This window comes from Eriocheir sinensis, chromosome 61 (assembly GCF_024679095.1).
Source record: "Eriocheir sinensis breed Jianghai 21 chromosome 61, ASM2467909v1, whole genome shotgun sequence".
NCBI classification, from domain to species: Eukaryota; Metazoa; Arthropoda; class Malacostraca; order Decapoda; family Varunidae; genus Eriocheir; species Eriocheir sinensis.
The window spans coordinates 567,709-639,797 of NC_066569.1; the positions used below are offsets into that span (position 1 = coordinate 567,709).

At 42.7% G+C, this 72,089-nt stretch overlaps 2 protein-coding genes across 2 annotated transcripts; both read right to left on the minus strand.

Moving 5' to 3' along the window:
* Positions 1 to 4,720: 4,720 nt before the first annotated feature.
* LOC126986056 (sulfotransferase 1C4-like) lies at positions 4,721 to 10,201 on the minus strand. Its single transcript, XM_050841735.1, has 8 exons — positions 10,053 to 10,201; positions 9,701 to 9,868; positions 9,005 to 9,150; positions 8,471 to 8,675; positions 8,024 to 8,150; positions 7,324 to 7,490; positions 6,765 to 6,873; positions 4,721 to 5,227 (listed from the first exon to the last, which is right to left on the minus strand). The coding sequence occupies exons 1-8, from the start codon at positions 10,053 to 10,055 to the stop codon at positions 5,127 to 5,129; spliced, it is 1,026 nt and encodes a 341-aa protein (XP_050697692.1). The 5' UTR covers positions 10,056 to 10,201; the 3' UTR covers positions 4,721 to 5,126.
* Positions 10,202 to 32,229: 22,028 nt separating this feature from the next.
* On the minus strand, positions 32,230 to 53,671 carry LOC126985995 (nucleolar complex protein 2 homolog). The gene is made up of 8 exons (XM_050841680.1): positions 52,855 to 53,671; positions 42,241 to 42,350; positions 41,620 to 41,738; positions 41,088 to 41,242; positions 40,161 to 40,388; positions 39,629 to 39,817; positions 39,316 to 39,435; positions 32,230 to 32,436 (listed from the first exon to the last, which is right to left on the minus strand). Exons 1-8 carry the CDS (start codon positions 53,017 to 53,019, stop codon positions 32,281 to 32,283), a joined length of 1,242 nt encoding a protein of 413 aa, XP_050697637.1. The 5' UTR covers positions 53,020 to 53,671; the 3' UTR covers positions 32,230 to 32,280.
* Between the last annotated feature and the right edge of the window lie 18,418 nt (positions 53,672 to 72,089).

Sequence of the window (72,089 nt, forward strand, 5' to 3'; positions counted from 1 at the left end):
AAAAAATAAAAATTCGGTTGTAGGGAAGCTACTTGAGAGCATAATTAGAGACAAAATTGTGAGTTACCTCGAAAGCCACTCATTAATTGGGGATTCACAACATGGCTTCCGTAACAAAAGATCCTGCCTATCAAACCTATTGACCTTTTATAACGACCTCTTCTCAGTTTATGAATTAACCAAATCATTGGACGTAGTCTATCTTGATTTCCAGAAAGCGTTTGATAAAATTCCACATCATAAATTACTTTACAAATTAAAGCAAATAGGTATTGACGGTCAAGTAAACCAATGGATCGCGAGTTGGTTGAGCAACAGACAACAAAGAGTGGTGATTGACGGATTTAACTCAGAGTGGGCGTCGGTCACTAGTGGCGTCCCTCAGGGCTCGGTTCTTGGCCCAGTGCTCTTCATTATTTACATCAACGACGTGGATGTTGGACTCAGTAATCGCATTAGTAAATTTGCAGACGACACAAAGATTGGTAACTCGGTTCTCACTCACGAAGACAGGCAAAGCCTCCAAGAAGATTTGCACAAAATTTCAGCTTGGTCGGATAGATGGGAGATGCCCTTTAACGTAGACAAGTGCCAGGTCCTCCAAGTTGGAACGAGGAATAAGAAGTTCGATTACAAAATGCGCGGCGTTAAACTCAAAAGCGTTCAATGCGTCAAGGACTTGGGGGTCAAAATCGCGTCAAACCTCAAATTCTCACAGCAATGCATCGATGCAGCAAATAAAGCGAACAGAATGTTGGGCTTCATTAAAAGAAACTTTTTATTCAAGAATAAAGATGTAATACTTCCGCTCTACAATAGTTTAGTCAGACCCCACTTGGAATATGCGGTACAGTTTTGGTCTCCCCATCATGCAAAGGACATTGCTAAATTAGAAGGTGTTCAGTGTCGGGCAACAAAAATGATCCCTTCCTTGCGGAACAAATCCTACGAAGAAAGGCTTTCCATCCTTAACATGTTCTCTCTTGAGAAACGTCGCCTCCGAGGAAAACTGATCGAATGTTTTAAAATACTTAATGGTTTCACGAATGTAGACAGGTCAACATTGTTTATGATCGATGACGCTTTGCGTACGAGGAACAATAGCGTAAAACTCAGATGTAGACAAGTAAATTCAGACTGCACCAAATTTTTCTTCACTAACGTTGTAGTGCGAGAATGGAATAAGCTCCCACCGTCAGTGGTCCAATGTAACACGATTGACTCCTTCAAAAACAAGCTCGAGCGTCACTTCCTTCAACTTAATATCAACTAGAGTAGAAATGCAACGTTTTGAAGCCTTCTGATTAATGTAAAATCACTTAGGTTTAAGAACAGACCACCTAGTCTGGACCATGGGGTCTGTGTGGTCTGATTTTCTATGTAAATCTATGTAAATCTCTCTCTCTCTCTCTCTCTCTCTCTCTCTCTCTCTCTCTCTCTCTCTCTCTCTCTCTCTCTCTCTCTCTCTCTCTCAGTTGTTTTTTTTCCTTTCAGGCCTTCTTTACTTTCTTCCTTGATTTCTTGTTCTTTTCCTACTTTGTTTTCTTCCTTCCCTCTCTTCTTTTTCTTCCCTTCTTCTTTCCCTTCTTCCTTCCTTCCTTCCTTGATTTCTTACTCTTTTCCTACTTTGTTTTCCTCTTTCCCTCTTTCCTTTTTCTTCCTTTCTTCCTTCCTTCCTCACTTATGCCTTTTCTTCTTTAGTTGTTCATTTCATTCAACGAAACAGTACAGGCCCGTAATTTTGGCAGACTTTGAGGGGCTAGAGCTAGGGCATCATAGCAAGATCATAGGTTCATGAGTTGGGGGAGGGAGGGCGATGAGCGAGGCGAGCAGCTGAGGGAATTTTTTTTAATTAAGCACTTTTAGGGGCATTTTGAGGGCGATGAAAGGATACATTTGACTGTTTAGATGATTATTCAATTTAGTGGAAATGGTATACAAATAGAACGAGACCATGATCTTGGCTAAAATAATATAAATTGTTACTGAGATATGAGTCTAAGGTTAATTTTCTTCAACAAAATGTATTTTAGACTCAGCCGCATTTTTGTTCAGTAATTTCCTAATGATCTTTTAACAATTTATATTTTTTTGGCCAAGGATCATTCATTGCCTCGCTTTATTATTTTACCCGTGTCCCTCACCACTCGTTTTTTTGTGCATTTTTGAGGCCATATTATACTAAGGAAAGCTTTTCATTTGTCAAAAGGAACAGTAGATCCTAGACTGTATAATATCTTCTGTTCCTCTTTGATAACAGAAGAGCTTTTCTTAGCATTATACAGCCACAAAATGCACAAAAAACGGGAGTGGTGTGGGATGACATGCGAGAAACAAGGCGGCGCCATGCATTCCCTGCTCCTCCCTCCAATGTTTTCATTGTTTAACCAAGATATACCGAGTTTTGTCTTTCCTTTGTTTTCTCTGATAACCGAAGATTTCTACTAGTATAATACAGCCACAAAATGAACAAAAATGGTGTGATATGTATTGGAAACAAGAGTGCTGGCGCCTGTAACCATACACATGAGTGAGTGGCCATGGTGCTGAGCGGATGTGTTGCGTCTGAGAAAGTGCAGGAAAAGCTTTGATCAGTTGTTGACACAATTTGTATTGAGCGTGCTGAATCTAGTTGGGCTGAGGTGGCGAAGAGAGGCAGGAAAGTGAAGAAGAATCTGCTAATTCTGAAAGCTTCTACCCAGGAAAAGAAGGCAACAGATGTGAAGGATGAAGTCTCCCAGGCATTGACTGGTATTCATATAACTGATTCAAGATTTACAAATGGAAGTAATATTGTCTGAACTTTGATAATGAGAACACAAGGGATGAGGCTCCTCAAAAATTGGAGTCTGTTGAGCAAATTAGTACCAAGAGTGTTGGAAAGATGAAACCAAAGATCATGATATGCAATGTGCATAAAGTGGAGACCAAGGAAAAAATAAAGGAGACCATCTTGGACCGCAATGAGTTCTTACACACAATTGAGGGTGTTGAGAATAAGATTAAGCTGATTTTTAGTAAACCTGCAGCTGGCGGCACGATGCACTACATTTTGAGGTGCGACTCAACTGTGAGAGAGCTGATTCACAAGAGTCACGACAAGTTAAAATTAGAATGTGGAATATACACAGTGAGAGACAGATACCATGCAATTATGTTGTCATTATCAGAAATATGGCCATCTTGAGGCCAACTGTACTGCTAAGAGAAATGGAGAAGCCCCAAAATGTTTCAAATGCGCTGGCGATCATAAATCGAAGGATTGCTCCATGGCTGAGAAGAAATGCATGAATTGTGTGAGGTACAATAAGCCTGAAATCAACCACTCAGCGAATGACCAGTGTTGTGTAGTTCTCCAGACTGAAATTAAGAGAATTCGTAACATAACTGATCATGGCTATTAATTAGTCTTTTTACTCGAAGATGAATTATGTATGATAAATTTTCAGTGAGTTGGAAATGATCGTTGGACGGGTTTAAACTGGATAAATTCAGATTCAACAGGGACATAGGCAAAAATTGGTTTACTAACAGGGTGGTGGATGAGTGGAATAGGCTTAGCAGTCATGTGGTGAGTGCCAATACAATTGTCACATTCAAAAATAGACTGGATAAATTCATGGACAGCGATATTAGGTGGGGTTAGATACACGGGAGCTTAGGGTCAAAGGAGCTGCCTCGTACAGGCCTACCGGCCTCTTGCAGACTCCTGCGTTCTTATGTTCTTATGTTCTTATTTAATTGTGATACTATAACGAAAATGTCAGACATGAAAACTGAACCAATGGATATTTGTGATATTATTCGTGAAAACAATTAAGATACTCACTCACTACGATGTTTGAGAATAAATGCATCGAGGATTATTATTGAGGCTAACATTGTAATTGTAGACGGCCCTCGTAGGGCGCTGCACCAGCAGTAGAGTAGGGCCTGAAACCTCATCAACGGTTAACGGTAAACGGTAAACAACTTACTCTGTTTAAGTGTCCACTCTCCAGTATTCATTTAAGGTCCGATAGTGCCGGTGGTCACTGCTCCTAGGGCGGCTAGCCCATACACGATCAGCCAATCACAGCGCTACATTCATACCTCAATTACTAGGTTGAGGTTGAATAATTGTAAACAACAGACAGACATAATAGCTAAATGCATGATATTATCTAGAACAATTCTGTCAATGCTACCAACAGTCAAGGAGGCATCGGCTAAAAAAGATAAGTGCTATATGCTATTGACTCCCTAGCCCCCCAAAAAATGCGGCCCTGTTCTGGGGGGGTTCTGTGGGCCAATTGTATCCTCAAACTTCCCTGTTATTCGTGGGGTTCCTGTGGGCCGGTTGTATCCTCAAACTTCTCTGTTGTTCTTGGGGTTCCTGTAGACCGGATGTATCCTCAAACTGTAATCCCCGAATTCCACTCAGCTATATCTCTCACACTACCACAGCGTCTCACAGAACACATGAGAAATTAATACAGACCAGAAAAGTTTCACCGGCGCCAGGGATCGAGCTCCCGACCGGCGAGATGGAAAAGCCACTCCTTAACAAGTCGGCCAAGGCACCCCACTCGCGGAATAAGTTATGGGAGGCTCTCCCATCAGGCGGGTCAGGCACTATGAAACTCTTCTGTTGTTCATGGGGCTCCTGTTGTATCCTCAAATTCCTTGTTGTTCGGGTAGTTGTCTGCACTTATAATGATGGGATAGACAAACACTGAAAAAACTAAAGTCCGTATATTCTATGGAAAGTAACAGAGTACAAACGTGTACGTGTGGGCGCGATCAAGGACAGGCGTGAACCGGCCTGAGGAGCCCTGAGGGCCTGAGAGGCACCGAGGGACAAACTGCTGACACTATAGAATTATTGTTGCCCATTAAAGAATTAACGGTGCCAATATCCCGAACTAGTATTACCTACACTCCTCATCTTGCCATTCGCCATTCAAGTTTCAAGGTGCTCGATGTCACCGATTTGCTCTGACGACGTGCTGCACGGCGTAATGCAGGGCCGATCTTGCAAGCTGTTCCCTCCATTCCTCTGTGCAGAATAAGTGCCGGCGTTTGGTCAGTGAGATCACGGACGGCGACTCAGCAGGTCATCAGATGCGATCAGGGTACCATTCAGATTATTTAAAGGAGACACCAAAATTAAAGTGTTTGACAATCCACGAGTCCATCTCAGCAACAAGTTCAGGAGTGAGGCTCTTCTTCCAGTCACCGCTCTTCCCTGGGAAGATTAAGGCTATTAGTAACTTAGTCGGATAAGCTCCAAAAACATAAGATAGAGAAAACGGGCCTAATGTTTGGCATTTTCTGAATACCATGTATTCACCCAACATAAAAATATTTTGTTGTCTTTCAAGTTCTTGAGCTTGTTTCCAGCAAGTCTTGGGGAATGCCTCGGTATACTGGACACGTTTCTGTCTGGAGTGGCACTTAGCTAGCTGTATTATACCTGTAGTATCTCGTAATGTGTTATCTCAAGGCAGGAACAAAGAATAAGAAATATTTTGTCCCCTAAAATGAGTCACACAAATTAAGTTAATGCGCCCTATGACAGTATCCCACTAACACCCTGTCGTTAATCCCATAGCTGTAGTGAAAACAGATTGGCGAGATCGTATTTACGTTGACTCCCGCGGGTCCTTTGCTCCCCGCCTCTCTGCCACACAGTCCCAACACCTGTCTCTTCCTCTCATGTATAGCTAACTTATGAGAGGAAGAGACAGGTGTTGGGACTGTGTGGCTGAGCGGCGGGAAGGAAAGGACCCGCGGGATCTTGATCTTGATAATAATGCGCATATTTGTGTTGGATGTTGGGGGGACGGGGGAGTCGAGTGTGCAGGGGAGTGAAGTGAATCAAGCGTAGTTGTTAGTGTTGGTGTGTTGTGGTGACAAGCGACTGTGTATTTGTTTTCTGAAGAAGCCTATTGTACCGCAGTCTAAAATCTGTTGGGGGAGGTTGTTCCAGTCACATATGGTGCGTGGAAAGTATGAGTGCTTGTATGCGCCAGTGTTAGTGTGATATGTTTGGTATTTATGGTTGTGTGTTACGAGTGCGTTGACAGTTTGCGTTGTGTATGTATGTGGATCAATGTCAATTAATCCACATACATGGATCATACATGTTCTTGTAACTTAAGTGTAAGTCTGTGTGCATGGCTCCATGCTTATCTGTTGTTTGATCCGTGTTGTGATGCCAAGCATTCGAGTGTTAGTGTTTGTAATGAACCTAGCCGCCTTGGTGTTGATTAGCTCTAATCTATCAATGTTTCTGTGTGTGTAAGGATCTCACACCGAGTAGCAATATTCTAGCGTTGGTGTCACAAGTGTGTTATACACTATGTGTTTTATGTCAGGTGTAGCTACCGTTATGTAGAGTTCTCGTAAGGGAGCCAACGCAAAGATGATTTCGCCAATCTGGTTTCACCATAGGAAGAGGATTTCCTATTTACCAGGGCTCCTCAGAATGATCACTACTATACATAGGCTACTACAGTATATGCCGCTCGGCTGGTCAACAAGGTTAGCTTTATGAGGTAACCAGAGGTCAGTCAGGACAAGCCATAACCAGATCCCATGCAAGTATTACCCAATAGTCTCTTCTTGTTCTCTAGGCTCCCATTTTTTTCCCATACTTGTCTTTATCTACTAACAAATTAAAACTCTCTCTCTCTCTCTCTCTCTCTCTCTCTCTCTCTCTCTCTCTCTCTCTCTCTCTCTCTCTCTCTCTCTCTCTCTCTCTCTCTCTCTCTCTCTCTCACCCTTTCTGAAGAATCCTCCGTCTTTCTTATATACGTCTTGGTTGAAAAAGTCCTTCATTTGCTCATTGCCTCGGGTTTTCATGCTCTCGAAGGAGGTGTAGTCTGCCACCTGTAAAATACATGGTAGACACAATTATACAATACGCATACAGACATGCATATGCGTCACCTGCGCACACGCTTAGAAATACGTATGTTCTCTGAAATGTCAGTCTGCTATTCCCAAGAGATTCGTGTGTCAGCAGCTCCCTGCATGACACCACATTACCGCTCTGTGAATTAACCCTTCTCAGAGTATTATGGGATGGATGGCTGTTGATTCAGGTATCTATTTGGGCCTTTTTAATATCAGAAGTTCGGTACTATTACTAACTTTGAGAATAAGAGTGTCTAAAATAATTATTCCCGTCTCGAAAGAGAAAGTCACAGGAAGGTGAAGGCAGAGACAAAGGAAGGCTGTTCAGTGTGTCCTAAAGTAATGGAGTGAAAATTTAAATGTTTGTGCAGTGTGAGCAAACATGAGGCTCTGAACTCCTACAGTCCTAGTAACTATTCGTACCTTCTTCAGCTGCTCCTCTGTCAGCTGAGTGTTCATGAAGTCATTTAGTCTGCGTAACTCCTTCATGATGTCGGCCTGCATGTCCTCGTAGAACACAAAGTGAAGGTTTGGGTGGGTGTGTCTCTCCCACCCCTCCCTTACATGCTCGTCATAGGGCCCGTACAACACTGTGGTGAGGGCAGTGAGTCAGTAGTGACGGTAGATAACCTCTAAATTTGTTTACAGTAAAACTTTATAACTCAGCACGAAAGGGGCCTTCCCGAGTTGATTAATATTCCGAGTTATATAACCCTCCCCCTCTTTATGACCCCAAAATAATAGCATGCCCAGACGAAGCAGAGAGCGCCGTCACGTGCCTCAGGCGCGTTTATGGCATACACTTTTTGAAACAGAGCAAGATGAGCAACAGCTGACTCGTCATGCCGAGTAGAGACCATTATGAGGTCACTTCTCTGCAAAATGCCAAGATGCATAATAATATTTTCCGAATTCTTTTCCGTCATTTGTTGGAATTCGAAATAAATTTTATGAATTAATGTTTCTTTGCCTTGCCGAGTTATATTAAATTCCGAGTAACAGAATGTCGAGTTATAAGAATATTACAGTTTCACTCAACATTTTAAAATAATCAAATTCAACCCACTGGAATAGTTGGCTAAATTAAGTAAATATTGCAATTTTCCAGTAATAAGCTGCTCACAGTCTCCACCGATGAAGTATTTGTAGAAATCCTCCACTGTGCCTTGAAAGCCGTGCTCAAATAAGAGGCGTGAGTGGTGGCAGTAGGAGAGCAGCACATCCTTGGGGTTCCGGGCCACGTACACCACCTGTGAGAAGATGGAGGCTGCATGCACTTAGTGCTCACTGAGGACGCAACACACATTCTTAAGTGGGTATCAGACATCAGTGCAGTTATTGATACTCCCAGGCTGACGATCTATTCTATATAAGCAACAGTTGTCCACAATCTCATCAGCCAGGCTTTAGTGACTTATGTCTAGAGGAGCGCTGGTAGACATCATGAGCCAAGCAGAGATGAACATTTTGGCATCATCGTAAAGTTCTGCCTACTCTCAAGTGAAGCTAACCTGCTGGTGCTACTGGCCGGCACATAGAAGACAAAGAAATATACGTTGAGCATGGGGACCTTAGCTGTGTCTAGAAGTGAAGGGTGGAAGAAGGAGAAGGGCAGGTGCGTCTTTATGGTTCTTGGGACAGGCGCGGCCGCTGAGACCTGCAAGTACACTCCATCATTGGGGTCAGCGTCTGGACATAGGCGCAAAAATGATGGGGTCATTCCCGCTATTATTGGACTTTCCCTGGTCAGTCCATCTGGTAAGAACATGTCAAATCTGTTGGCAGAGAATATGTTACAGCTAGGGACAGAAATACATAAACGATCAACCATGCTTGGCAAAACACTCACTGGATTCATGACTTATATTTTATCTTCAATCACTGTGGTTAGTTAAACTAACTACAGTGATTGAAGATAAGTCAAGTCTAAACTAACTTAGTTTAGACTTAACTCACACAAAAAAATAAACCGTAAGTTAAATGACATCAAACTGCCACTAGAACGTTGCATTTCTGCCGCAGCGAATATAAAGATAGATGGTCGAGTTTGTTTTAAATTCACGAATTATGTTGCTCTGAACCATGCACATAATGAACCACTCACTCAATGAAGGGAGCTCGGTCCATGAGGGGGTCATTGGCGCGGGGGTGGTCGAGACTGGCGTTGTTCCTCATGGTCCAGATGATTTCCTGGGTCCAGGTGGTGCCACACTTGGGGTACGTCATCAGCAACACGTCACTGCTCCGCCACTGGTGGCACAACGAACGTCACTGAGGAGCACACTTTGCAGAGGCATAATGTGATGCTTCAAACAGAACACTTCACTTCCTCAAACGATTTGTTGTTGATGAAAGACCTACCACCACTCAACTTACCCTGAATTACGTACCACTGAACCACTGCACTGACCACCCACCACTGGACCACTGAACTGACCGCTGATCACTGAACTGGCCACTGAACCACTGACCTGACCACTGACCACTGAACTGACCAAAGGACCACTGAACTGACCACCTCATGAGATGACCACTGGACTTACCAGTGCGAATGAGAAATCTGTGTTCCTTGGCCACTTTTGAAGGAATGATTTAGTCTATTGTTGCTAAGAAAATAATACAACAGGAATGAGGTGTTTGCCGTGATGCCACTCAATAACGCTCAGGCAATAAGGTAGCACAGGGAATGTGCATATTAAGGCATAAAACAAGACAAATATGGATGTTTGGTTTGAAGCTTGATGTAGTAGTTTATAAAAAGTAATCTTATAGTATAGTGCATAGTGCATTAATTAACAACCTTGAAGTTGTAAAGGCCATTAGCGAATTTGGTGAACTTCTTAGTCAAGAGCCAACCGCCGGGGCTGAAGCGAACCAGACCGTCCTTGTAGCCTGTGAAGTCCTTCTGCTGCTGCGCCAGCTCCTCCCCCTCCAGGAGTGTTGCCTTGTGGCCGCTGTCTAGCACCATCTTGTAGGCACAGGAATTATATAATTATTAGTGCCGCAAGCCTTAAAGATAGCTACATTAAGAGCTCTACAGTTAAGACAGTTGGACTGTCACTCAGTACAAGATGGTCAGAAATGAGCAAAATCCGTAGCAATATATATAGCGAAGCACAAGAAGAAAGTTGAGTATTAGCTGCCTTGCTCACCATGTAGTAGCCAACAGCGGTGTGTCTGTGTGCACTGTGTGACGCTGGGCGCTCCGGACAGCCCCCACTGGACTGGTTAGCGGTTACCCCACTATAGCCAGATTACTGATTTCATGCTCGAGAGGATGTCAGTAGTACCACTGCATCCCTGCGTTTCATGAGCACAATTGTCTGTGGACGAAATGATATTTACGTAAAGCAGCTTAATTTGTGTATAGTAAAGAGATTAGGGCTTTATTATCACGTGGAAATAAAATCTGATAATTCCCTGCGTGGTACTTTGTGGCTGGCCTTGACGCTGCCTCAGCGGGGCTTGCAGGATGTGGCCCGTCACGTCGGCATGACTTGCATGCCAGGGCCGGGTGGGTACGCTACACTCGATCACGGCCCGTGCGGCCGTGCCACCTTGACGCGGGGGGCAGGACAGGAGGCATACACGTTTCTCACTTCTTCAGCTTTTCCTGTGACGCCTGCTCACACGTCTACCATGACCCCTCCCATCCTTCCCCTCCGACATGCCTTTATTACCCTGGGCAGAATAGAGACCATTAATTAGGGCCGCTTTCAGTCATTTTTGTTAGTTTTGATCGATACCAGTGAGCGGCAATCGCCGCTATAGTGTTTACACTTGAAACTGGCCGATGGGGTAGTGGCGGCTGCAGAGGAAGCGAGAGGTGTTGAGTGTGCGGCAAGGTGCTGGGCGGTATCACGGGCAAAATTGAGCTCGGGCATCCACATGCCTCTGTTATCTTAGCTCAAGCTCGTGTATGTGGGGTTCTTTACGACTGATATGGCGTCTAGAGCTAGCATGATCATCATTCTTTATTATGATGACAAAGACCATGTCAAAATTTACCACATTAAATAAGAAATTACATTAAGTTCGGCAGCTTTTCCTCGTCGCCGAGCCATCCTCCAGCAGCATTTTTTTTTTTTTTTTTTTTTCAGAACACAGTATACATTACGTAGTTTGCATCGTGAATATTAATATATATGTTTTATATATATATATATATATATATATATATATATATATATATATATATATATATATATATATATATAATATATATATATATCATATATATATATATATATATATATATATATATATATATATATATATATATATATATATATATATATATATATATATATATATATATATATATATATATATATATATATATATATATATATATATATATATATATATATATATATATATATATATATATATATATATATATATATATATATATATATATATATATATATATATATATATATATATATATATATATATATATATATATATATATATATATATATATATATATATATATATATATATATATATATATATATATATATATATATATATATATATATATATATATATATATATATATATATATATATATATATATATATATATATATATATATATATATATATATATATATATATATGAGAAGGTTTTTAGGAGTGATGTTATGTTAGGCAACACTTGATAGGGCAACTAACCTAACATGGATAAACCACGAATCTGTTAATAAATACTCACCAATGCTTTTCAAAACATTAAATCATGATAAAGTACTTGCATTAGCTGTGCCTAGAAAATATGATCAACCTGAGAGTCAATATATGAGAAAATCATGATAAGGAAACCAAGAAATTTACCAAATATTACTTATCAAAGAGCTAAAACAGGCTGCCCTACAGAAGTTGGTCAGTTAAGCTTGAAAAAGATGATTCTCTCTCTCTCTCTCTCTCTCTCTCTCTCTCTCTCTCTCTCTCTCTCTCTCTCTCTCTCTCTCCAATGAGGAGCGTAGAAACAATTCAATAACATATTGTTTCAGGACTGCAGATTGCGGGTGGTGCTATGAACAAGTAATTCAAGAAGATGCAACCTTAAATTATGATATGTAGTGTGCATGAGAAGGATGGGGTTATTTTATGCAGTAGATGAAAAAAAAAATATTTGAAATCCATTTCTGATGTTGCAAAGACAATGGAATTTTTCTAGTCTTTCATCTACATCCTACACAATGTGAGATAGACATAATGTGCACATTTGCAGCTACCACAATATTATAGATATGAAATCTATACTTGCATCACCAAATTATATTCATATCTGCATCACCAAACAGTATTATGGAAACAAATGTGTAGACTTGCATTTACTCTTTTGTATATACCTTACAAACAGCCAGAGGGTGTGAGGGTGTGATGTCTAGTCTGAGCCTACCCTTCTAAGGAATTAAGACAGATATATTGAATGCATTAAGTAATGTTTTCAATGCAGGAATAAAGGAATAATGGTATTATTCCTGTATTCCGAGACACTTGGAAAGTATCAAATAACAATTAATAAATAGAAGGCAAAGCCAACCATGCATAAGGGACTTTTAAGACCAATAGCACTAACAGATACAACATATAAGCTTATAACTGGGAACAATAAGAAATGAAATACAAAACCATCTTAAAGAAAATAGCAAGCATAGGACCAGGGTCCAGAGAGAACGCCTGCACTGAAAATAGGAAAGCAGCAAATAATTCATTTAAAAACTATTGTGTTTAAAGGAGTTTTGAGACCAAGAAACCATTAATAGTTGTAAGAATTGAATTCCAAACGGCTTTTGAGTCTTAACATAGAAGCGCTAATAAGAATAATGATGAAAAATAAAATATATTTGAAATTCATTGATTTTATTGCAAAAATATACAAGTGATAAAACTAAAACATTCCTCAATAATCAGGATGCAATCTAATACAGGCAACTTGTTAACTTCACAGAGACAATTTATCTTCTTTACAATAGGACTTTTCACATGTATAAGCATCACTGACATGGTGAAACTGAACACGCAATGTACTGTCTAATCACTTACATAGTAATTGACATAATCCCTCTTCCTGTGTCAGTAATAATAAGAGGCAATGTTTTCCTCTGTGGTATGTTGACCACAGTGGCCTGCATCATCATGATACTGGGCAAGGATGCGCAATATGTCCTCCTGATGCAGGAGAACCTGCCGCCTCCTACCCTCGGCCCCTTTGATGAGATATAGTTTATCATGCATGATAAATTATAGAAATCGCATTGTCCATTGCGCTTCGTTTTCCCTTTAACCCAGCGAGTGCGCACACACACACACACACAGATCTGTAACTTTATATCCAGACACATGCTTTTGTTCCTGCCATACAGATATAAAATATCTGGCATTTTGCAATAGGAACACAGACAATAAACTCGTTTTTTTTTTTCCAGTATTTATGTTGTATAAATTTTAGTTTGAATCTTGGGTTTTTCCCCTTAGTGGTACTGTGTTTTATAAGGCAGAATGTATAGGCCCCATTTTTACAATGACTCACACAGGCATGCATGTCAGCAAGAAGCACTGCAGTGACGAAACACAACACATCAAACATGCGACCTAGAAATCAATATCCAATTTTTCACCCACCACCAACACAGGGAAAATAAGGTCAAGCTCAATGGCGTCGTTAGCCTTGGGCTTCCGGGCCTTGAGCCCCGAATGTTTTGACTCTAGCCCCGAACCTTTTCCACCCCCGGGTCCCGTGCCCCCGTCCCTCCAAAAAATAATAAATAAATATTATCCACTGTTTGAACGGAGCTGATGTTATTGATGTAGTTCGTAATAAAGATTACATTTTGAAGCCATATACCAGTAATTTGAGCAGTTTGTAGTTTACTGTGCAATCTGGGAATGTAGCTGTATGTGCTTACCTTAGGTGCATGGTGGTGAACGCACCAAAGCATAGTAAAAGAACCCACATGCATATTTTTGCAACATTCTGAAACATTGATATTATGTCACCTACTTACATTATTCGATGACAATTTTCACCCTGGTAGGATTGGAAAAAATATATAAAAATCATGCAATAATATGATTAACTTAGCCTTAATAATGTCGCACATTTGCCTTTAGTTATAATAGACAAACAAAATATATTTTAATAAACATCTGAAGATAATATATAGCTTCACTGATAAGTTGGGTAAAGAAATATTATCTTAAGTAACTACATATTTCATTTATAAGAATGGAAATATATATATATATATATATATATATATATATATATATATATATATATATATATATATATATATATATATATATATATATATATATTTTTTTTTTTGTTACGTCACCAGTGTCGTAACACTGGTGTGGTCAGGGGTCTTGGGAAAGTTACAAAAAAAAAGACAAAACAAAAACTGGGTTGGTTAGGCCTCAAAACACCAGGGCCCGTATCCTCGTCAACTATTAAAACTAAACTTGGTATTAACTTTCGACTTTGGTATTAACTTCACTCTCAAAGTGTATCCTCACCAACTATCAGCCTAATACCTACTATTAACTTCGGTATTAACTTGGGAGTGCTGGCGAGGACTTCTAAACACTTATAGCGTCTTCCATTAGACACAATACCCGCAACCAGGGCGTGTTCCATATAGCGGAACCGATCAGCTGACGCCGCAACCTGCACCCATTTTAGAGGATCTGGGTGACCCGGCGAGACCCCACTGGAGAGCAGGGTTGGGCAGATCACTTTCGACCCAAGACCCAGACCAGGACCAAGACTATGTTGTGAATGAGCTGATTGCTACTACTACTACTACTACTACTACTACTACTGATTGAAAGGAAAAAGAGAGGGAGGGAAACTGTACTTAGGCTTCCTAGATATAGAGAAAGCTTATGACAGGGTGAATAGAGATGTGTTGTGTAGAGTGCTTGAAAAAGTTGGGCTAAGTGATAAGATTGTTAACATAATTAGAAGTATGTATGTAGGTACAAGAGCAAAGTATAGACTAGGTGATCTAGAAACAGGTTGGGTGAAGAGTGAAAGAGGAGTGAGACAAGGCTGTATATTACCACCAACCTTATTTAGTCTTTTCACAGAGGAGTTAGCAGTCAGAATGAGGAGAACGAATGCAGGAGTGAGAATTGGAGAGGATAAAGTATGTGTGTTGCTGTATGCGGATGATGTGGTGGTTATGAGTGAGTCTGCTGAAGAACTACAGAGTCTCTTAGACGTGGTAGGGACGTTTAGGGAAAGACTAGTAAAGGCAACCTTGAGATATAAAGTGAGACTGGAACAAATGGAGGATGCAAGATTAGCAAGGAAAGTATACTTGTGGAGTATAAGAGATGGCAAATGGGCGAATAAATGTGGGCGAATGATAGACAGGAATGTTATGTTAAGTAGGTGGGTGTACCGACCCTTTGAAGATAGGCAGAATGTGTTTGAATGGAGAATAACAAACAGAAATGGAGAGGGGTTTGAGTGGGATGTAAGAAAGTGGAAGGAAGAATGTGATAGATATGGCAGTTAAAGATGAGGGATTGAGCAAGTGGAAGAATGAGATGGAAAGAAAGGAAACTCTCGACTGGTATAGGGAGAAAGAGGCCCCAAAGTGTGAGGTGTGGTATGAGGGAAGCCTGGGAGGTGATCTTTTCCGTGCTAGAGCGCAGTGTCTGGATGTGAATGCAAGGAACTATAGATGGTCTGAGTCCCGCAGCAAAGTGTGCCAGATGTGTGACAGGGGTGTGGACGAGACCGTGCAGCATGTAGTGCTGGAATGTAAGAAGTATGACAGGGAGAGAACAAAGGTGATGCATGTGTTTCTGAGCGAGATGGGACGTGGAGTGAATGGGAGGACTGGAAGGGAGTGGATGGTGCTGCTGCTGGGGCTCAGTGGAGAGACGAGTGGACGCGTGATTGAGGCAGTGAAAGAGTTCTTGGAGGGCATGTGGCGTGCAAGATGTAGGGAATGATATCTTGCCCCGAGAACAGACTTCCCGCATGTTTTGTTTTCTTTTCGCAGGAGCTGCTGCTCTAATGAATGTAAGTTTAGATGTTTCAGCCTATTTTGATATGGGAGGTTCCTCAGCCCCTGAATTATCTTGGTCATCCTCCTCTGAGCTGATTCTAGCAAGTTGATGTCCATTCTGTAGTGTGGGCACCAAAACTGGACAGCATAATCTAAGTGGCCTAACTAACGCATGCCTTATTTCCCATATTTGGGTATTTTTTGCTACAACCACTGCATCCAGGTGGTGCCTGGTGATCCGAAATTGTAGGTACTGTATGCTAGTTACATATTTAGCCATAGATATGTGCCGAAACCATGAATAAGTTAAAAGTGGTGCAGTGGGCGGGGCGTTGAAAGTTTAATTTCGGGCCCAGCAAGAGGCCTGTAGTGGCTTTCAACGAGAACAGTTGGATGAATAAATGTGTGGAGAGCCATATATGTATGGCGGGGCAAGGGTTTTGTGGCCGGGCGAGGGAGGGGAGTGAAACGCGACGGCTGTTTTATACAGAATAACACCCACTCTGATGTCACACTGGCCCTGTGTCCCGGGATAATGGGCTCCCTCCCACCTCAGGCTCAAGGGCCAATGCGACGGAGATGAGCACCGAGGCCACGCGCTACTAAAGCGTATGACCCCAACTTTACCTTTACCTTAGTGACTGACGTGTTTATTGGCGATACATGTTAATTTACTATTCATCATTATTATAACCATGGGTAAGCTACTAGTTAATTTTCATCATCATTGGTAACCCCCATTAATGCATAATGTAAGGATGAATCGTTTGTTTCAGTAACTTTATTGTGTTATTTGGGTCTCTGATATCACCAAAAAATACCAGCTAGGTTAGATTATCAGTGAGTGAAGCAGTAACAATTCAATATTATATTTAAATGGTAATCATTTGCTAATCTAGCAACAGTAGATTGCTATCCATCAAGTAAGGCTCAGTTGCCTTAGATTGTAGTGCGGCAACTAGGCCTGATAAGGGAGCCTCCCATAACCCACTTGGCGAGTGGGGTACCTCTTTGGCCGACTCGGTAAGGAGTGGCTATCCCGTCACGCTGGTCGCAGGTTCAAGATAAGTACAAGATAACATATTTGGACCTATAGCCGCATAATTAGTTAAGTTTTCTAAATGAGTTTTTATTTAAAATTATATTCCATCATATTTTTGTTGCCGAGGTATAATTTGAAGGCATGAATAGTATTCCAACTGTTGTAGAAAGTATCCAATTTGGATTATCAATATAGTCATCTATCAAAGGTGGCATACGCTGGGGGGCGCGTCACCTCACCCACCCTACAACGCCAAGTCCGAGGGTCCCTCCGGAGAAGTCTCCATGCAGGGCCCCCTTTCATCCTGAGTACCTCCTGGCAGGATTTATCAACTTGCTCAAGTCACAAACTCTGTAGGTGTCATTATTAGTTTCTTCTAATCTCAGAGTGAGTCAAAACTGTAAAGTTAACATGTACCCAGTTATGATAATCATTGTTAATAGTTTCATGTATTTTTTTAATTTTGAGTCTCAACGTGTTCCATCAATGTCCCCAATCACACCTGGGAACCCAGCAATGTCTTGAAATTCAATTTCTTTCTTGATTAATCTGTGTAATAAGAAAAAAAAAACAATTTTTGTACCTGTTGTTAATTGTGCTCAATGTTTTTATTAGTTAAATAAATGCATTTGTACAGTTGTTTTGCTTTATTTTCTTATGCCGGAGAATAGAATTGATCTTGATTTTCATGACCCTATTTGTGCTGAGTGAATGAGGGAGTTATAGTTCAGCAGTGTTATCATTAGGTAAAGTTGGAGGCATTTGATAAGCTGTGTGTTGTCTTGATTTTGACAAGTAATGCACAGGGCACCAGTACAGGTGCATAACGTGGATATTTGTGTTGGATGCTGGGGGAACTGGGGTGCCGAGTGTGTAGGGAAGGGAAGTGAAAAGGTATACTACTAGTTAGTCTTGGTGTGTTGTGACAAGTGAGTGTGTATGTTTTCTGAATTAGTATATTGTACCGCAGTTTAAAGTCTGTAGGGGGAGGCTGTTCCAGTCACGTGTGGTGCGTGGAAAGTATGAGTCTGTACATGCGTCAGTGTTAGTGTGATGTCTGGTATTTTTGGCCGAGTGTGTTACAAGTACGCTGACTGTTTGCGTCCTGTAAATATGTGTGTGGGTCAATGTAAGTGTATGTGATCTTGTACAGAATTTTAAGTGTGTGCTTGTCTGCACATGTGAAGAGGTTACATATTAATCTGTTGTTTGATCTGTGTTATGATGCCTGGTGTTCAAGTTCATTGTTTATAATGAACCGAGCCACCTTGGTGTTGATTAGTGCTAACTTATAAATGTTTGTGTGTGTGTGTGTGTGTGTGTGTGTGTGTGTGTGTGTGTAAGGATCCCACACCGTGGAGCAGCATGCTAGTGTTGGTCTCACAAGTGTGTTGTACATCAGCGCTTATTTGTCTCTGGCCCTTAAGCCTGCGTCAAGTGAGAACCTATTGCCCTGGGACACAGGCAAGTATCTAATGTCTAAGTTAAAAGAGTTTGCTTTCCCGGAAAACCCATTTATCCATCAGCCTGATAGGGAAGATGAACAGGTGGTGTGCCATCTGCCTAGGCTGGGCCTATGAATTTTAGAGTAAAAGAGTCGACATTAAGATGGTACAGCAAGACACAGAAGCTAGAGGGCGTAGACTGGCATGTAGGAGACTGGGGGAGCAAGTTGATGTTTAAAGCAAGAACGAGAACCCTGGAGGTAAATGACAGGAATAGGGAAGGGGGAAACCAGAACTGTAGCTGTAGGACAGGGGAGAAAGAATCAATGGAACACCTAATAGTAGAATGCAGCAATTAAGAGAAGGGAGTTATTAGTAGCACCAGGGAGGAGTGGGCTAAGAGGCTAGAGGAGGACAACGGGGCCATCGCACGGTACGTGTTAGGGCTGTATGGAGATGCAGTGCTGGGAAAAAACGGCACAAATGCTTGAATAAGTGCATGGATAAGCAATGTCAATAAGTTATTCCAGCAACAAACTGAAAAGTAAAGTGTGATAGTGTATTGCAGCGAAGAAAAATTAAGCTACACAGCACAATTAAAAGGAAAAGTGTGTGAATAAACAGAAGAGACGCCCGAGAGGAGGAGGACAGGTCAAAAGAAGAAGAAGAAGAATGTTTGTTTACATATCCGCCTAAATGCGTTCCATTTACGGCGCGAAAACCCAGATCTGGGTCTGGGTTTAAAGCCGAACCTGGTTCCGGGTTTTGTGTTTAATGGAAGACGCTATAAGTGTTTAGAAGTCCTCGCCAGCACTCCCAAGTTAATACCGAAGTTAATAGTAGGTATTAAGCTAATAGTTTGAGAGTGAAGTTAATACCAAAGTCGAAAGTTAATACCAAGTTTAGTATTAATAGTTGACGAGGATACGAGGACCCAGGTTCTTTTCCCCTTAACCGAACAACGATAAAATGAAAATGAATAACTTAAAACAAGGGAAATGGTTAGACGGAAACGCAAAATGAATACAAAGACAATATATTTACAAAAAGTTAATATTTACATAAACTTACAAAAGAAAAGTAAAACCCAAGATTGCCTTAGCTAACACTCCTTTAAAAACATAAAAACGGGTAAACACAGAAGCACTAACAGCACAAACTATAGTGAACACACGTGGGCTGGAAGGCAGCACGTAACACAGGGCAACACGTGATGAACACGAAAACACTTAAAAATGGCACACGAAAACACACACAAAATAAAAACCTTACCTTAAAACACTAACGACTCTCTCTCTCTCTCTCTCCCGTCAAGAAAACACACGCCTGCAGGCGTGGTAAAACTGCGGAAGGCGCTGCAGGGAAACTAAAGGGGAGAGAGAGGAGCCGGCCTCCCTCCTATCTCGACGTGAACGGTTGCGGGAACAGGGTCGGGAAGGCTGAGTGACCGGGGGGGGGGGGGGGAGAGATTGTTCCCTCCTGCACGAGGGGGCACGGACCTTTGCCAAAGGCGGCCCGTAGCAGGGAGCCGACAGACATCCATCTATAGAGGGGTTGCACATGACGTCATCATTAGCGATCTGCTGATCACTTCTCAGCTGCCCCGCAAAGGCCCGCCGTTTTGGGAGGCAAATACTTACCGCAAGAGAGCTCCTCAGCTTTTCCCCGCCATCCCAGCCAGCAAAAAATGTGGGCCCCATATGGATTTGTGAGTGGGCGGAGTTGGGCCCATTTGGCCCACGTGGGCCCTATGTGGGCGATATGTGGGCAAATGTTTATAAGCATGGGTCTGATGTGGGACCCATATGGGCAATGTGGGCCACCTTGGATCAGCTGTCAGGAGTGTTCTAAAACGTATTTTGTGAATTTTCTTTAATTTTAAAGGTCATTATAGTTTCGAAGCCTGAAAAGTTAAAATAAAACTTCATTGTTAATCTGAATAGCACATTATTTTGTTGCAAAGCTATTTAGTCCGGCCGAGGAAAAGGTGCAGACGAATTGACAATAAAGAGAGAGGAGATGACAGAGACGATGATTGTGGTGTTCCAGGTGTAAAGAGTAGTGTGTATTTTGTGTATTGTTCGTTTGTTTTGTCTTTTACGGGCGCTGCCGTTTCAAATGCCTGACTCAAGAGGAATCTTGAGTCACCTGTAACATCAAGATCAAGTTCAAGAATATTCAAAATGGAGCGGAGGGAGAAGAAGGATGGACCTGATTCATCTGATTTAACGACGATTTTGCGACTCTTCTGACCGTAGTTTTTGCTGTGAGTAAGCCTACTTACTCTTGAAGATGCCTGTGAGCATCTGTGGCCTGTGTGAGAGTGGTGTGACCACCAGGTGGAGTGTATTGGCGTGTGAGAGGTGTGAGCTTTGGTTTCCTGTGTTGGTATCAAGACTAACTCGAAACTTGGAAAACAGGAACCTTGTGTACCTGTGTGACGAGAGGATGAATCTATTGAACACGTAGTACTGGAATGTGAGAAGTATGATAGAGAGAAGGGAGATAATGAGAGTAGTTCTGTAAGAACTGGGATGTATTTGTGAGAATGAAATGATGGAAAGAGCAGGTAGAGAATGGATGGTGTTGCTGCTGGGACTATGTGGGGAGACGACTGAAAAGATGATTGTGGCAGTGAAGGAGTACATGGAGAGAATGTGATGTGCCAGGTTCAGAGAATATATTGTGTATGCTGTGTATTGTTCCTATATATTTTTCGGTATTATTATTACAGTGGTCAGAATAGGATTTTGGGGTTGAAACTACTTTTTTCTGATAAATTTCGATGTGCTGATTATAAATCTGGCATTTTTTTCCATCGCATTTTTTTTTTTGCCCCCCCCCCTCTATACTTTAGGTAAAGTTAGGTTAGGTTATATGGGTTAAGGTTAGGTTAGTTTTGGTTACGTTTGGGGGCGGGGGGGAATTTTTTAATTGAAATTAAATAAAAAAAAATTCCTTCCCCCTGGAATTTAGGTTAGGTTTGGTTAGTTTTGAATTGGTTAGGAGGGGGTGGGAGGCAAAAAAAATGATAATTTGCGATGGAAAAAATATCAAATTCATAAAAAGCACATCGAAATTTTCAGGAAAAATTATTTTCAACCCCCAAATCCTATTCTGACCTCTGCGATAAATTTACCTACTTTTCTTTACAGGAGTTGCTGTTCCAAAGGCCTGACTCAAGAGGAAGCTGTTGAGTCTCTTGTAAAATCAAGATCAAGCAGTTTTTGGAGGGAAAAACACCAGAACCAGAACCAGGGAAACTCCTCCACTCACTGGTCTCGCTCCACATCCACAGACCCACAGTATCTGACCTCCTGAGTGGTAACCAAGACCCTGGCCTGGCCTTCAAGATCCTAAAACTCACCAGAACCTTTCTCAAGAAAACGGAGCAACTCAACTCCAACATTCATCCACCTGCTATTTGCACCTTTGGGGCACTACCTAGAGGCTGTGGTACCACAGCCTACACGGGCCCCACCAAATACACAACAAGAACATGTACAGTAAGATCACTCTCGCCCTCCCCCGTCTCTGGTGATTTGCTTGTTGCTTAGACCTGTCGTTTGCATCTAATACTAACAGTATGATGTGTGTGGATGTATTACGTGTGATGTAGTACAGTACGGTACATATGTTGCTCGTATTACTTGTGTAACGGTGTGAATTTAACTTTTTTTCTTGCCACCTTCGTCAGGAGAAAACCTGTTTTGGCCGAAACATATGTGTCTCAGTGTGTACATCTTTTTCTAAATCGATACACATCTATATAGGTGTGAGTACGTGTGAGTGGTTATTCCTTGTGTGTGAGTGCGGGTTTGGATGGTATACCTACGTAAATTGGGCACTCCTTGCGCAGAGTGCACCCTCGCGCTCATACCCATTCCTGCTAATGTAACTAAACCTAACCTAACTAAAACTAAACCAACTAAAACTAACCTAACTAAAACCAACCTAACCTAACATAATCTAACCTAATTTAACTCTGGGTGGAATGGTTTGAGCGCGAGGGTGCACTCTGTGCAATGAGTGCCTGTAAATTCTCCATATGTTGGTGTGAGTGTGCACATGCCAGCTAGTGTTTTTGCGTGTGTAGTGGACTGTTGCTGTTGACACCCCCGGTGGTGGCCATCTGAGGTACGGGTGAGGAGAAAAAGGTGAGTGTGCAACAATAATTTTAATTTATTAGCCAGCTGTTAATTAATTGTACCGAATTTTCCCTTGCTTTGGTGGGTATTTTATGTTGTAGGTACTATTATGTAGTACATTTAGTAGGCCTATTGTACATGTTTATCTACTCTGTATCTGTTCTTTGACTTAACGGGTACTGCTGTATATATGTAGGCTGTGTGTTGATAGTTATAGGCCTGACCTTGCCCTATTTATTTGTTGCCTGCAATTGGACTGAGACTAGTGAGAGATATTTTACCGAAAATTCTCCCTCTCTTGCTGTAATACTTCCAAGCTACATATAATATAATATAATACATATAAGAGAGAGAGAGAGAGAGAGAGAGAGAGAGAGAGAGAGAGAGAGAGAGAGAGAGAGAGAGAGAGAGAGAGAGAGAGAGAATTTTTCTGCGTCCAGATTATTGCAAGCGCAGGGATCCCATACAGCTTGAGGATTCGGGTTAGATCGCTAGGGTAAATTTATTATTTTTTATACATACATGCATACATACATACATACATACATACATACATACATACATACATACATACATATACATAAATTGTATATTTTAGAAGTTTGTTGGTAGCGTATAAGTACAACATAAATCTGGGAGATTTAAATAATTTTAAAAGTGCTAATTTTATGTTACTTGAGCGAACATTACTTTTAAAATCTTGTTCATTTCTGTAATTTGGACTGCAAAAATTTACCCTCGAAACAACAATACTTACTTTAGAACTACATGTTCTGATAAAAAAAGTAATATACTGGCAAGGTTAAAAAAATGTTATATTCATATAACATTTATAATCTTCGTTTATACAGGCTGCTGCTGTAATACATATTTTTACAAGATACATGGAAACTGGGTCAGGTATTTTATGAATATAAAATAAAAATTAACTAGATGAATTAGATTAGTTACTGTTAACAGCAATACATTGAAACTGGTTTACCTCAAATTTATGCGTCTGTTCTTACGTGCGAATTCATCAAGGACTTCATGATCAAGATTTGTGTCACAATAGACAAAGTAAGGCCAGTCCATTTAAACGACTTTCACTCATTGCGTTCCTAAGGTATGTTTTAAGCAATTTAAGGGCACTTAATAATCGCTCATTGGTGGAAGTGCTAACAGGTTGAAAAAACTGCAATAAGCTGGAAATTTTTGGATATGTGCCCAATTTTTTTGGCACATGCTAATGTCTCAACAACTTGCTTTGACCTCTCATGAGATTCACGACGCTTCCAATAACTCTGTCCCCGTAGATATTCATCTTCAACGAGATCTGCATCTCCATCAAGAAATTTTCCATAAAATTTAACTGCCTCCTTCAGTTCACTAAAATCAGTATCAACTGAAAGAGAGGGAACAAGCTTTCCCAACAAAAAACTCCTAATGTGTTTAGATGCAAACCTTTCCCTGAGTTGTGCTATAGCAGTGTCCGAAAATGGGAGAAAAATAGCTCTTCGATAGTACTCCTATGGAGTTGCTGTTGGAGGGTTAGCCTTAATTATGTTTCTGATGACCATTGATTGTTCAAGGCTTCTGGATGATATCTCCGTACCTTTCCTCAGCTTTTTTTTTTTTTTTTTTTTTACAACAAAAGAGGCAGCTCAAGGGCACACAAAAAAAAGAAAACAATAATAAAAAAAGCCCGCTACTCGCTGCTCCTAAAAAAGAAACAAAAGAGCTTGGGCGAAAAGTTGGTTGAACTTATTTCCATCACGATAGGACTGAAATGCTACACTTCCAAGAGCACCCATCAGTTCTTGTTGTGACCCCTGCAGCTTTTCTGGCAAGGATTTAGTGAAACTTAGAACTGAGGTGAGCACTCCCAAACTCATGAGAAAACCTGGGTCACTTATTGCTATAGATTAGGCTCGGCTGCTGATTCTTTACCTAACGTGTTTTGCAGTAATTATTCTTAATCATGATTTCATTATTTACCTACCTGATTAACTAAACTATCCGGGGCATCAGCCGAGTGAGTGGTGACTTTCTTACACCAGATAGAGTACGTACGAGAAGGGTTTTCTGGCGTTTTGTGACCAAGGAGGAAATATGTAAAGAATGGAAAGACACAAATCCCAAGCCTGCGTGAATTCAAGAAATGACACACCCTATAGTAAAAAAGTACTACATAAACAGAAAATGAAGTCTGTCAATCATAATTTTCAGAAATTTGGAATTTGTGGTCAGAAAATATACGGATAACATGAATAGGCTACGGCCACGTGAGCCTACGTCGTCAATGAATGTTTCTCAAAATAGATCACCTGCTCTTATTCAACTCAGCAGCTCCATTGTTCAAGTGCTGAACATACAATATACTCAGCCACTCTACACTGTCCACCGTCAAGCACAAAACGGTCATTAAAGGTGGTAATATAGCCACAAAGGTCGACGTCACAGGTCCCATTCGCGTCTCGCGTCGCCTGCCACTCTTCCCGTCATAATACAGAAGCACATTACATACTCACCACTGTCACCAGACAAGTTCACTTGGTGCCTCTACAATATAATTATATAGTCCTCCAATCACTTTGACTGCACCTTCCACCTAAAATCAAGTAAATATGAGAGGCAAGAAGGAGAGAAGGCACACTTACGACTTTCGTGCTCTCTCTCTCTCTCTCTCTCTCTCTCTCTCTCTGCCTCCCCGTTCCCGCTACAAACACCCCTCCACAGCTTTCAGTTGACAGCTTGACATCGCACTTTACACACAATTATATGAACCCATCATTTAACACCTTACTTTTTTTTCACTCAGAGCACACCTTATATCCTACCATTAACTCAAAACAAAACCAAAGGGGAAATAACTCGGTCAGTCGGTGCCACTGAGCTCTCAACTCCACACACACACACACACACACATTCGTAATCGTAATACTAATATACATATTCCTATTATTTTCCTGTAACATTTATTTATTCATTATTATTTATCTTTGCAAGGGGGGGCATGGCCCCATTCCCCCCCCCCCCCTTCCCCTCGGTACACCACTGCATTTTAGATAGAGATGACTGTCTTCGACTACAGGACGATTTAGCTGCACTTGAAGACTGGGAAGCCAAGTGGCAGATGACGTCTAGACTCTAGACCAGACAAATGCCATCACATCCGTTTCACCCGCATTATTAACAAACCTATTCCCTTCATTTACAAACTCCATGACACAAACCTGAACACTGTCTCTTCACACAAATACATGGGTGTACACATCTCAGCGGACATGCGGTGGAACACACACCTGAGCAGCATCAGGGCCAAAGCTCACAGAGCCCTGGGGTTCCTGCGTAGGAACCTTAGCAGTTGTAACACAAACATCAAAATTTTTGCATATAAGACACTCGTTCGGCCACACATAGAATATTGTGACACCGTCTGGGACCCACACACTAACAATAATATAAATAAATTAGAGGCCATACAAAACAAAGCTGCAAGATGGGCCAGACGTGATTACAGACACACCACATCAGTCACTTTGCTTAATTAAACAAGACATAAAACTAGACTCATTAGCAACACGAAGACAAATACATAGACAACAAATGCTATAAAATCACAAACAGTTTAGTAGATATAAACCAAGACACTTATTTACACCCGACAGCTACACGATCGATCCACTAGAGGCAAGTGTGCAAGTACCTCAAGTGCGGTACTTAGTACGGTAGTGCGGTAGTACCGCATCACAAAAAAAGTACCGCACTACCGCAAACTTTCTGAAAATACCGCACTACCGCAGACCGCACTAAAAAATCCTGCGGTACATTTTGCAGTACTTAGGAAACTATCAAAGGCATTTGCAGCGTGGCATATGCTCACAGATTTTTTTTTTTTTTTCTTTTCACAGTGAATCGGACTCAATCAGTCAGTTGGTATCAGTCATCAGAATCAGTGATTCAATCATTCTGACTTTTCAGTTGTTTTTCAAAATTAAATACTAAATGAATAACTCAGAGTAAATCTGTTCGTCACTCAACCCAAAGCGGCGAGCCATGACTGCCTCTGACGATGACTGTACATGGCAGTGTACAACAGTACAAGCAAACACTAACATGATCGCCGCTCAATCTCATGGCCCGTACAAATTTTTCTTTGATGCATAACATAGACCAGGGGTATTCAATTAAAAGTCACTGAGGTCCAGTTCTTAAAATTTCCCCCAAGTAAAAGGTCCGAACGGAAGTCCAGCTTGTGTCTTATAGCCGTTCCCTATGTCGACATTTTCATATGGATTCAACAGTATTTATTGTCTATTTTCAATGCAGGAAATGTTTAACAGAGTGCACAGCTAGCTCTTTTGCCCTAAATAAAAGTAGTCCCAGGCAAATAAATTTAAGGCCTTTATTTCAGATTAAAGAAAACAGAAATCTCAGAATAAAATAAATTGCGAGCAGAGCCAAAAAACCCTTTTTTCTCTCAAATTAATGAGGTCCCAGCCTAAAGAATTAAAGGCCTACACTTCAAGTAAAACAGTCAACATCATCAGGAGAAAATGAATAAAAAGTGGCTCTTTTAGGAAAAAGAATATGTGCAAACATAGCATTGATTAAAGTTTTATTTTTTTTCTTGAAGATGTCCCAGCCTAAAAATTGAAAGCCTACTATTCCAGTTAAAAAAAAAAGTCAACATCTTCAGAAAAAAATAAATAAAAAGTGGCTTCTTTAGGAAAAACATGTGCAAACAAAGTATTGACTAAACATTTTTCTCTTTTTTTCTTACAGAGATCTCAGCATAACAAAAGTGAAGGCTTCCTTTTCAAGTAAAAAAATTCAACATCTTCAGAAAACAATAAATAAAAAGTGCCTCTTTTAGGGAAAAAAATGCAAACAGAACTTTGAACACCACCTCTTTTAGTTATTCTTTTTTTTTAACTTTTCTTAATGAGAGAAATGGGCATGGGACTGCCCTGCCAGTGATTTAAATCTTGGTTGGAATGGAGTCAGTGCCATTCTCATGCAGACATGTAGGTGTTCGTTGGTGAGCCTTGAACGGTTCTTGTTTTTGATAATGTTCATAGTGGAAAAAGCTGACTCACAGCTGTAAGTCGATCCAAATATAGTCAAGGTGTGCAGTGCTACTTTGGTGAGACCAGGGAACACACTCTCAGATACAGTCTGTAGCCAGAAAGTAGCAGGGTCAGTTGCCTCAAAATGCTCTCTTAATGGAGCATTTCCTTGCAGATCAATAAGCTCAAGCTGTAGAGATCCTGCATGTGCCCACTTGAATGTCTGTGTCACTTCCTTCGAAAATCCTCTGACTTCTCTGATGAGGAAAGGATTCTGGATTAGCAGGAGGAGCTGCTGCCCAAGGCTGGAGCTGTTGAACCTTTTACTGAAGTTTCCAATCAGCTTGTCTATGAAGTCAACATAAGGATAAACGTCTCTCACCCTTGATCTGTTCCTGCAGTTTTGGGAAGTGTTCACACCCTCCTTCAAGATCTTCTTTAAAAATGTCCAGCTTCCTCTGGAAAGAGCGAATAGCTGTCATCAAATCAGCAACTGTGCTGTTCTGGCCCTGCAGCTTTACATTGAGCTCATTAAGATGTGATGTAATGTCAACCAAAAAGGCAACCATGTTCATCTTGTGCTCATCTTGCAGAAAAAGTGAAAACTGTGTTGCTCTGACTCTTGACCTGCTCTAAGAAAGCTGCAATTTCTTCTCGAACAGACCAGAAACGTCCCAGTGCATTTCCTTTGCTCAGCCACCTCACATTGTTGTGCAGTAGCAGGTCATTGGCATTTGCCTCAACATCTGCCAGGAATTCTCTCAGGAGGCGATGCTGAAGGGATGAGGATGCCCTAAGGAAGTTGATGAGTTTCATCACTGTGTTCATTACTTCAGCAAAATGTTGTGATAGAGTGGCACACAGAACAGTCTGATGGATGAGACAGTGGTATGCAAGAAGATCTGGGTTGTCCTCTTTCATCCGGGACACAGCCCCCCTCTCTTTTCCCATCATGGCAGGAGCACCATCTGTGGTGACAGAGACAACCTGCTTCAGATCTATGCCCCTCTTCCTCAGCATCTCTTTTATTGCTGCATATATGTCCTCTCCTCTTGTGTGTGTTTCCAGTGGTGTTACACCCAGCAGGTCCTCACAGATCTCCTTCTTATCTTTGTTACAAAATCTCACACCAAAAGCTGGGCATTATCAGTAACATCTGTAGACTCATCAATGGCCAAAGATATGCATGGTGCACTCTGAATTGCAGCATCAAGCTGTGCCAGTACATCATCTGCTAATATTTCAGATTTTCTAGTTGCTGTTGAAGCTGACATCGGGATTTGTTTGATTTTTTCACACATGTCGTCCTTTTGTTTTCCCTCAAACAGTGTCTCAGCAACAGCGTTTAAGCACTCCTTCACTACTGTCCCATCACTAAAAGGTTTTTTATGTTGCCCCAAAATCCACGATACCTTTAGTGAGCATTCGTTTGCACGTTGCTGGGCTGTAAATGTATGCGTGATGAGTCGGGTCGATCTGTCATACTGGGCTTGCAGTTCGGTTATTTTGCGTGCCCTCAGCTCAGACTTCAAGGGATAACTTTGCTCAAATGAGCTGTGCTTAGATTCGTAGTGGCGCTTCACGTTGCCACTTTTAATTAGTGCCACGCTTTCGGAGCAGATGAGGCACACTGGTTTGGAGCTGCTTGCAGGAAGAATGAACAAAAATTTATCTGTCCATTCCTCTTTGAAACAACGGTTTTCCGCATCAACTTTGCGTCTTTTGGAGCAAGCCATGCTCTCATCTGTCTCTTCCTCTCTGCTGTGGTGCACTGAGAGCGCAAGGTCAAGGCAGCACGCTCGAACGCTCTCCACCCCCGCTTTCACCCCCACCCCCACACTATACACTGCCCGCGTGTCGCCTGCTGGCTGCCACCGTCCACCACCTCGTCACCATGGTGAAAGGTGCATGCCACCCAGATACCCACCACGCCCTTTGGTCATACCTGCCACCCTGCATATTAGCTTGACCTTCCTACTGCAGGAAATTGAGAGTGTTCACGCTCTCACTGGCCTGTTGACACCCGCCAGCGTTGCACGGCGCCCCGCCACCCGCCACACCCTCCCTCCCCGCTGTCACCCGTCCGCAGATTGGTCACGGGTCCGGACAGAACCATCGCTCGGTCCGGATCCGGACCGGGGTCCGCCATTTGGTGATGCCTGACATAGACCATAGTACACACTATATCTGTTTTTTTAACTTCATTACAATTTCTCTCTCTCTCTCTCTCTCTCTCTCTCTCTCTCTCTCTCTCTCTCTCTCTCTCTCTCTCTCTCTCTCTCTCTCTCTCTCTCTCTCTCTCTCTCCTTTCAATGTAACCAAGATCAATATTGCATGATTATAATAATAATAATAATAATAATAATAATAATAATAATAATTTATCATTATTATTGTTATTATTATTATTATTATTATTATTATTATTATTATTATTATTATTATTATAATTATCTCGTTAACATTTCCACGTGGTTTCTTCGCTGACCCGCTATTAACAGTTGCAGTTGATGTGTTTTGTCTTAATACCCACAACCCTCCCTCCGAGTCTGGCATTTAAGTTTTATAATGGACTGACTAGTTGGCTGGCTGATGAAATGTTCATTCTAATTTGAGTTTAACAATTAATTTTACTTTTAAGTTCCATTAACAGCCACAATGTTGTTACTAGAGCTGCTAAAATAGTAAATTATCACCTTAATATACAGTTTATCACCATAAAATTGAGTTAGCGTACTTGGTATTGTCTAGACTCAAGAGCCTTATAGTCAGAGTGATCCACCACTGTTCCCACTCATGATGTCCTTAGTGATCAGACTCACTCAGTCTAGTGGAGCTGCCAGAGCTACAGATGGAGGACTCACACATACAGGGCTCTGTAGTGTAGTGGTTAGTGCTCTTAGCTCATAACTGAGAGACCCTGGGTTCAATTCCTAGGTGGTGGAGACAGATGGGCAACCTCCTTTCATGTATATAGATAGAACACACACACACACACACACACACACACACACACACACACGGCATGTGCACCCATACAGAGCTTTGTAGTGTATGGGTTAGTGCTCTTAGCTCATAACTGAGAGTTCTTGGGTTCAATTCCCAGGTGGTGGAGGAAGATGGGCAGCCTCCTTTCATGTAGATAGATAGAACACACACACACAGCATGTACACCCATTCAGAGCTTTGTAGTGTATGGGTTAGTGCTCTTGGCTCACAAGTGAGAATTTTCTGGTTCAATTTTCAGATGGTGGAGGCAGATGGGCAGCCTCCTTTCATAGATAGAATACACACACACACAGAACTTTGGGATGTAGTGGTCAGCATGCATTGCTCACAACCAAGAGTTTCTGGGTTCAATTCCTGGGTGTAGTGGAGACAGATGGCAGCCTCCTTTCATACAGACAATACACCACACACACACACACACACATACACAGCCCTGTAGTGTAGTGGTTAGCTCTCTTAGCTCACTCTGAGAGGTCCTGGGTTTGATTCACGGGTGGAGTGGAGAGGAAGTCATCCACTCCACCCGGGAATGGAAACCAGGTCTTCTCGGTTGTGAGCCAAGCGCGCTGACCACCACACTACGCAGGTCCCCTCATGCATGTCCCTGTTCAGCCAGCAGGGAATGGGTACTGGGTGTTGGCAGGGGGTTACATCCCACCTCCTGACACACACACACACACTCGCATACACAAAGGGGAAGGAAAAGGCATTTACAATTGAAATTTATTGTAAAATAATTTATAAAGGTTACCTCATCCTTGTTTTCTGCCCTGAACATTGTATTACACTGCCAAAGCTGCAGATGGGGAAGTGTACAGAAACTTCCATGTAGAAATCACTAGGTAGGTGTTGAGGGCTTGGTTTCGGATGTATTAGGTCAGCTACATATCAATTCTGTTCCCTCAATCCACAATGTAAGGTCCATAAGAACAGCAGATGGTAGGAATGTGTGTACATTCATGTATTCATCCTTGCTGTACATATTAGCAATACTTCCTCTGTACTGTTACTGGTGGTGACAATACGGAAAAAGTATAGGTAAGATATACAAGGAAAGTTAACATTGATATACATACACTCCCTGCTCCTGCCATCCATCGACTGTTCTTCCAGACCTTGCATTAAAGAACAAAGAGACAGAGCATTACATGTCTGATGGAGGTGAGGGAATGACCTGGATTGCAGGGGATGATTTTCATGCCTCTAAGTCTGACAGATTGAACTTCTTCACTACATCTTCACCGGAGTCGTCATCCAAGTCGAAGGCAGCTCTAATTTCCTTATCATTCACATTGTCATCTTCACCATCTTTTGTATCCTCACCTTCACCCTCATCCTCACTTTCTTCATCAGCTTCATCTTCCTCCTCTTTCCTCTGGGCTTCAAGTTTCTTTCTCTCACTCTTGGACAGGAACCTCAGAGGGAAAAAGGTTCATTAGTAAACTTCAGCATCACATTCTGTCTTACCAAGATTGTAGAGACTGAATTTATCACTCAATTTCAATATGCTGCCTTTAATATATGAAATTAATATAAATCTGTAATCATAACTTATCAGAAACTCTTACCTTATCTCATCATCATCATCATCCTCGTCGTCATCATCATCAGCAAACAGCTCCTTGAATTCATCCTTATCCTTTGCCTTCTATTTGTCCATTAGCTCACGTTTCTTGACCACCGGCAGGTTGTAATCGTCCATCTCCACCCTGTTGGAAACTCGCCTCAGGTGCTCCTTCTCTCTAGTCTTGCGCCAGCTGGCATGAAATGACATGAGAGGCGTTCCGCTCTGCTTCTCGGAGATCTGAAGAAATTACAATGCCGTTACTGGAGGAGTAAGGAACATTATAAATAACTGACTGTTGAAACTGTCACTGAGAATATATGCAATGTAGCTTCTTGTTTTTCCCTTGCAACTTGTTCTTTATAATATGTATATATATATATATATATATATATATATACCTATATATATATATATATATATATATATATATATATATATATATATATATATATATATATATATATATATATATATATATATATATATATATATATATATATATATATATATATATATATATATATATATATATATATATATATATATATATATATATATATATATATATATATATATATATATATATATATATATATATATATATATATATATATATATATATATATATATATATATATATCTATATATATATATATATATATATATATATATATATACAGGGACGTGCACAGGTAGGTTGCCCAGGTTGTCTGAGCAACTGCCGTTTTGCCCTTCTCGGCTGATGTTGCCCTTCTGAAAAATAGTGTTACGAATGTGTGTATTTTTTCTAATATTATTTCCTCCAGGGACGTTATTATAGTCCCCGTTTTCTATTTTTACCCTCCCTCCCCTAGTGCTGTTGCAAAAGTAACCAATGATATTTCCGCTTCCAACAAAACATTATTACACTGAAATTACCTATTTAAATATAAGTATTCATCAATCTAAAATTATTTTAACTATTTTCTCACATTTGAAAACTTATAATATTAGCTATCTAGCTAGTTAATTCATTCCCGCCAAAACGTACTTGAAGCGTCCCTCGCGGCGTCACAGTCACTTCCCCCGCGACCGTCGCGACGCCTTCACACACGTCCCCTCGCAGGTAAAACTCCCCCATATTCACCGTGTTTTGTATAGTTAATAACCTTCGATAACATGTGCTGCTATAACAACTAGTGAGTTAAGGATCCCTAGAAGGCTGTGATAACTATGAATCCCATATTATACAGTTGACCGGGTGAAGTGAGGCATGTTGGGTATGATAGGCTGGACTGCTTGCATCACCCGCAGCCCAACACCCACCCTTCATACCGACTCACGATTTGCTTTTTTGTTCTTTGCTGTGCTGTGGGTTCTACAAAACAATTTCGAACTACACAGTGTTGCACTGTCAGCATATCCCTTATGTAAATATGTATATGGAAGTAATCAAGTTTATTTTTTTCAATTTACCTAGAAATAGTGAGCTCAAGTGCTGAATTTTTGTTTTTGCTTATTTGTAATATTCTAATAAAGACAGTGTGCATAAAGTGCAAAGCCGGTGAGGGTGTGTTGTTGTTGTTGTTGTTGGTGTGTGTGGGGGGGGTTGCCCTTTTTTCAGGTTTGAGCAACTGCCCTCTAAAATTCCTGTGCACGTCCCTGTATATATATATATATATATATATATATATATATATATATATATATATATATATATATATATATATATATTTTTTTTTTTTTTTTTTTTTTTTTTTTACAGAAAAGGAGACAGTTAAAGGGCCAAAAAAAAAAAAAAATTAAAAAAAAAGCCCGCTACTCACTGCTCCTAAAAAGAATCCAAAGAGGTGGCCGAAAGATAGGTCAGTTTCGGGAGGAGAGGTGTCCTGATACCCTCCTCTTGAAAGAGTTTAAGTCGTAGGCAGGAGGAAATACAGATGAAGGAAGAGTGTTCCAGAGTTTACCAGCGTGAGGGATGAAAGAGTGAAGATGCTGGTTAACTCTTGCATAAGGGGTTTGGACAGTATAGGGATGAGCATGAGTAGAAAGTCGAGTGCAGCGGGGCCGCGGGAGGGGGGGAGGCATGCAGTTAGCAAGTTCAGAAGAGCAGTCAGCGTGGAAATATCGATAGAAGATAGAAAGAGAGGCAACATTGCGGCGGAATTTAAGAGGTAGAAGACTATCAGTATGAGGAGGAGAGCTGATGAGACGAAGAGCCTTAGCCTCCACTCTGTCCAGAAGAGCTGTGTGAGTGGAGCCCCCCCACACATAAGAACATAAGAACATAAGAACGCAGGAGTCTGCAAGAGGCCGGTAGGCCTGTACGAGGCAGCTCCTTTAACCCTAAGTTCCCGTGTATCTAACCCCACCTAATATCGCTGTCCATGAATTTATCTAGTCTATTTTTGAATGTGACAATTGTATTGGCACTCACCACATGACTGCTAAGCCTATTCCACTCATCCACCACCCTGTTAGTAAACCAATTTTTGCCTATGTCCCTGTTGAATCTGAATTTATCCAGTTTAAACCCGTTACTTCGTGTCCGGGATGAGGTCTAACTAATGCTAAATATAGTTTGAGGAAGACTTCGGGGCTTCTGTTGCTTACGCTCCTTGAAATAAATCCCAGTACCCTATTAGCTCGATTTCTAGCTTGAATGCATTGTGCCCTTGGACGGAGATCAGAGCTCACTAAGACCCCTAAATCCCTCTCGCACCCAGACCTACTTATGAGAGTGTCATTTAAGCAATAGTTATGTGAGGGGTTGTTCCTACCTACACTCAGAATACTGCACTTCCCTACATTGAACTCCATCTGCCATTTATCCGCCCAGTCATATAATCTGTTGAGTTCACCTTGGAGAATACTAGCGTCCTGATCCGACTCAATTACTCTACCGATCTTGGTATCATCTGCAAATTTACTAACATCACTACTAATTCCTGTGTCTAAGTCATTGAGATGCATACTCCATACGAGGGCGGACAAGGCCCCTGTATATGGACAGCAACTGTGCAGGGGAGAAGAACTGGCGGAGACGGTACAGAACGCCCAGCCTCGAGGAAGCTGATTTAGTAAGAGATGAGATATGAAGTTTCCAGTTGAGATTTTGAGTTAAGGATAGACCGAGAATGTTTAGTGTTGAGGAAGGTGATAGCTGGTGTTGTCAAAGAATAGGGATAGTTGTTTGGAAGATTGTGTCGAGTGGATAGGTGGAGAAACTGTGTTTTGAGTCGTTGAAGTACTCAAGGTTATTCTTGACCCAATCTGAAATAATAGTAAGGTCTGAGGCTAAGAGTTCTGCAGTCTCCAGCCTTGAGTCGTTAAGTTCCTGAAGGGTGGGTCTTCTATTAAAAGAAGTTGAATAATGCAGAGTGGAATCATCGGCGTAGGAATGGATAGGACAGTTCGTTTTGGATAGAAGATCTTCAATGAACAACAGAAAAGAGTGGGAGATAGGACAGAACCCTGTGGGACACCACTGTTAATAGATTTAGGGAAGAACAGTGACCGTCTACCACGGCAGAAATAGAACGGTCAGAGGAAACTTGAGATAAAGGTACAGAGAGAAGGATAGAAACCGTAGGAGGGTAGTTTAGAAAGCAAAGATTTGTGCCAGACCCTATCAAAAGCTTTTGATATGTCCAGCGCAATAGCAAAAGTTTCACCGAAACGGCTAAGAGAGGATGACCAAGAGTCAGTTAAGAAGGCTAGGAGATCACCAGTAGAACGCCTTGCGGAACCCATAATGGCGATCAGATAGAAGGTCAGTGGAAAGGTGCTTTTGAATCTTCCGGTTAAGGATTGATTCAAAAGCTTTAGATAGACAAGAAAGTAAAGCAATAGGACGGTAGTTTGAGGGATTGAGCGGTCACCTTCTTAGGCACAGGCTGTATGAAGGCATACTTCCAGCAAGAAGGAAAGGTAGATGTTGACAGGCAGAGGCGAAAGAGTTTGACCAGGCAGGGTGACAGCACGGAGGCACAGTTTTTAAGGACAATAGGAGGCACTCCATCAGGTCCATAAGCCTTCTGAGGATTGAGGCCAGAGAGGGCATAGAAAACATCATTTTGAAGAATCTTTATAACCGGCATAAAGGAGTCAGAGAGGGGATGAGTCTGAGGAATATGCCCAGAATCGTCCAGAGTGAAGTTTTTTGAAAAAGTTTGAGAGAAGAGTTCAGCCTTAGAGATAGATGAGACGGCAGTCAGGACTGAGGAGTGGAGGGAAAGATGAAGAAGTGAAGTTGGAGGAGATGTTTTTGGCTAGATGCCAGAAGTCACGGGAAGAGTTAGAGAAAGCAAGGTTTTGGCATTTTCTATTAATGAAAGAATTTTTGGTTAGTCGGAGAATAGATTTGGCACGATTTCGGGCAGAAATGTAAAGTTCATAATTAGCATTAGTTTGAAGGCTCTGGTACCTTTTGTGAGCTGCCTCTCTATCTTTGATAGCACGAGAACAAGCGTGATTAAACCAAGGCTTTTTTCCATGAGGAGTAGAGAAAGTACGTAAATGTATTCCTCCATTCCAGAGACAATCACCTCTGTGATGCGCTCGGCACACAGAGAGAGTTCTCTATCCAGGAAGCAGTAATCATTCCACGGGAAATCGGAAAAGTACATGCTCAGGTCGTCCCACCGAGCTGAAGAAAAATGCCAGAAGCATCGCCTCTTCGTTGGGTCCAGAGACAGGAGCGATAGGACAGGATACAGAAATAAGATTGTGATCGGAGGAGCCCAACGGAGAGAACAGTTTGACAGAATAAGCAGAAGGGTTTGAGGTAAGGAAGAGGTCTAGAATGTTGGGCCGATCTCCAAGACGGTCGGGAATACGTGTAGGGTGCTGGACCAACTGCTCTAGGTCGTTGAGGATAGCAAAGTTGTAGGCTTGTTCACCAGGATGGTCAGTGAAAGAGGATGAAAGCCAAAGCTGGTGGGGAACATTGAAATCTCCTAAGATGGAGATTTCAGCGAAGGGAGAGTGGGTCAAGATGTGCTCCACTTTAGAATTCAAATAGTCAAAGAATTTTACATAGTTAGTAGAGTTAGGTGAGAGATAAACAGCACAGATGTATTTAGTAATAGAATGACAGTGAAGTCTTAACCAGATGGTGGAAAATTCAGAAGAGTCAAGGTCGTGGGCACGAGAGCAAGTGATGTCGTTGCGCACGTAGGCGCAACATCCAGCTTTGGATTGAAATTTAGGATAGAGATAGTAGGAGGGAACAGAGTAGAGATTGCTGTCAGTAGCCTCAGAAACCTGTGTTTCTGTAAGGAAGAGAGGGTGGAGTTTAGAGGGATGTGTGGATCAGATATTTGCCTTCAGGATGGTAGTAGAAAAATAATAGCAAAAGGGAAGAAACTATACGCTGCCTTCATGGATTTGGAAAAAGCTTATGACAGAGTCGATTGGATGGCATGGTGGGATGTTTTAAAGATTTATGGTGTGGGAGGAAAACTGCTTAGTGCAATAAAGTCTTTCTATGAGGATGCATCTGCATGTGTCAAAATTACTGGAGAAACAAGTGAACATTTTGAGATAAAAGTGGGCTTAAGACAAGGGTGCGTCATGTCACCATGGTTATTCAATATTTATATGGATGGTGTTATTAGAGAAATTAAGGGCAAAGTTGGGGAAGTTGGAGTAAGACTGTTCGATGAGGGAAGGAAGTGGGTACTGAATTCGATACTGTTTGCTGATGACACAGTGCTCATTGCAGAAAATGAAGGTGACCTACAAAATTTGGTCAGTGTTTTTTATAGTGTCTGTAACAAGAGAAAGCTGAAAGTAAATGTCAACAAAAGTAAAGTGATGGTTTGTGAGCAAAGTAGAAGTGAGGTTGAAGATTTTGTATGCCCATATAGAGTGGGAATTGAATGTGAAAAAGAATGCAAAATAATTTTGAATGGTGAAGAAATGGAGGAGGTCAATGAGTTTAAGTACCTTGGATCAGTTATGTGTAAGCATGGTGGTATGGAGGGAGAGATAAGAGAAAGGGCATTGCAAGGAAGAAGGGTGGTAGGGTCTTTGGGACGAATCATGAATGGCAGAAGTGTGAGCATGGAGGTAAAGAGGGATTTGAGAAATACAATAATAGTACCAACCCTCACATATGCAAGAGAAACGTGGGCCTGGAATGAAAGTCAGAGGTCTAGAGTGCAGGCAGTGGAAATGAGTTATTTGAGGAGTGCTTGTGGTGTGAGTAGAATGGATGGAATGAATAATGAAAGTGTGTACGAGCATTTTGGAATGTGTCACAGGGGTGAAGGGAAGAAGTGTGGAGTGGTGGAAGAAGTGAAGCGACAGACTTTAAAGTGGTTTGGCCACATGGAGCGAATGGAGGAGAGTAAGATGACCAGAAGGGTGTATGTGAGTGAGATAGAGGGAGGGAATGCTAGAGGACGACCTCCAGTGGAATGGATAGGGTGCAAGAGTACGTTAGGGAGAGGGGGGAAAGGTCTTTGAGCAGGCAAGGAGGGAGTGTCTGGATAGAGAAAGTTGGAAGCTCTTCTGCCATGGCCATCCCCTGGTGGGAGCTCCTAGGAGTAGGCGTCGATGAAATGATGATGATGATGATTGACATTGAGACTAAAGTATTGTGCTCTTGGAAGTCATTAGGGAGATGAGTCAACCTCTAATACCACCTTGCCATGCTTCTGACTATTGAAATTCTAAGGGAAGCAAGGGAGATAAATACTGAAGAAAGATTTGAGTGAATAATATGTTTAAGGCCAAGAATATAGAAGAGTTACGAGAGTAGTGTTAGCCATAGCAGCAAGTTTGATTGATTACAAGCTAAGGAGAAGAAATAAAATGGTAAGTGTATGGTGGTAAGTATTCAGACTGCTGCTGCGGAGGAGAGAAATCAATAGAAGACAATGCAAGGAACAGAACCTTCTTGGGCCAGTATTTCAAGACACTCGCTACAAACATCAACTACTTCTAAAGGTCGAGGGGATCAATCGGGTTATAATGAGTGTTCTTTTAAGTTCATGGTACAGAGGTAGGGTCACACTACCACCAGGGTCATAAAACTACCCCTGGAAATGCCCCAAACTCCTATGAAAGCCTTGTCAAATATGTGTGTACTTGGGCGATGAAATGTTTTAAAATATGAGACTTGATCCTAACCTGGGTGAGTGGATACACGATGGGCTGCAGGGCTGGGCTGGGGTGGGTTTTGGACAGGAGCTCGGCCCATAGGTGCAGGCAGTGGACATACTGCCAGTTGTACACCAGTTGGATCCGCTCCTGTTCAAGGTACTCCATTAGTAACTTACACAAGGACAAGGATATAGATTGACTTCAAGAGATTAGACAGCTTGCATATGAAGATTGTGACCCAGTTCTTGCCTAACTCTTTCCTCAACATGACTATATACAGCTTACACCTGTTACTTATGGGATTATCAATAACTTCCAAGCAGTAATATGAGAAACCAACCTTTTTCTTCACCAGGATGGCATTTCTGAGGTGAAACGCCATCTGTCGAATGTACACGAATGCATGTTTGTACGCCAGCACCTGGTCCAGAGCATACAGCTCCACTAGTGACAACCGCATGAAGTCAATCAAGCCCCAGGTGGAGGGAGAGGTAAACCTGGAGTTCTGGACATAGGTCAGGTACAGCCTCTGCAACAAGAGCATGTCACTCATGATATACCTGCACAACACACCTTCAGGACAAAGAAATTCAAATCTTATGGCATAATACATCCCTTATGGCTACTTCCACTACTTCCCTGAGGACAATAATTAAAGTGTCACCCCATGTAAAAGGCAACCATAGGAGGCTAACATTCCAAGTGACTTAGCAGGCTGTAAGACTCAACAGCATTCCTCATACCTTCACCACTCATTCCAGGGGCTTCAGAGGGACAAACTAAAGTAAAGCCATGTAAAAGATGACCATGTAAGATTCAAGCCCTTCAATCACTGCCCTAACACACCCAAGACTCAGCACCCTTCCTCATACCTTCAGCACCCACTCCAGGGGTTTTGGGGGGAGGTTCTGGGCCAGTCTGAAGATAGCGACGAAGGCCACCACCCGCACCCTCTTCTCACTGGTGGCCCACAGTGTGATGAGCCTCCTGAGCAGCATCTTGCACACGCCAGGGTGGTGAGCGTAGTAGTTGAGGAGTGGCAGGACTCCCTTGTTCAGCACCACCTCGGCCACACTGGGTTCAGCCATGCACTCTGTCAACTAGAGATCAATGGCTAGTACTATTTGGCTATTATACGATTATTTATACAATTCAGAAATAATTCATAGTTCTGTAATGCTCTCTTCATCTTTTCTCCAGGGAGCTTGAGGTATTTTCAAAGAGGGGATTATTTGTTAGTGGGTACTCAATGCTCCCTTTTGGCTTCAGTCCCTTGCTACTTAAGGGACTCCAGGTACTTTAAAAGAGGATGTTAATGGTCAATATTGTGCTTGAATGGGACTTAATTTATAGCAAGTCAACCTCTGAATTCATACTTCTGAGGGGAATGGCTAACAGAGATACTATCTTCCTCTCTTCCATAAGATGTAGACTACCCTCACTTGGAAGTTGAAACAATCAGTAAAATAGGATGATATTCACTTAACCCCTTGACTGTGGATTTCCTACAAACAAAAGACATCACCAAGCTACAGGAATGGAACAAAAAGTGGCTGCTATAATTCAATGAATGAAGAAAAATGTAAAGTCCTGCACCTTGGGAGGGGATATCCAGCATACCAATACCACATGGGAAACACCCCACTATCCACCACAGAGGCAGAGAAAGACCTGGGAGTATATGTTACAGGGCTACCAGTGAAAGCCAAATCCATGCCAATCGCAGCGGACGGGTTAAACCTCAAACAACCACATGCAGAAATAAGAGAATCAAGCAGACAAGACAAGACGAGCCCTACCGTCACAAGGCTCCGCAGGTACAGCTTGAAGAAGTTCCTCATCTTGTGCCACTTCTTGCTCTTGGTTGGGTTATCTCTGGGGCTCTTCAGCTTGAGGATGGACGCCATGGCTGAGGGAGCGTTTCTCAGGCACAGCCGCACGATGGCATTGAAGACTGGGGAGGATAGGAATGTATGAATAAACATATGTATGAAAGAACAAGTGATTGATTTGATTGATAATTTATTGTTGCAGGTATAAAACACAGGAGAAGGGAGGAACCTGATGGACAACTTAAGGAGAATATAGTAAGAGTATAAAACCAAGCAGGAAATACAACCATGAAATTACGCTTGGTGCGCCTGAAAGAACAACAGATAAATGCTAATATAGTGCAGAATCCATGTAAAAAGAGATAGGTTTGAACAGCCAAACAAAATATATAACACTAGAATTACTGTGGAACTGCTAGGCATGTAAGATCATTGGGAATAAAGTAAAGATACAAGTGAATGACAGGGAAAGAGAGACAGCAAGGGTAGTGTAACATACTTTGGGGTCCTTCAATCTTGTACTTGCTGTTTGCTTCACCTTCCTCGGTCTCTCTGCTCCCAAGACTCTCAATGGCTGCTAAAAACGCCTGAGACATCTCCAGAAAGGTGTTGATGGGCCTGAAATATTAAGACATAGTTGAATACCAAGATTAGTTAACCCCTTGACTGTGGATATCCTACAAGAAGACATCATCAAGCTACAGGAATGGAACAAAAACTGGCTGCTACAATTCAATGAAGAAAAATGTAAAGTCATGCACCTTGGGAGGGGATATCCAGCACACCAATACAACATCGGAAACACTCCACTATCCACCACAGAGGTAGACTATACGGGACTATATGTCACCAGGCTACCAGTGAAGGGATATCCAGCACACCAATACCACATGGGAAGCACTCCACTATCCACCACAGAAGCAGAGAAAGACCTGGGACTATATGTTACCAGGCTACCAGTGAAGGCGAAATCCATGCCAATTGCAGCGGACAGGTTAATAGGAGCAGTGGTAGTTGGGATTTTTTTATTTTGCCTTTGATTCGCTTCCTTTGCTGTAAAAAAGAAGTAACGTTTTCCCCCCAAGCCCAGAGGATGCACACAGCAGCCACAAATACTTACTTGGTGCCCTGTAACTCCTCCTCCCATTGGTTGATCATTCTGGCCGTGACAATGTTGGAGCCTCTCTTCTGGAGCTCCTCATCCTCCACATCACTCTCGTCACTCCCGACCTGCAAGCACACAAGCACTTCTGACACACTGTAACATGCTGCTAACCTACACTATACCCATTTGGCAAGGACACTCACAATAGCTTGGTCCTACTTCCCCTGGCATAATGAGTAGCTTAGTTAGTAGATAGGTAGACTTGAGAGGTAGATAGGAGTCAACAGGAATAAGCTATTGTGAGTGACCTTGCCAAAATGAACTGAGTATAGTGATTGCTTAACCTCTTGACTGCGGATTTCCTACAAGAAGACCTCACCTAGCCACAGGAATGGAACAAAAAGTGGCTGCTACAATTCAATGAAGAAAAATGTAAAATCCTGCACCTTGGGAGGGGATATCCAGCATACCAATACCACAAGGAAAACACTCCGCTGTCCACCACAGAGGCAGAGAAAGGCCTGAAAGTATATGTTACCAGACTGCCAGTGAAAGCCAAATCAGTGCCAATCACAGCGGATGGGTTAACTTGTGATGACAAGGCAAAGGAGTCAGCGTTCAAGAGTGTCATTTCTTGGTCTAATTCTCATACTGTTCATAGACTGACACATACTTATATTCTGGTGCTAAAAAGTAGTCCATAAACTGTGAACTCATTAGGTATTTTGTCCCCCTCCCATTTTTATTCTTCTTACTTCTTCTTACTGGATTAAACTTAGGAAGGAGTTAACTTTGGTGTTCAATACTTGACCATATATATATATATATATATATATATATATATATATATATATATATATATATATATATATCTGTATATATATATATATATATATATATAATATCTGTATCTATATCTATATCTATCTATCTATCTATCTATATGCAGTACCCTCTCGAGTTTCGCGCTCGCTTCGTTCCAAAGGTATAGCGCTAAACTCGAGGATCGCGAAACTCGTGGAGATTTTTTTTATTTATATATATATATATATATATATATATATATATATATACACATATATACATACATACATACATACATGTGGGCTATGGCGCCGGTAGACTATCCATCTGGGCCTGATGGTCGGCCCTGAGCGCGTCATGGCGCAGGCAACTGTTTATAGTGGCGCCATTGTAATTGGCTCGTGCTGCCCCCCGGAACTCACTTTTTTTCCTCCTTTATTCCTTTGTTATCTCAAAATACAAACCTTGGAAAAAGGAAGAAAACAGGAAGAGAGAACGGGTCGTTTTAAAGCCACAGATGAAGCCTTACGATTGGCTGAGCTCTGAAAACACGCTTGTGATTCGCTGGAAGTATGATGACGTCATCGCCGGCGCTCATCCGGTCAGCGGCCTTGCTGCCTTATGGCGGGCACACACGATCCGGCCTGGCTCATCCAGGCGGCTCAAAGTGGGCGGGGCTAAAGGCCTTCAGTCCGTGTGTGTGTATTTCGTCCGGCGTGGCCTTATGAGGCGTCCGGATGGCCGTTGGTCTGTTTGAAAATCCCTCCGGTGCAGCCTCACACCTCACCGTGTGTGTGGCTCATTAAGGCAGTGTTACACTGTCCGTTTTCCTCTAACCGTTGTGGCTACTGGCAACGCCTATGCACCTGTCTGGGTGTGAGTTGTCGGTTGTCCGTAAGCTGGTGTCACACTGGGCCCTATTCTTCCCACCGCGCTTGCGGCAGCTTGGGCAACCGGCAACTCCAACTTTTCCTGGTGTGCGTCACACACGGCCAAGGTCGGTTGCCCGTATCCACATCCACAACGTAAACAAAGCACTTGCCCTGTATCAACATGGCGTCGTCTGCTAAAGTAAGGGCTCTCGCGGCTTGTGCTGCCATTACCCAAGTTATGGACTTGTTGCTGCAGTTAAATGGAAGGAAGAAGCTGTTGTGGGTGTGGCGTGTCTGTGGTTCCTCCATGCCAGTTCTCATTGTCACCACTGCGTATGTGCGGCCAACCCACCCATCTAGACTCCGACCACATAAACACGTGGATCGAATAACAACAAAGACACACACACACATGCACACACCAGATTCATCATGAACCATGGCAGCTGTTTCTCATAAACAAAAATGGCTTCATCATTTCCAAGAGTGTGTTAGAACTTATTTGGTGAGTGGTTCATACAAACCAAACATACCCAATGGCAAGAAGAGAGCAGTGTTAAAGACGACCGCTCTCTTCTTGCCAAGAGCTAGGTTTGGTTCATGTGAGCCACTCACCAAATGCATTCTAACACACTCGAGAAATGATGAAGTCGTTTCTGTTTGTCAGAAACATCTGCAACGGTTCCTAATGAGTCTGGTGTGTGTGTGTGTGTGTGTGTGTGTGTGTGTGTGTGTTGTTATTCGATCCATGTGTTTATGTAGTTGAGTCAAGATGGGTGGGTTGGCCACGCACGAGCAGTGGTGACAATGAGAACTGGCACGGAGGAACCACAGGCATGCCACACCCACAACAGCTTCTTCCTGCCATTTAACCCGTGGGCTTCGGCTATAGGAAAGCCGAGATGTGGCCGAGAAACGGCACCATTATACTGCATTTTGAGACTAAGAAAAGAGCATGGAACGTATATCAGAGTACTCCTCTCATAACCATAAAGCCGTTAAAAATATTTATTTATACTCAAAATCCATTCTTTTTGGGTGGTGTTTGTTACAAAATAAACAGTCTCGTGACACGTGGCATCTAGCCGAGAGTCGCTTGTTGTCTACTTTAGAGAATTTGACAAGTGATTACTATATGGATAGCTAATTCAGTCTGCCATGACCTTACAGCATCACCTATGACAAATAAGCCCACCTCAAGATCAATCACCCACCCCAATGACCCAGGGCATGCATGGTGGGTTGCTCTATACCGCCACCGCCTACAATTAGCTCGAATTAGGCGTTTTGAGCGGAGCCCCATACAGGGTCCGCCATTTCAGCAGGCCGACTCGCGGGAGCACAAAAATGGGTCCGCTGACGCCGCCAGGTTAACTGATGCAACAAGTCCATAACTTGGGTAATGGTAGCACAAGCCGCGACAGCCCTTACTTTAACAGACAACGCCAGTTGATACAAGGCAAGTGTTTTGTTTACGTTGTGGATGTGGATACGGGCAACCGACCTTGGCCGTGTGTGATGCACACCCGGAAAAGTTGGAGTTGCCAGTTGTCCAAGCTGCCGCCAACACGGTGGGAAGAAAAAAGCCCTGTGTGACATCAGCTTACGGATAACCGTGAACTCGCTCCCGGTTGGGCGTACGGGCGTTGCCCGTAGCCCTAACGGTTGGACGAAAATGACCATTGTGATAGGGTGAGCGTCGGCGATGACGTCATCGGACTCCCAGCGAATCACAAGCGTGTATTCATAACTGTCAGCCAATCGTAAGGTAGCCGCCTTCAACTGAGGCTTCAAAACGACCCATTCTCTCTCTCTCTCTCTCTCTCTCTCTCTCTCTTGCCATAGCCACAATGTTTGGAGGAAAACGTCCAGTGTGATACGACCTTTAAAGGTAGCGTGCGTGACGCTGATGGTAAGTAGACGTGACCCGTACATGTCCAAGCAGCGCGAAACTCGGGGTGATAATGCGCGAAAGTCGAGATGGTAAGAATTTAGGACTAACCGCGAAACTCGTGGATCGCGAAACTCGGACAGCGCGAAACTCGAGAGGGTACTGTATATATGTGTATATATGTGTATAAATATATATATATATATATATATATATATATATATATATATATATATATATATATATATATATATATATATATATATATATATATATATATATATACCGTATATTGCGGCGTATACCGCACACCGGTGTATAACGCACACCCTCAAACTTTAAGACAACAATTTTGAAAAAAAAAAGTTCTTAAAATGCTCACAAATTTACCCCGTTCTGGTGACGCGCGGCATGCAACTGTTTACCCCACACCCGAAGAATATTTTATAAAAAACCCACACACCCACTCAATTAACACCTAGGCATCAGGTCATACAATCCCCATTCCTTAATCTTCATCCCTTCAAAGTTCACTTCACACTACCTGACCCTACCTGACCTGTGAGGTCCAAAGATCCTGCCAGCCCCGCCCCGTAATCTTAAAGCATTTGTCACTCGCACACACTCCACGCCCACAAAAAAAGTATACCTACACCCGCCCCGCGCCCACAAATTTTTTGTGATGTTGACCCACGCCCGCCCCGCAAGTGCCGGCATCCGCGGGCCCGCGGAGACCTTTGATGGGTGTGGTTGTATAGGAGGTGATGGAGGGGAACAAGGACAGCCCACTCTGTGACGTGGACCAATCAGAGTAAAGTTATAATGGAGTGTGGAATAGTGTTGGAAAATGTATTGTGAGCGAGAGATTTAACCCGGTAGCAGCGGGGATCATGTTTCTTAACTCGGTAGTAGCGACAGGCCAAATTTGTGCCATGATATAAACCCCTCAAAATAGATGATACATAAACTGATCACAAATGCTTTAATATATATTATGAAATGGTCTGTGTGAGTGATGATTTTTCAAATTTTTCTTGCTTAGAGGGACCATTAAGAAACATGATCCCCGCTGCTACCGGGTTAATGGTTCCTCTAAGCGAGAAAAATGAGAAAAAATCACCCCTCACAAAAAACATTTCATAATATATATCAAAGCATTTGCGATCAGTTTATGTATCATCTATTTTGGGGGGGGCTAAATTATGGCACAAATTTGGCCCGTCACTGCTACACGGTAAAGCCACAAATTTGGCCCGTTGCTGCTACACGGTAAAGCCACAAATTTGGCCCGTCGCTGCTACACGGTAAAGCCACAAATTTGGCCCGTCGCTGCTACACAGTAAAGCCACAAACCTGGCCCGTCGCTGCTACACGGTAAAGCCACAAATTTGGCCCGTCGCTGCTACACAGTAAAGCCACAAATTTGGCCCGTCGCTGCTACACAGTAAAGCCACAAATTTGGCCCGTCGTTGCTACACGGTAAAGCCACAAATTTGGCCCGTCGCTGCTACACAGTAAAGCCACAAATTTGGCCTGTCGCTGCTACACAGTAAAGCCACAAATTTGGCCCGTCGCTGCTACACAGTAAAGCCACAAATTTGGCCCGTCGCTGCTACACGGTAAAGCCACAAATTTGGCCCGTCGTTGCTACACGGTAAAGCCACAAATTTGGCCCGTCACTGCTACACGGTAAAGCCACAAATTTGGCCCGTCGCTGCTACACGGTAAAGCCACAAATTTGGCCCGTCGCTGCTACACGGTAAAGCCACAAATTTGGCCCGTCGCTGCTACACGGTAAAGCCACAAATTTGGCCCGTCGCTGCTATACGGTAAAGCCACAAATTTGGCCCGTCGCTGCTACACGGTAAAGCCACAAATTTGGCCCGTCGCTGCTACACGGTAAAGCCACAAATTTGGCCTGTCGCTGCTACACGGTAAAGCCACAAATTTGGCCCGTCGCTGCTACACGGTAAAGCCACAAATTTGGCCCGTCGCTGCTACACGGTAAAGCCACAAATTTGGCCCGTCGCTGCTACACGGTAAAGCCACAAATTTGGCCCGTCGCTGCTACCGGGTTAAAACTGATCAACTGTTGCGGTGACGATTGCACCACCAGCATGGACTGTGCGCTGCTGCTGCCACGATTTAGCACTGAAATGGTAAAACCACTCAAAAAGGCAATCTTTCTTATTCATAATGTTTCTAACTTATGAATTCTCTACGAGTTAAAAGTTCAACCTACTGTGCCTGACCCGACCTACTGCTGCTAACTAACCCATTTTCACGGGGCTATATAAATCCATGTCAGGTCACTCACAAACAGACTCCACGTCTAGCACCAGCCTAGACTAGATCCCGCCTCTCACTCGTAGCACCCTTTTGTTCCTGGGGTACAAGATCTCTACATTGCTACGAGTAGATTTTACCAAGAATTAAGAAATATTTGAGCGTTCCTGTCTGCATTCCCCAGCCATGGCATCCAAAAAGAAAAGATCATCATATACAGCCAGTTTCAAGCTTATAGTAAAAGAATATGCAAAGCAACATGGGAACAGAGCTGCTGCAAAGAACTTCGGCGAACCACCAACTGAGAGCACCATCAGAGACTGGAGGAGAGAATAGGAGAAGCTGAAAACTTCAGGACTAAACAAGCGTGCAAGCCGCAGCGGCGTTGTGAAGTGGCCGCAACTGAAAGACGACTTGAAGATCTGGATAACCAACAATAGAGACTTAGGTATTGCAGTGTCAACAAAGATGGTTATGTTGGAGGCAGTGAAAATGGCAAAGAACAGTGACCTAAGTGATTTTATGGGTACGCCTTCTTGGTGTTTTAGATTCATGAAGAGGCACAGATTATGAATTCGTGTGAGAACGAGAATAGCACAGAAAATGCCTCAAGAGTACGAACAAAAAATAATCGAATTCCACAGGTTTGTCATCCATGCCAGAAGTGAAACAAACTTTGAATTAGGACAAACTGCGAACATGGATGAAGTTCCCCTCACTTTTGATGTGCCATCAACCAGAACTATGGATAGAAAGGGAGCAAAAACTGTGACCGTGAAGACAACTGGGCACAAAAAGACCCACTATACTGCTGTGTTAGGATGTACCGCTGATGGAGAAAAACTGCCGCTAATGTTAATCTTCAAAAGAAACTCTTCCCGAAGAAGTACCAAGAGGTGTGATTGTGCATGTTCACCCAAAGGGTTGGATGGATGAAGACAGGATGAAAGTTTGGATGGAAAAAGTGTGGGATCAATTCAGGGCACATATTACGGAAAATACCAAGAAGAGCCTGAAACAATTAAATACAAACATAGCTGTAATTTCGAGTAGCCTGACATCCCAGCTGCAGCCTCTGGATGTTTCGATCAACAAACCATTCAAAGCACACATGCGTGAAGAGTGGATGAAATGGATGCTCATCCCAACAAAGGAGACAACGTGGACAGGACATGTGAAGCGCCCATCTATCTCGCAGGTGTGTCAGTGGGTGAAAACATCATGGGATGCAATTGAAAAAAATAGTGATAAAATCTTTCAAAAAATGTGGAATCAGCAACAATCTTGATGGAACAGAAGATGATATGCTATACGAAGAATGTGGAAGTGCAAAGAGTGAATGTAACTTGGATGAGTTCTCTGACTCTGACGATAGCGAATTTTCAGGTTTTTAAGACAACACTGATGAGGACTAGACGTGATTTCTGTCCTACTGTAAATGAATTAAAAAAAAAAATATTTTTTGTATAAATTCACGAATTATTGGTTCCACTTATGTAGTAATGGTAAATATTGAACACATGGATATTTTTTCCAATACGATTTTTATTACGAGGACTAAACGTGTTTTGTTTTATTGTAAATGCAATAAAGTGATTTTTTATATTGTATCAATTAAAGCATTATTATTTGCACTTAATACACTAATATTAATAATAAATAATGAACACATGGATATTTATTTTTTCCAATATGATTTTTTTATGTAGCTTATACTGCTCAAGTTGGCAACAGTGCGCATTAGTAATCAAAACAATGCAAATGGCCGCCGGGTCGTGCCGCGGCCCAACGAAGCGGGATAAAAACAAGGCATGGGTGATCCTCCACCGGTTTCATTTTTTTTATACTATAGTTATTTGATTGCCCTGTGTTCTATGATAACACATTATAAGACAGCTATGGACTACGAAGGATTATAAACAATAATAAAGGTAAGTTTGCAGTTGTTATTGGGTAAGACAAAAAACAGACCCTTAAAAACACCCCAAAGAAGAAAAAAATCAATAAAAATTAGTACATCCGGCGTATAGTGTGCAGGGGTAAACTTTCAGGCATTTTTTATGTGAAAAAGGTGCGCGTTATACGCCGGAAAATATGGTATGTATGTGTATATATCTATATATATATATATATATATATATATATATATATATATATATATATATATATATATATATACACTACCCTCTCGAGTTTCGCGCAATACGAGTTTCGCGATCCTCGAGTTTAGTGCTTAGTCCTAAATTCTTACCATCACGACTTTCGCGCATTATCGCCACGAGTTTCACGCTCCTTTGATATGTTTGGGTCACGTCTACCTACCGTCGGCGTCATGCGTGCTGCCTTAAAAGGCAATGTCCAACCATTGGGGCCATGGGCAACCGCGGTTGCCTGTATGCCCAACCAGGAGCGAGTTGTTGGTTGTCCGTATGAATGGAAAACGGTTGTGAGTACGAGCGTGGGTACGTGGGTACCTCACAGCTGTATGTAAACAAACAGACGACAGCAGTAGCTGAGGAGTGAGGAGCAGTGGAAGATGGCCCACCAAGAGATTTGTAAAATGGACTGGCAGAGCTGCTTTGCTTACTACTTGATTAACAAGATAAGAGAACACCCCGTTCTGTGGAACCACAGTCCAAAAAACATTTTTCTCGAGTCTATGAAAACTGTAGATCTCCCAGTGATGTTTTCCTCTTCTTCTTCTTCTTTTGACCTGTAATACATGGCAGCGACGGTGAAAAGTAACAGTGGAAAATAGCAGAAGGGCATAGAAAACCAAAATCAGGGAAAGAAAAGAACAGAAAAACACCTAAGTTCAGGGTGAAGTGTATAAGTGCACACAATGAATTAAATAAGGGCTGCTTTCAGTCACTGTTTGTTTTGATCGTTACCAATGGTGGCGATCGACGCTATAGTTTTCCATGTGAAGTTGGCTTATAGGGTAGTGGTGGCTGCAGAGAAAGCGACAGGTGTTGAGTGTGCGGGGTAAGGTGCAGGGCGAGGCTAACCCCGCAGCCGCCACGAGGTTCCGTTGTAAAGGCAATACCTCCGACGCCATCACATCACATCACTACCCATCGGCCAGTTTCACGTGGAAATACTAGAGCGGCGATCGCCGCCATTGGTAACGATCAATACAAACAAAATGACTGTGAAAGCGGCCCTGAGTGCATGTTGTGAAGTATAAAAATGTTGAGAAGGAGGACCTAAGAAGCGATACAAAGCATTACAGGACAAAAGAAGAAGAAGAAGATCCACTATACACTGGCCAGTGTTGCAAAAAATATCTTCCCGCTGAAATTAGTCATTCTGCTGTCCACCACACATGCGCGCTGTGGGAATACACAGCATTAAAAGTGTTAATTTACCTGGATTTGTTCTTTTTTGTCCGCTTGTGGTCTTTGTGAGCGGTGAGGGAAATATGGAAATATTGGGGGAGGCGGTGGCTGAGTCGTCAAAGTAACGGCCTCGTGTTCAGGAGGACGCGAGTTCAATCCCCGCCCGGTGCCACCAAGCTGGGATTTTTCAGCCGCCGCCGAGTGGCTTAAAACTACCCACATGCTGTCCAGAAGACCACCTATCAACCCGGACTCTAGATTCTAGGATCAAAGATGAGCTCTGGGAGGGCAGCATGAGCCAATGCAAGATGGCGCCACTATAAACACTCGCCTGCGCCAGAACGGGCTGGGCCGACCATCAGGACCTACCGGAAAGAAGCCTTGGACCGACCATCAGGATCCACCGGAAGAAGCCTACCGGCGCAATAGGCTGCAATGTAAAAAAAAAAAAAAAAAAAAAAAAAATGGAAGCAGTAAGCAAGTTGAACCTCTTTGAGAGCTATTTTGTGATTGCGGCGGCAGTTTACGTTCAATAGGCATTAAAAAGTCAATCATGATGTTAATGGTTTGATGATATATAACAGAAAGAGTTAGCAGATTATACCATAACACACAGAAAACTACCAGAAGCTACAGGTTTGACCAACTGTACCACGGGTGACCGCGAGCAACCACTCTTACATTAGCAGACAACACCACGTGGATCACAAGCGTGTATTCAGAACTGCCAGCCAATTGTAAGGCAGCCGCCTTCAACTGCGGCTTCAGAACAACCTCTTCTCACTTCCCATTTTCTGCCTATAACCAAGGAACGTATTTTGAGATTACAAGAGTAAAGTAAAAAAAAATTGTGATAACAAGGGAGTCAAGTCGAAAAAAGTTTTTTTAATACATGTATTTCAATACCTTGAGTTTCGCGATCCTCGGTGAAACTCGAGAGGGTACTATATATATATATATATATATATATATATATATATATATATATATATATATATATATATATATATATATATATATATATATATATATATATATATATATATATATATATATATATATATATATATATATATATATATATATATATATATATATATATATATATATATATATATATATATATATATATATATATATATATATATATATATATATATATATATATATATATATATATATATATATATATATATATATATATATATATATATATATATATATATATATATATATATATATATATATATATATATATATATATATATATATATATATATATATATACACTTCATTCACCCACTCCTTTTAACTCTCTTTTACAGCATTGATTTAAAGGCATTTTTCCTTTTTGTTTTCTTTTTTCTTTTTTTTTGCCTTTGAACTGTTTCCATTACTGTAAGAAAATAAGTAAATAAATAAATTAAAAAAATCATACCTCAAGCTTATCTGGCGCCTCAAATATTGCTCCTCCTCGCTCCTCCTCTTCACTCTCATCCTCCCCTGAGCTGTTGAGGTCCATCAGGTCTGAAGACTGCATCATGGTGGCATAAAAATCCGGGTCACTCTTCTTGAGCTTCTCCACGTACTGATTCCGACTCATGGTGCCAACTCCTGCCAGGTCTTCATCCTCCTCAAAGTCCAGGTCATCATTATCTAAGGCCAAGAGAAAGTTCTGGTAAAATAAAGGTAATTTTAATGCATGTATAGACCAGATCTCAAGCTATCTATGACACAAAAAGCCTATAGTTAAAAAATAGAGGTAATACTAATCATCATCATCATTTCGTTTACCATCCGTTTTGACTCTTCCTGAGCAGTTGGACGCTTTATGGCTCTCCTCCATTCTTCTCTGTCTTCTGCCTGATGCTCATCCAATCCCATCACTGCCAAGTCTTCCTGTATACACCTTCTCCACGTTTTCGTAGGTCTACCAACTGGTCTCCTTCCTTCTACCTCTAATCTCTCCACAACTCCCAGCACTGTATCCTCCCCTGCTCTCTTCACATGTCCAAACCATCGCAGTCTTTCCCTTCTATAAAGACCTGATTTCAAGCTATCTATGACACAAAAAGCCTATGGTTAAATGCTAATACTAATGCATATTAACAAGTGCATCCAAGCTCAAATGCTCTATGCTGACAGCTATCTACAACAGGAAAAAGCTCTGCTGGAAAACAAAGCAATATTCCTACATACAAAGATCTATTTTAGAGCTCAAATACACTAAATAACTGCTGAGGAAACACACTTCTTCCTTCCTCCATCATTCTACATCTTACATCAATCCCTTTCATCAACGTCATTCCCTCCCCCTCTCAAGACAAAAACAGCTGGTCCAATATTACCCTCTATCATCTTCTTGGCGATGTTTTGCCTTTTCTTCCTCGGCACGGCTGAATCTTCCTCATCCTGAAGCAACAGAGTATAGGAAGAGTTAGACAGTTTACTTTTAGCGCCTTTTTAATACGATGTGAGGGAAAGATTACATGAATGACAGATAAGTTAAGTATCAGTGCCTATAGTAAGCTACATTATGCATATAAGAGGAATATAGTTCTTACATGTTCTCCCTCGATACAACAGACCCGCTTATAACAACATCACTCAAAAAAAAATATGACAAACACAAAACACAGATGAATATGGAGGCAGGCAACAGGATCTATGTAGATCATATGTAAATCCCGTGGATTTTATTGGTAAGTCTATAACGGATAAGGTCTGAGGGTCAGAAATCCACGGGGACCGACCGAGAAAAGTTTTTGAACCAACCGCGCCCAGTAACTACAACACCGTCTGCTAGCCATCTCGCCCTTCTCCCTTTATCTGCTGTCCCATCATTTGGTTACTGTAGTAGGTAGTCTTTTCAGCCCACCTGATGAAATATTTTCCTTGATCCTTGTGGTTTCCATACAAATGAAGAATGTATTTGCACCACAAGAAAGTCTTATGCATCAATCCATCCATGGGCAGGCGGTGGCTGAGGGGTTAGGGTGCTTGCCTAGCATTCATGGAGCCAAGGATAACGTCAGTTCAATTCCCCACGGTGTCAGGTGAAAAACTTTGGACTCCCATATCTCAAAAAAGCACTGGTTCAATCTTACTCAGATTTTTTTTAATGTAGCATAAGTAAACTAAGTAAGAGGTGCCTCCATACATGAGTAGGCCTCCTCCTCGCTCTCCTGGATCCCCGGTCCCTCCTCACCCTCTACATGAGGTAAAGGAGGTGGAATAAGAGGAAAAAGTAGGAGAAAAAATATTAATCTGCAAGTATTTCAATAAGTTGGGAGACACCACCAAGCCTGTGCTCTGCCATGCTGTGTTATCTTAAGCCCAAATGGCCCAATCTTGGCTTAGTGAACAGGAATGAACTCGGTGCATGGCGCACGAACTCGTCGCAATCGGCGGACGAACTTGGAGCACAAACTTTGGACTCTCATATCTCTAAAAGTACAGGTTCAATCTTACTCAGATTTTTGACAGTAGGTAGACAGACATAAGGAAGCTAAGTAAGAGGTGCCTCCATACCTGAGTCGGCCTCCTCCTCGCTCTCCTGACAACAATGTATCCCAGACGTTTCCAAAGTGTTTCGGGAAGCACTTGAGAAACAACTTGGATACATTCAGCAAATAATTGAGAAACATAGAGAGAGAATATGTGTAATTCACAACGGACTGATCAAGTGTTGGACTCGTAATCACCAGCAGGTACCCTCCCGACATGTTAGTAGGTTAGTTTGCAAGTTACTTGAATCATGGATATGTGAATATGTAACAAAAAAAAAAAAAGTGTTAACCTTAATTTCATTATCTTGAGTACATTCCAATCTAACATTATATCACCATAATCTGTTTGGCCAATGCTATAAATATACTATTTTAATCTTACTTTACCGTTCTCACGAAACCTACCTATTCCCATATAGTCTTGACATGAAGTACTTGTAAAAGTGTCCATAGTCTGGCATGCCTAGCATCCCCCCCCAATAAAAATAAATAATAAACAAATAAAAATAAATAAAGAATAAAAAAAGGGCAAATATGCCTTAACTATCTATACCAACCCCCTCTTCCCCCCCAACAAACTTGACATGTTAAGTTAGGATGTGTTCGGTAGGACGGGGCAGGTTTGGCACTTGGGGACCTACCATGTTAGGTTAGGATGTGTCAGGTAGGACAGGTTTAGCAGGAGTTGGTTTAGTTATGTTAGATTGTTGAGGGAGTGGGGGTTGCAGCAGAAATGGTCATGATGATGCTATTCACGTGAAGCAGTAGGAAAAAGTATGTTCTGTTTGGAAACTCTGTGGTTGTGTTTGTATACAAAAATACCCATTTGACGAGGTTAGGTTAGTTTGCAAGTTACTTGAATCATGAATATGTGAATATGTAGCAAAAAAATAAAAGCATTAACCTTAATTTCATTATCTTGAGTACATTCCAATCTAACATTATATCACCATAATCTGTTTGACCAATGCTATAAATATACTATTTTAATCTTACTTCACCATTCTCACAAAACCTACCCATTCCCATATAGTCTTGACATAAAGTACTTGTAAAAGTGTCCACAGTCTGGCATGCCTAGCATCCCCCCCCCCCCCCAATAAAAAAAATAAATAAATAAAAATAAGTAAAGAATGAAAACAGGGCAAATATGCCTTAACTATCTATACCAACCCCCTTTACCCCCCCAACAAACTTGGCATGTTAAGTTAGGATGTGTTCGGTAGGACAGGGCACGTTTGGCATGGTTAGGTTTAGTTATGTTAGGTTGTTGAGGGAGAGGGGGTTGTGGCAGAAATGGTCATAATGAAACTATTCAGATACAGAATGAAAAGGTATGTTCTGTTTGGAAGGTCAGTGGTTGTGTTATTATGCAAAAAATACTCAATTGATTAGGTTAGGTTAGTTTGTAAGCTAATTGAACCATGAATATGTGATTACTAACCTTGTTACAGCTTCTGCCACTTCAGTCCACGCTCTCTTCTTCAAGGCAAGTATAGAGAAGGTACAGTCATACAGGCGGGAGGAAATCACTCGTTGGTAACTCCTATAGCCTTCACGCTCGGCCGCGCCCCATCCTCGTTGTCTGCCCAAACCGATGACTACATCATCTCCCACCCTGTTTCCTGACCCCAACATTCATTTTCACGAAAACCTAAGACCACCATCATCTTCTTGAGAAAATTCTGCATCACTCTAGCATAAATTTTTAACAATAATGTAAAAGTACACATACGAAAATCAGAGTTAAGTGAAGGATGGAGTAAACATGTTCTTGCACTTATTTCCCTTCAGACTCGCCGCGCACCTCACGCCCCATCCGTGTGTGAGCGGCGAGTCTGACTTGTGTAAATAAATGCCGAAGCGAATGAAAGCCGTCACGGCGCGGCTTATGTTCGGAGGCGATTTTGACCCTATGCATATTTTTACCTCGGGACGTACCACACACCATCAGAAGCAGAAAAGCATGCAGATTCAGGATCTGGGCTTATAAAAGTGATGTGACGAAAACCAGCTGAGTACTAAGGAGTTGAAGGGAAATAAGTGCAAGAACATGTTTACTCCATAGATCACTTAACTCTGATTTTCGTATGTGTACTTTTACAATATTGTTATAAATTTATGCTAGTGTGATGCAGAATTTTCTCAGGAAGATGATGGTGGTCTCAGTTTTTCGTAAAAATGAATGTTGGGGTCAGGAAACAGGGTGTGAGTGAGGTGGGTGAAGTCGTCGGTTTGGGCAGACAACGAGGATGGGGCGGGGCTTAATTAGGCTCGAGGAAGGGGCGGAGCTTATCGGGACGCCAGCCAATCATCGTCCAGGATGAGATGCCGTGAACATTTCTATTTATATTTTTTATTCATCGACAATTGCTTCATAGGGTATATAACAAAAAATCCACATCTTATTTTATTTTATTGAAGTAGTTTATAACATAAAAAACATCCGAGAGGTCCTAATAAAAAAGCTAATTTCAAAATTTGGTTCTTCACGTTCTATGAGAGTGACGCTACCTTTCTATACTTGCCTTGCTCTTCTTATCCTCAGGGGTGATACTCTTCCCATAACACCCTCTGATTATACGTATTTTTTCTTGAATTTGATGTAAGAAGACCGTTTCATCTGGCGACCAATTAAACTTACTCCTTTTCTGCGCTGGTTCTCCGGCCCGTAGGTGTGCTCATTGGGGCAGATGACGTGGTTATGGTGCGGTAATTTCAGCAGAGCAAGTCGTGACGCAGGCGGGGAGATACGGGTATTGACGAGTGACGGAGTAAAAGCAGCCTTTGAGGCTGCTTCTATCTGCCACAAAACTCAGTATTTTCTTGTGTTTGCCATTTATTATGTTTCTGTTGTACATTTATACATCTTTTTTTTATTTTTATTTTGAAATATATACTTAATTCATGTCGGATGTTTACGTTTTGCACGGAGGCGTCCTTAGCAACGAGCCCGCCATAAAGAAGAAGAAGAAGAAGATAATAGTAGCCAGGGATTTGCTAATACTTACACTCATAGTTGACGAGGATATCTTTTACTCTTAATAATTTGAAACTATTAACTTTGATAGTAACTTTAAGAGTAAAAGTTAATAGCTCTCGAGGATACGGGCCCAGGCCAGCTTCACTTAGCACAATACAGGGAGATAGGGGACGAGCAGTCTAGAGTGTAAGTCTGTGGCGGAAGCGGCCATAGCTGCGTCTTCCATACGTGCGAGTCTGTGTCTACTCATCTGCTGTACGCTACGTATTTTATATGTTCTAATTAATATTTTTAATTCTTTTTATATTGTTTTCATTTTTTTAGGCTAGAAAATGCTCTTTTACTGCAAAATGATTAAAGAATAAGTATATTGAAATACCTCTATACCGCATAATCCCGCGATATAGCGAAAAATCCGCGATACGAAACTAGATATTTAATATTTAAAAATCCACGATACAGTGAGACCCCAATAAGTGAACCGCGATATGGCGAGGGATCACTGTACATTGTTTGGCAACTTTTGCCAACTGTCCCGTGTTACCCCGGGGTGTTGTCCTGAATTACCCCGGGTTGCGGATATGGCCGCTATTTTGTTTTCCGTGGAGCAATTTTTTTATATTCTTACAATGGGATGTTGTCAGATAAATTCTACATTCAATACTGTATAATACGTAATGATCGACTGTATAGTTTTTTTCTCCACAGACCTTAGCAGGACCAACTTCGAAAACATGTTAAAAAAAAAATATTTCAGAATTTTTTTCGAGTGCTCAAAAGAACCATTTCCATTTTTGGAAGGTAGACAAATATATAGCAAAAAGGTTGAAAATTGCTACCTATATTTTAGATTTGGAAAAATCGAAGAACCTTAGCGGTTAAAGACGTTTAAAATATGGATTCATTCTATATTGGAGAATGGGATGTTGCGTTAAGAACATAAGAACATAAGAACGTTGGAGTCTGCAAGAGGCCGGTAGGCCTGTACAAGGCAGCTCCTTTGACCCTAAGCTCCCGTGTATCTAACCCCGCCTAATATCGCTGTCCATGAATTTATCTAATCTATTTTTGAATGTGACAATTGTATTGGCACTCACCACATGACTGCTAAGCCTATTCCACTCATCCACAACCCTGTTAGTAAACCAATTTTTGCCTATGTCCCTGTTGAATCTGAATTTATACAGTTTAAACCCATTACTTCGTGTCCTACCCGGTTCTCTTACCAACAAAACCTTATGAATATCTCCCTTATTAAAGCCTTCATCCATTTATAAACCTCGATCATGTCTCCACGCACCCTTCGCCTTTCTAGAGAATGCAAGTTTAACTGTTTGAGTTTTTCCTCGTATGGCAAGTTTCTCAACCCCTGAATCATCTTAGTCATCCTTCTCTGCACCGATTCTAACATTTTGATATCCATTCTATAGTAAGGTGACCAGAACTGAACCGCATAGTCAAGATGAGGTCTAACTAATGCTAAATATAGTTTGAGGAAGACTTCGGCGCTTCTGTTGCTTACGCTCCTTGAAATAAATCCCAGTACCCTATTAGCTCGATTTCTAGCTTGAATGCATTGTGCCCTTGGACGGAGATCAGAGCTCACTAAGACCCCTAAATCTCTCTCGCACCCAGACCTGCTTATGAGAGTGTCATTTAAGCAATAGTTGTGAGAGGGGTTGTTCCTACCTACACTCAGAATACTGCACTTCCCTACATTGAACTCCATCTGCCATTTATCCGCCCAGTCATACAATCTGTTTAATTCATCCTGGAGAATACTAGTGTCCTGATCCGACTCAATTACTCTACCGATCTTGGTATCATCTGCAAACTTACTGACATCACTACTAATTCCTGTATCTAAGTCATTGATATAAATAATAAACAAAAGTGGATCTAATACCGAACCTTGTGGGACCCCACTCGCAACACATCCCCAGTCAGATCTTTTACCATTGATTTGCACTCTTTGCTTCCTGTTGCTAAGCCACGCCTTGACCCAGTTCAAAACTTTACCCTCTACTCCGTGAGCCTGTAATTTAAGCAACAGTCGTTGGTGAGGAACTTTGTCAAACGCTTTACTAAAATCAAGATAGATTACATCATAATTTTCATCTCCGTCTACCGCCTCAAACACTTTATTGTAGAAGGACAAGAGATTGGTGAGGCATGACCTACCTTTCGGGAACCCATGCTGCGAGTCGTGAATTAAGCTGTGTTTCTCTAGACGCTCCCGAATGTTCCTGGCTATTATGGACTCCAGCATCTTGCCTATAACCGATGTTAAGCTAATTGGGCGATAGTCTGAAGCAGCTGACCTGTCCCCCTTTTTGAAAATCGGCGTCACATTAGCTATTTTCCATAGGCTCGGCACATAACCAGTATTTACCGACATCTTAAGGATGTCGGTTAGTGGGTCACTGAGTACATCACCTAATTCCTTTAATACCCTCGGAAATATCCCGTCAGGACCTGGCGACTTATTCTTCTTAAGCTTATCTATCTCATCCTGAACTATTTGTCTGGTAATGATTATATCCCTCAATTTATCGCCATCCCCGCCCTCGTACACCTGAACCCTTTCCGGAATAGTCGTTCGATCCTCTTGTGTGAATACTGAAAGGAAGTAGTCGTTCAACAATGTGCTCATATTTTCGTAATTTTCTACTAGCTCCCCTGTGTTTGTTTTCAGCGGTCCAATTTTCTCCCGTGTTTTTGTTCTATACATCTGAAAGAAGCCTTTAGGATTACTTTTCGCCTCATTTGCTACTTTGATCTCATAATTCCTTTTTGCTATCCTGGTGTTTTTCTTCACTAATCTAGATAGTTCGACATACCGGCCCCTGAGATGTGTTTCACCATTCTTTATTTTCTGATAAATTCCCTTCTTTAACCCTATCTCGTGTTTTAGTCCACGAGTCATCCACTTAGGGTCATTGTTTTCTTTTCTAAGTGTTCGCTGTGGTATATGCTGTCCTTGCCCCTCTACTATTACTCTAACTAAATTATTGTAAGACATTTCTACCTGGTTCTCTTGGCTCTCCAACCCAGTTCTGGCCCTCATGAATCCCTAAATTATCCCTGTTTACCCCTTCAAGATGTCTTCGAAGCCCCTCGTAATTTGCTCTTCTAAAATCTGGCACTAACACTGGGTTTGGTTCGCGGGTTACCGCCCAGTCTAAGCTAAAACGAACCGTTCTGTGGTCACTATTTCCTAACTCTCCGCCCACCTCCAGCTCATGTAGCAAGTTTCCATTATTAGTTAGGACTAAGTCTAATATGTTATCTCCCATTACGCAGACATTTTTACTCCTACTCGCCCTGCAAGTCTCCTGTACTAATATACTCGTGTCCTGCCTGTTACGGTTGGGTTACCTGTACATAACTCCCAGAGTTATTTTTTCTTTCCCTTTGTAAACGTCCACCCAAACTGATTCTGAATCCATGTTAGTTTTGACTGAATTGTTAACTAAACATTTAAGTGAGTCTTTAACATATAGCGCAACTCCACCTCCCTTTCTGCCCCTTCTGTCTTTGTGAAACATCTGATAACCCGTTATTTCAAATTCCGATATAAAATTTCTATTGGCAGTGTCTATCCATGTCTCAGTAATCGCTATTATGTCAAAATTTTCTGAACAAGCTTCACCCCTTAGTAAGTCTGTTTTGTTTCTGAGGCTCCTGCTGTTAATATAGAAGATTCTTAGCCCGCCCTCTGTTACTTCCTTATAATTAATTCTAAGTTGCCTGGTTGTATTATAAGCTAGATGTCCTCTCTCATTACTCCTCCCCCCCTCGCCTATACTAAAAAATCCCGCAGGGTACCAAGTGCTCGCTCAAGGGAGTCTGAGAGAGCCTTAACACCCTTGAACGTCAAGTGTATCCCGTCACGGGCGTAGAGGGCGTCGTTGCCAAAGAAGAGGTCCCAATTGTCGACGAACAGCCACCCATTGCGCTCGCAGTGCTCAGCAAGTCTGCTGTTCACTGCTATCGCCCTGGACAGCCATCCATCGCCAACGCCCCTGCTTGGCAGGACGCCACACTACTGGCGACCCACCAGCATCTCTTATCCTACCTAACAATTCCCTAAAACGCCGGAGAAGGTCCTCGCTTGGCACACGGGAAACGTCGTTTCCGCCACAGCTGAGAAAGACAATGGGGTTCGATCCCTCACTTGCCATACACGCCTCAATCCTGTCTGATATATGGCCCACCCCTGCCCCTGGGAAACACACCCTCGTCCTGTTCTTATCCTTGGAGTAAAAATACCTGTCAACATAACGAACCTGATATCACCAATGACAAGAACCCGACGGTCGGAAGAGGGGCCAGGAGGGGTGGGTGAAGGGGGGAGGGGAGAGCGGGAAGAGAGGGGAGGGACCTGCTGTGAAGAACAAGGAGAAATTGTGGAAGAGGTGGAAGGTGGAGAGGAGGAGGAGGAGGAGGAGGAGGAGGAGGAAGAGGGAGGATGTTGGGGAGGAGGAGGAGGATGGGAGGAGGAGAAAGGGAGGGTGAGGGGGGAGGGACGACCGGACGACGAGAGGGAGGAGGCCGAGGGGGACAGGAAAGGTGAGGGACAGGTGGGGGAGGGAGGGACGAACGAGGAGGAGAAGGAGGAAGAGAAGTGGGGTAGGGAAGAGGAGAGAGGGGGGACATAAGAGGAAGGCGAGGAGGAGGAGGAGGAGGATAAGAAAGAGGAGGATGTTGGGGAGGAGGAGGAGGATGGGGAGGAGGAGGAGAAGGAGAAGGAGAAGGAAGAGGAAGGAGGAGGAGGAGAAAGGGAGGGTGAGGAGGGGGAGGGAGGAACGGACGAGGAGAGGGAGGAGGAAGGGGAAAGGGAAGGTGAGGAACAGGTGTGGGAGGGAGGGTCGAGCGAGGAGGCGGAGGACGAGGAGGAGAAAGAGGGAGAGGAGGAGGAGGAGGGGGGGGGAAGAGGGGAGAGGGGGGACGGAAGAGGAAGGCGGGGAGGAGGAGGAGGAGGAAGAGGAGGAGGAGGGGTGGGAAGAGGGGAGAGTGGAAAAGGTCGAGGAGGAGGATGGGAGGAGCTGCTGTGTGGGAGAAGAGAATACCAAAGCCGGTGGTGGAGGGGAGGAGACCGAGGAAGAAGAGGAGGAGGCGTGGTTTGTTGGTGCTGTACTAACTAATAAGTCTACCTGGGCGGCGAGAGTCGTAACCCTATTCTCTAACTCTATGATCCTCTGATCATCCTTCTGAGTCAACGCAGAACCTACAAACGTTGGAAAGAAAGTACTGCTTGGCCATGCGAAGGCCACACCCAGAACAACGCTTGAGGGATGTCATGGTGAAGATATGGGCGAGGCAAGACAAAAATAATTTGGCGCGTAAGGATAATAACAAAAGTCCGCAGCTGCGGTGAGGTCGTCAGGTCAAGTCTCTTGGGAAAAACGTGTATCTAGGATAGGAAAACAAACCAGCAGCTGCTGTCAGGTCGCAGTCAGGTCAACTCCTCGGGGAAAAGGGTGTGGCTCGGAAAAAAGGCGTGGTTATTTCTATCTACCAAGACAATACACGTGCCTATATTAGTATACCGAGAAATCACTTACGTATATAAGATAAAACTGTGTTCACACAAAAGCAATATAAAACCGTGTAGCACTCGGTTAGCGTGAAAGAGTGTTGAAGTTGGTGTAGGTGTGGGAAGCTTAATACACGTGGCCTAGAACTATGGATCACTATCTAACTAGGTAAATACTAAATCAGAACACTTAGCGGTCTGTAGTATGCAGTAGTCCTCCTGATTGTGTAGTCCTCCTGCACAGCACAAGCTCTCAGCACAGAACGCCTCAAAGCTCACCACAAAAACAGCACAAAAACAAAGGAAAAAGGCTAGTTGGCACCACACAGCAGCGGAGCAAAAGTCAACGTCTTAACCGTGGAAAGGTCAGCGCACGACTGAGGGAAGGTCAGCGCACGACTTAATTTTTTTAGCTCAAGGTGGTAACCCTAATTGAGACTATTCCCATTGTTTTCCTGTTTTGCGCACTCTTGTCTTGCGTCGAACAAATGGAACCCACGCTCACGTCTTCGACTTGTACAAAGAGACACGCCAGTCCTCGTTGAAAGACTGACTTGGTCGTCTAGGCTGATGTCAGCCGATATAGTTGGTCGATCGGCATCCTCCCCTCCCCTTCGTGAGCCATCACCCGGCAAGGGTTTGTGGTCCCTCCTCGGAGGGACGTATGAGCTTGACGCTGACGGCCTCCATATAGCCCACCAGGCTTGGGTCCAAGTACACGTACTTGTACTTGTACTCGTATTTAAATACACAATAGCACGTACATAATTGTACTTGTACTCGTACTCGGGGTCAAAAGATCCTTAGTACAGGTTGAGAATCATTTATCCAAAATTCCAAGATCCGAAAGATTTTTAATGCTGACATGACGCTTTTTTTTTCCCCCGCCACCTTACGGGTGGGGACACGGGCTATATGGAGGCTGTCAGGGTCAAGCGCGTACGTCCCTCCGAGGACGGACCACAGACCCTTGCCGGGTGATGGCTGATGAAGGGAAGGGGAGGATGCCGATCGACCGACTCCATTGGCTGACGTCAGCCTAGCAGGCCCGGATTTAGGGGGGGGCACAAGGGGCCAGTGCCCAGGGCCCCGCGCTTTTAGGGGCCCCGCGCTGAAGCGTTTTTTTTTTTTTTTTTTTTTTTTTAAGGTTCTATACCGAGGAGGGGCGCAATCGATGGGGTTGTTACCACAACATGATATCCCCCCAATATTTCTGTACTTTAAGTACCCCTTTCTAATTTTCTATTGATTTAATCTATATGTGGTTTCGCCGTCCGTCATGGACGAGGTAGTTTGCTCGCTAACTATTCTCCTTGGAGCAGGCAACATTTCCACGCCAAACATACGTAGTGGTGCCGCTACTTCGCAGCAAATTAATATACCTGTGTTACGTGTATCTCGTTGTTGTATAGGGTTTTTATTCTTAAGGAATCTAATTAAGTGCCGTCAAACCCGTCATTCGTAACTGTGAAGTTAATCAAGTAAAATAAGCATCTGTATTAGTATTAGCGAAGCGTGGATACATGAGAGTCTCATGTATCCACCTGTAGAATCAAGATCAAGATCAAGCCGTATGTAAACACAAGCACGCAGCCTGCCGCCCAAGCGAAGCGGAAGCAAGCTTCCTGGTGCTGCTGCTTGGTGTTGTGGTGATGGTGTGTTGGGGTGGTGATGGTGTGTTGTGGTGGTGGTGGTGTGTTTTTGTGGTGGTGGTGGTGTGTTGTTGTAGTGGTGGTGGTGGTGTGTTGTTGTGGTGGTTGTGAGTGGGGTGTTGTGGTGGTGGTGAGTGTGTTGTGGTGGTGGTGAGTGTGGTGTTGTGGTGGTGGTGAGTGAGTTGTTGTGGTGGTGGTGAGTGTGGTGTTGTGGTGGTGGTGAGTGTGGTGTTGTGGTGGTGGTGAGTGTGTTGTTGTGGTGGTGGGTGGTGAGTGTGGTGTTGTGGTGGTGGTGAGTGTGGTGTTGTGGTGGTGGTGAGTGTGTTGTGGTGGTGTGTGTGGTGTTGTGGTGGTGGTGAGTGAGTTGTTGTGGTGGTGGTGAGTGTGGTGTTGTGGTGGTGGTGAGTGAGTTGTTGTGGTGGTGGTGGTGTGTGGTGTTGTGGTGGTGGTGAGTGAGTTGTTGTGGTGGTGGTGGTGTGTGGTGTTGTGGTGGTGGTGAGTGAGTTGTTGTGGTGGTGGTGGTGTGTGGTGTTGTGGTGGTGGTGAGTGAGTTGTTGTGGTGGTGGTGAGTGTGGTGTTGTGGTGGTGGTGAGTGAGTTGTTGTGGTGGTGGTGGTGTGTGGTGTTGTGGTGGTGGCGAGTGAGTTGTTGTGGTGGTGGTGAGTGTGGTGTTGTGGTGGTGGTGAGTGAGTTGTTGTGGTGGTGGTGTGTGGTGTTGTGGTGGTGGTGGTGAGTGAGTTGTTGTGGTGGTGGTGACCGTACCACAACACCACACTCACCAGTGGTGAGTGAGTTGTTGTGGTGGTGGTGAGTGAGTTGTTGTGGTACTAAAACTTATTGCATAAGTAGCTAATTACCAGTTTAATTTTATAAACAAAATACCAAAGAGGAACCAAAGATTTTAACTTCTGTGATTTACTTTATTTTTTGAAGTTGTGATATAAGGTAACATGTTTCATGCTGTACTTAGTCATTAGTTCTTATAATTACGTATGTAGTGCTATGCTGCTGTGCAATGATTGAATTTACTTTTAAGATGAATTTCCTTTTGTGATAATTACACACTTTTTCCTAGTTTAAAGAGTAAATGTTAAAATGTTTATTTATATTAAGGATTAGTCACTGAATGGAAATACGTATTATTATATGTATTGTATGTAGCTCCATGGAATAGTCAAGTCAATCATGGTATTATTTTAGAAGAAATATAAGCAGTGAGAAATTAAATGATTATTTTTATTTAAGTACAAAGTAAGGTACTGAAACGTATTGCATAAGGAGCTAATTACAGGTTAATTTTATAAATAAAATACGTAAGAGAACCCAAAGATTTTAACTTTTGTGATTTACTTTTATTAATATTTATAAGATGTTTCATGCTGTCACTTCAATCACACCCTCCTCCTCTGGGGGCCCCGCAAAGCTCTAGTGCCCAGGGCCCCCTAAACCCAAAATCCGGCCCTGCAGCCTAGCCAACCAAGTCGGTGTTTTGACGAGGACTGACATGTCTCTTTGAACAAGTCGAAGACGTGAGCGTGGGTTCCTTTTTGTTCGCCGCAAGACGAGAGTGCTCAAAGCAGAAAACAATGGGAATAGTCTCAGTTAGGGTTGCCACCTTGAGCTAAGAAAAAAAAGCAATGCATCCATATTATAAGGAACGGGTGGCAACTCACGCTCGCTTCACACAAGTCTTTTTTTTTCCCGCGCGGTAATATGACCACGCGGGTGGGAAGAGGCATGTCTTCACACGAGCGTTTTTTTTTCCCGTGCGGTTCGTCTGCAGCAGTGCACAGAATACTTGTCAGTTTGTCGGTGTTTGCTCGAGATGGAGGACGTAAAGAAGAGAGTGATTTATGTGCATATAATGAACAGGGTGTTAAAAAAACAAGAGACTATGTAAAAGGTGGACCCTCCCAATAACAGCTCTAGGCTCCTTCAAGGATCATTCTACAAATTATATTCTGACCTGAAAGCTGATGAAGAAAAGTTTTCAATTATTTTTGCATGTCAACTACATTTGAAGAACTTGTGAGCAAACTGAAAGATGGGATTATACAAGTCAGATTAACCACGACTGCCTCTCGGGGAAAAAACTCCCGTCTTAAGGCTTCTATAAACTTCTAGAGTATTCTAAACTGCCTGGCGCCGTGCGGGTTTGGCAGTGCATGCGGCCGATAAATCATTGCCTTGCGAGAATGAAGCAGCACGGCCAGCGTGTGAAGGGCCTCATTGAACTTCATTGATTTCTAAACCGCGCGGGAAAAAAAAACTCATGTGAAGCGGGCCTAAGGCTGGTGTCCCACTGTGCGGCATTATCGCAGCGGCGTCGCCGCTGAAACAAAACATAGATGTCACACTATTGCAATGCCGCTTCATCTGCCGGACAGCGCCACAGCATGCTGTGGGGACGCCGCACTGCCACATCACGCCGGGTGTGATGAGAGAACACACAGTTCTATGCACGTGGTCACACTGTCCGGCAACACAGCATGACACTCTCCCGCTACCACAAATGACAAAATGTTTGACGTGGACTTATGTATTCAGTATAGTATATAGGATAGGACAGCAAAATGACCTGTAATATTGATTTATGGGTTTAAAGAATTAAAAACTGAATTGGTTGCAAGGGGCTGCAAATTAGTACATCCTGTGAAAGTTGTAATAAAATGGCAGTTACCAGCAGGAGATGTTCTAGACATGTAAGCTGCTGCTGTAAGAATACACATCGAGAGGGTTATTTGATGGGTCAGGCTATTATAGTTTCTCAGCATGCATGCATGTGTTTCACTGTCACACTGTGCGGCATGGTGCAGGAAATGCAGCGTGTGACACCGGCTTAAAATTTTTCTAGCCTGCCATGACTGAAAGCTGCTGTTCGCTGTTGGGGGAGGCAGAAGGAAGCGGGGAGGGACGTTATGACGCGTACTTTACACATATTTCAGGACGACCGTTGACAAACAATTTTATGGATTGGTTTTCTGGTTCACCGATAAATGCACTCACTACAATTTTAAAATACTGAATTTTATCTCCTTAACCATACAGACAGCCAAATGCGGAACTACTGGCATACGTAAAGTTAGATTTGGCTTGCTTAAATTTATTTGGCACATAGTGTGGGGCTGCGGAAATACGTAACGCAGTGCAGGACGGTACGTGGTGGCGGCGGTCCGCTATACTGGGTCGGTGTTGCGAGAAATACCTCCTCGCAGAAATAAGTCGCTCTGCTGTTCAATACACATGCACACTGGGAGAATATACAGCAGGAAAAACATTGATTTGCCTGTTTTTGTTCTAGTTTGTCCACTTGTGATATTTGTAAGCAGTGAGTGAAATATATAAACAGTAAGCAAGTTGAACTTCTCTGCAAGCTATTTTGCTGCTGCGGCGGCGGATGCACAACAGGCAGTTGAAAAGTCAGTCATTTAACGATTTCCGGAGAAAAATACTAGGCTACCTCCGTAATAAACAGCATCATATTTTGTCCAAATATAAGCAGTCAGCATCTCAAAATTAGTAGGTTACCCTCTCATGAATAATCCCCTATTTAAGTTTTCATTTTATTTTGATTCAAATAAAAAATCTGAAATCCACATCACACTCATCCCCAGGAATTTTGGATAAGGGACTCTCAACCTGTACTTGAACTTGCATTCGTACTTGACAATTTTATGAGATCTTTCGAGTACATTTGAGTGCAACAAAAACTGCAAACATGTGGCTGGTGTGGTGTTTATTGGCCTGCATGGGTGGAGATGAGGTCAGATTAAGAGATTAACAAAGGTGTGTCCTAAACTTTGGGCTTGGGGAGGCCAGGTGGACTTGGCCGAGATGAGGTGACACAGAGGTCATGTCAGGTGACCAGGGCAAAGAGGGGTTGGCAGTTTGTCACTTGTCAAAAAGCAGAAAAGCAGAAAAAATCATAAGGCTAAATCAGTAAAAATTACTTGTACCACGATTCGAGTACAGAACAAAAGAACCTGCCAGTCTCAAGTTCCGCCATGAAACTGAGTACAGTTAAACCTCGGTTTACGAGAACCTTAGTTTACGAGTGTTCTGATTTACGAGCAAAAAAATCCCACAAAAAATGCCTTGGTTTACGAGCGGTTACTTGGTATCTGAGCATCCTGTTCTTTTTTTATATTTGTCGCCACCCCCTGGGTGGGGACAAATGGTTATATATGGAGGCCGTGAGGGTCAAGCACATACGTCACATACTCACGTCCAGACATCAGCTTTGCCGGCGAATACCCCGTAGTCTCGTGGGCGGCAGACCTGTAGGCCATGAGGAGCGCAGGCAGCTTCTGATCCCATGAAGACTGATCATTGTTGCACTGCTTGGCCAACTCCTGGCCCAACGTCCAATTAAACCTCTCCCCCATTCCATCTGACTGTGGGTGCAGAGGGGTGGTCCGGGTCTTCTTGATCCCCAGAAGCTTGCAACACTCAGCAAGGACTGCTGACTCAAAATTCCTTCCCTGGTCGGAATGGAGCTCGTTAGGCACACCGAAGCGACAGAAGAACTCCTCCACCAATACCTTAGCGATGGTAGTGGTTCCCTGGTCAGGGATGGCGTAGGCTTCCGGCCACTTGGTGAAGTAATCCATTGTGATGCAGATGTACCTATTTCCGTTCGTCGTCAGAGGCAAGGGTCCTGCTATATCCACTGCCACCCGTTCCATGGGGGCTCCAACCTGGTATAGTTGCAATGGGGCACGGTGACGCTTCTTGGGGCCTTTCTTTGCACAGCACACCTCACACGCGTGACACCATTCTTCCACGTCCTTCCTTATGCCAACCCAGTAGAACCTTTGGCGCAGGCGACTCAGTGTCTTCTTTATCCCAAAGTGTTCGCTAGTGATGCTGTCATGCATTTCTTTCAAGACGCCTTCCCGGGACTTCACAGGTAGCACCGTGGACCAGTAGTGGTCAAGACCATCATGAGAAACCCAGCGTCGCTGCAACACCCCGTTGTCCGTCCGAAGAGTGTCCCATTGAGTCCAGTAATTCTTGGTGGTAGGGCTTTCTCTCGAGATTACCTCCCACCCAGGTCGCGTTGACGACTGACTCAGCCACTCCATAATTGGTCGCAGATCTTGGTCCTCCCGCTGTAGTTTTCCCAAGTCTTCCCATGGCACCTCCGGCACCTTGCGTAGGTCCCAAGTATTGGACCTCCTTTTGGAACAAACATCATTTCTTCGGGCTGAGCTTAAGGTGTGCAGATCTAAACCGGGCGAAAACCTCTGATAGCCTTTCCATCTCCTGCTCGAAGGTCTGGCCAAAGACAATCACGTCGTCGAGGTAGAAGAGTGCCGTCTTCCAGTGAAGTCCCTCCAGCACCCTCTCCATCAGCCGCTCGAACGTGGCCGGCGCGTTGCACAGGCCAAAAGGCATGACCTTAAACTGCCACAGCGTAGGAGAAGGCTGTTTTCTCTTTGTCCTGCTCCACCATTTTGACTTGGTGATACCCAGACTTCATATCTAGTGTTGAAAACCATTTGGAGCCCACCAAAGCGTCGAGCGTGTCGTCGATCCGTGGGAGTGGGTATGAATCCTTGATGGTGAGATCGTTGAGGGCTCGGTAGTCCACGCAGCACCTGAGGGAACCGTCCTTTTTCCTGACGAGCACTACAGCAGACGCCCACGGGCTGCTGGACCGCTCGATTAACCCCTGTTGCCGGAGGTCATCCATCACCTCATCCATCTCCTTGCGACGGGCTGGTGCCATCCTTCGAGGAGCCTGCTTCACTGGGTGGTGGCTACTTGTGTCGATGTGGTGCTCTACCAGGTCCGTACACCCCAAGTCCAGCTGTATTCTGGGGTAATTGGTTACAGAGATGAGCACTGGGGCCATGCATAGCTGTAACGTGTGCCCCCAACTCTAGTGCTCCACAGGTCAAGTTTTAATGTATGTTATCTAATTTCCATTCATTTTCCAGTCCTGTTTATACAGAGAGAGACCAGTTTTGGGCTAAGTATCATAACAAAGAAATATGTTTTCTAATTTTCAATCATTTTCCAGTCTTGTTCATAAAGTGGAAGATATATTTTAGGGCCAGGTGCATCAAAACAAATATATTAGCAAAGTCTCCCCTCGCCATGCAGAATTTTTGGGACCTGCTGCATCAGTCCTAACGAACATACATACTAACACAGTCTCCCTCCTCACAGTAAGGGTTCTTCAGGCGTGAGAAGCTGGAGGAGATGAAGGCACACCAGGCGATGCTGCAGCGTGTCCCAACCAGGGTCAGTAACCCAACAGCCATCGGGGAGCCGCCAGCCGCCAGTGTAGGTACTGTCTGTGTTGGACTGGCTGAGTTATCGTAGACACAGCGCCACGCCAAAGATTTCCAAGTGTTGTAGTGACATGTAAGTCAGTATGGAGTTGGTGCAGTGTAGAGTGGTGTTGTGTCCTCTTGTGCTGAAGGAAGAGTGACTTGAACCTTTTGATCTTGCCATGAACTTGAACCTTTTGATCTTGCCATGAACTTGAACCTTTTGATCTTGCCATGAACTTGAACCTTTTGATCTTGCCATGAACTTGAACCTTTTGATCTTGCCATGAACTTGAACCTATTTATCTTGCCATGAACTTGAACCTTTTGATCTTGCCATGAACTTGAACCTTTTGATCTTGCCATGAACTTGAACCTTTTGATCTTGCCATGAACTTGAACCTTTTGATCTTGCCATGAACTTGAACCTTTTGATCTTGCCATGAACTTGAACCTTTTGATCTTGGCCTGAACTTAAGTATCTTGTGTTTTTGTCCTCAAGTTTGCTGGATACGTCATTCTCTTTCACCATTACTAGTGACAATTGTTGGGCTTTTTGAATAAAGAATGAACACTTGAGATGTGGAGCCCTTTTCTCTGTGGTCCATATCTTTTTTCCTAGTCAAGGTGTAGTACAGTCATTTAGCACTAATAGTGCCTAGGCTATCGATATGTTAGAAAGGAAGGGAGGTAAGTAAGCTTTTATACCAAGT

Coding starts and splice junctions, on each gene's coding strand:
- LOC126986056 (XM_050841735.1), bottom strand. Junction 8,676..9,004: donor GACCGAGCTCCCTTCATTGA/GTGAGTGGTTCA, acceptor CTCTGCCAACAG/ATTTGACATGTTCTTACCAG. Junction 6,874..7,323: donor CAGAGGAGCAGCTGAAGAAG/GTACGAATAGTT, acceptor TGTATTTTACAG/GTGGCAGACTACACCTCCTT.
- LOC126985995 (XM_050841680.1), bottom strand. CDS start 53,019: ATGAGTCGGAATCAGTACGTGGAGAAGCTCAAGAAGAGTGACCCGGAT. Junction 41,739..42,240: donor GAGGAGTTACAGGGCACCAA/GTAAGTATTTGT, acceptor TTAATATTTCAG/GCCCATCAACACCTTTCTGG. Junction 41,243..41,619: donor CAAGATTGAAGGACCCCAAA/GTATGTTACACT, acceptor TATCCTCCCCAG/TCTTCAATGCCATCGTGCGG.